The 72089-nt window shown below is 37.6% G+C and overlaps 3 protein-coding genes across 3 annotated transcripts; all 3 read right to left on the reverse strand.

The window, feature by feature from the left end:
- Positions 1-3440: 3440 nt before the first annotated feature.
- On the reverse strand, positions 3441-4634 carry LOC140575747 (C-C motif chemokine 4-like). The gene is made up of 3 exons (XM_072695956.1): positions 4440-4634; positions 4074-4185; positions 3441-3978 (listed from the first exon to the last, which is right to left on the reverse strand). Exons 1-3 carry the CDS (start codon positions 4507-4509, stop codon positions 3846-3848), a joined length of 315 nt encoding a protein of 104 aa, XP_072552057.1. The 5' UTR covers positions 4510-4634; the 3' UTR covers positions 3441-3845.
- A 9643-nt stretch (positions 4635-14277) lies between these two features.
- Positions 14278-15137, reverse strand: LOC140575763 (C-C motif chemokine 13-like). The gene is made up of 3 exons (XM_072695957.1): positions 14907-15137; positions 14644-14761; positions 14278-14533 (listed from the first exon to the last, which is right to left on the reverse strand). The coding sequence occupies exons 1-3, from the start codon at positions 14974-14976 to the stop codon at positions 14398-14400; spliced, it is 324 nt and encodes a 107-aa protein (XP_072552058.1). The 5' UTR covers positions 14977-15137; the 3' UTR covers positions 14278-14397.
- Positions 15138-31740: 16603 nt separating this feature from the next.
- ehd3 (EH-domain containing 3) lies at positions 31741-53088 on the reverse strand. Its single transcript, XM_072680268.1, has 6 exons — positions 52240-53088; positions 49321-49497; positions 46327-46424; positions 38499-38911; positions 35058-35222; positions 31741-34909 (listed from the first exon to the last, which is right to left on the reverse strand). The coding sequence occupies exons 1-6, from the start codon at positions 52464-52466 to the stop codon at positions 34382-34384; spliced, it is 1608 nt and encodes a 535-aa protein (XP_072536369.1). The 5' UTR covers positions 52467-53088; the 3' UTR covers positions 31741-34381.
- Between the last annotated feature and the right edge of the window lie 19001 nt (positions 53089-72089).

Genomic DNA, 72089 nt, shown 5'->3' on the forward strand with positions numbered 1-72089 from the left:
AGGTTATGTTACAAAGTATTGAGTTGAACTTTTGTTATTGACCAAATACTTATTTTCCACCATAATTTACAAATAAAGTCTTTAAAAATCCTACAATGTGATTTCCTGGATTTTTTTTCTCATTTTGTCTCTCATAGTTGAAGTGTACCTATGATGAAAATTACAGACCTCTCTCATCTTTCTAAGTAGGAGAACTTGCACAATCAGTTGCTGACTAAATACTTTTGAAAGGGTGGTGGTGCCTCAACTGCTCTTTTTTTATTATCTAAAATGTAACACTAGAACTGGCAATTGTTTAGTGTTCTTTAAGTACTTAAACTAAAGTTATGAAGATAATGAAAAATTATTTATTTTCTCACTCTACACTAGCTCTCTTGGTAAAGTAATATCCTCTCATGGATTCTCTTACCACTGTTACGCTGATGACACTCAACTCATGCTCTCTTTCCCACCGTCTGACACACAGGTTTCTGCCCGTATCTCAGCATGCCTCGCCGACGTCTCTTCTTGGATGGCGGCTCACCACCTCAAACTTAACCCCAGCAAGACGGAGCTGCTGTACATCCCGGGAACTGCTGGACCAAAAAAAACGATCTTGCCATCACCTTTGAGAACTCACTGGTCACTCCTTCTACAGAAGCTCGAAGCCTTGGTGAAGTCATGGATGATCAGCTATCGTTCTCAGATCATGTTGCAAAAGTAACTTGTAACCCATCCATACTTGATGGCAATGGTTAAAAGCCGATCCGCACCTAGAGCCCTTCGAGCTTCAAGTACGGCTCGGCTCGACCCGCCATCCCTGAAAATCCGTGGAAGACAAGCGTCCAGGCTTTATTCTGTCCTGGCACCGAAGTGGTGGAGTGGAAGATGGAATGAGAGTGAAGAATTTATTCAGTCATGACATAACTCTGCAGCAAAAAGGAAAACATGCTGTGTATAGGCATTGTATGTGTTCACTTCTTGACCTCATTGTTTTTTTGTTATTTTATACAATATGAGCAGTAGCCTTAATCCTTAGGCCTGACATTACGGAACACAAAAGTAAACAACAAAAGAAGAGTTCTCAGTCTATGGGGTTATTTAAGTATGTTGTGACACATTAAATAGTTAAAACGGTCATTGCAAGGCTTTGAACCAGTTTAAGTCCAACCCACTTTTCTAGTCTGTATGTTTTTTGTGGTCAACTGATCTGTAAAGCAGCACTGAAGTTCAGAAGCACCAGAACTGATATTTTGCTTGAGTCAGTGTTTAGGCAAATGATGTTTAGAATGGCAGCTATTAAAACTAACGGAACAATTCAACTGATTATTTTTCCAAAAGGGAGGTTTGCTAAACCCAGAAAAATCTAGATTTTTATTATTATATATTTTTTTAAATAAATGGCTTGACAATATATGGGCCCTTCAAGACCAGTCTCTTATGGATCTACTACAGGATGGGTGCATGGATCTGGTCCTTTATCTCTTGTGTGTTTTTAATGTTAATGTTCTTAATGCCAATGTACATTACCAGACTGCAGCTCTTTCATTGGAAAGGTGGAGTGATCAAATATAGAAACCTTTATCCTAATGCAAGATTTATTAGTGTGTAAGCAGGCTAAGTAAATTTACAAATTTACAAACCGTGAGCCACTCAGTCATGGTTTGACAAATCAATCAAATTATTCAGTTCTAATAAAATTGTTTAGAATTATATTTTAATATATTAAAAAATATATATTTTCTTACTTAAGAAATTTTTTTGTTTGCAGCAATTACACACTCTTACTGCCTTCAAAAAACAGTTGGATTAAATGGCAGCCCACTCTGGAAGTCTTTAAACAGAACTCAATATTAAAGTCACTGCAAAACAATTCCTTTGATAAAAGATTGGTTTTATGGAAAGTAAATTTGCACTTTAATATTTCTAAACAGCCCAGCAGTGATTCGCACCAGATCCTCCTGAGATATGATGGAATGCTTATTGAAAAATTCATTTGTTCTGGCTTTGACATTTACCAAGCAGGACTAAATTTAATTAGGTGCTATTAAGACCTCATAATATTTAAGGCCCTCCTGCTAACATCTGTCTTAATAAGCCAGAGAAAAAGCCTGAGTAATTGGACGGCTTTACAAGGAAGCTAAAGCAGGCGGGACTGGACAGCACCATTGTCTCGTATGAGGTTGGCAATTATGAGAAGGCACAGGAATAATCAACCCACACATTTCCTTTGTGTCTCCAGAGATGTGCACAGCAACACATTTCTTGCACAGTGTTCTAGAAGGGCGTTTTCAGAGAATAAAGGGCCAACCTAGTGAAAGGAGAAAAATGTGGCAGGAGCATAATGAACATTCTCCTCTTAGAACCAGGTGGTTCTGTCTTAACATCTTCTTTCATTCATTAAACATTTTTCAACATTACTGCACATACATTTTACACTGCCTCAGACTGAGGCATTCCATTGGTTCTTATCTGTAATGTGCTGTTTCCTGTCTTTTTTCCCTTTATCATTTCTATTGAGCATAATGTTTCATTGCATAAAGCATAGAGCTTTAGTGCAATAATGAACCAACACACAGAGAAAATATAAACCCAAGCTATATATGTTGCTTTCTAGGGGCTGCAATATCTTTGCTTTAGTGTATTTAAAACTACAAGATGAAGATATATGCGCTACCTGTTCTTCATTGCTAAATAACTGTTTTAAGTATGAATTTATCTAAATAGAATGCCACTTCTGCTACTTTGACATGATGTGTTCTGTATTCATTTATTATTACTTAATTTGTGAGTTTATACAGCTTTCTGGGTTATTTTAGAATCCTCTACATATATTGCTGATTATGGATATTTCTATTTTTTAATGTTGATACAATTATCTGCGTAGAGATAAAAGCACTAACTCAAATATATATTAAACACTCATTTGAAAATTCAAGCATCTGATTTAGCATAGCCAATTTACCTACCATACATTTTTGGGAGAGGAGAGGACCTGGAGAGAACATACACACTCCAAAGAAAAGATTGAACCCACAACCCCAGGCCCCTGGAGCTGTGCAGCGCACAAACTACCTGCTGTACTATCTTGCCACCCCAGGATCATTCAATTACTTAAAATTGTGATAAATGTATATTGAGCATACATCATGTGGTGAAACTATATTTACATTTAAACTTAACATGCTTTATAGATACTTTAAAAAGTTATGTTCAGTTAATCTCCTCTGTTCAGCTGATCGTCATTCCAACCTTAATGCTAGTAAGTATTAACTGAGTCTCAAAGATAGTTTATTTGGATAGATCGGATTTGGACAAAGATAATCGGTAGTGTGTGATTATATAGTGCAATTTGGACAAAGATAATCCGTCGTCTAACCATTAAGTGAGATCTACATGTAGATTTACATGCAGGTTCATATGTTCTAGCAGTACAAGTAAATAATAAAGACTTTGAGTAGTTAAATAACACTACTGTTTATTTGGATTCAACAAAACAGTAGGAGTGGGCTCACACACGCCTGGCAATTGGAAAGGGAAATGCTGCCACCTATTGGCAGTAACCAGTATCTCCAGGCCAAAGAACGTAATGATTGTCAAAAATAAAACAGCACATAAATATTTCCACAAAATAATTTCTAAAAATAGTAATTAGAAAACTTTATTTGTTCCAAATGTAAATACAGTGTAAAATATATATGATAATATTAAAATATGTAATCAAACAAAGATTTTACGGAATCATGATATAATGCGATATTTAAAAGCTTATGGATTATTTGGAAAAACAAGCTAGTGCACAGAAAATTTTTCACAAAGAGGGAAGAACACCATGCTCATAGCTTATTGGATTTTTAGCTGGAAGCTTAATTACTGTCTCTAGAAGCGGTCGGCATGGGGCTGACATTCAGCATGCGATTTTTCACAATGCCCATCAGCCTTTGGACCCATTTTTCAGATGGATTAGCACATCTTTCCAATTGTCTCTCTGTGTGGAATCTGTAAAAATAATAAAAGTAAACATTTCATTATTAAAACAAACATACAAGGTATTTATTTTTCAGGCCAACATGATAAGATGGAAAACTGCTCACATGACAGCTGGCATTTTGCATGCAGGGCTGGTTGTTTCATAACGCTCAACAATTGCCACAGGAATTTTTGCATTTATATAGCTGAAGCAGCACTTCTCTGGCCCATGACTGTCTGAAAAAATAAAGTTTCAGTCAACATTGTAATGTACAGTTTTAAATGCAGTTCAGATCTAATCTAACTAGTCAACAAACACAAGTGCTGATGCATTTTTGTCTCTGATAGCTTAAGAAATCATGTTTAAGAAATCATATTTTCAAACTAGCTGAGGTTATTCTTGGGTAAATAGTGAAGCGCTTTTGTAAGTCACTCTGGATAAGCGTCAGCTAAATGCCTTAAATGTAAATGTATATATAAATGCAGCTTACTTTGACTGAGGGTCAATGTGCAGAAGGCGAAGAGGAGAAGGCCGATGGTTGCAATGCAGTATGGTTTCATGTCTGAGTCTTCAGCAGGGTTCCCGATCAGTAGATAAAACCTTCTGACTTCTTGTGCAGAGTATGATCACCTTACGATTGCAGGCCTAATTTATAATGGTCTGCATCACCAGTGGGACTGCACCTTTTCCACGAAACACACCTATAACCTCTGTCCACCGGGGAACAAGTGACATCACACTCTTTGGGGGAAAGAACCGTATGTGGTCGGTACGTAGAACTTCCTGTACAACCCCTCCTCAACTACTACACATTGCTGACTGATGGAAACTACCTGCTAGCTGATCAACTTGAGCTGAAAGTCAAGCTTAGTCAAGTGATAGTTTTTACAAATCTGTAAGATGAATTTGCACCCTTTTTGAAGTTTAAAAAAGTGGCAGTCTAATGTTTAAACATTCCACATTTAATACATGGAATGCTCAGTAACAATCCCTTTTATTGCCCACTAAGCTCAAATTAACTGGGTAAGTGTCACATACACATTTTGACTAAAATAATGGTAAGTACCAAGACAGTATAACTAAATTACATTGAATGTTGTAGGTACTAAACTGAAAAGGACATACGACCATTGTTTATAATTACACTACCTCTTACCTGGTTTATTTGGCACATACAAATTATGGTTAACTTTTAACTTATAACATTTAAATGAGTATTATATTAGAATTATTCTCAATGTAATATTCCACACCCACCTATGGTTTAACCCAGGGCAGCATTTAACTTTTACAACTTTGGGAAAGTTTGAGGAAAGTTGCTACACAAATGAACATAATCTACAATAAAAGCATATACACTGGTAAATGGTAAACACTTAGTAAACCCATTGGTGGTTTAGAACTGTATATTAAAACCATCTCTACATTAAGGTTAATTTGTGCTAGCACTAAACTATCGTCAATGCACTTGAACATTTTTGGCTATTCTATATTAAACACTGATGTGTAAAGCTTGAGACAGACTTTCCATTAATGATTTGGTGTAGTGTTTCTTTCAGTAAAGAGCCAAGACATAGAGCTGCTCTAAACACTGGTTAGAATGTTATTCCTTTTTAATTGTTTGATTCCTCTGTCAGGCTATAATTGTGTTGGTGGTTAATCTGCTTAGTTTATGCCTTCAGTTCTCCAAGTAAAGTCTTAAACATTGGGAATGTTCAATGGCTCAATGAACCAATGGCTGTATCCATCTAGATATCAAAGAGGTAAAACAGTCCTTTTGGAGCCTATTTTTGGAATTTGGGGCTATTTATGAAACCATTCAGGTTTGTTTTCTCAGGAGTGACTTATCTCTTTATTTCTCTGTACCTCAACCTTGCTCCCCCTTAATTGCCGTACGTACTGGCAATATATTGACTTTTTTATTTATTTATTTATTTATTTTCTTTATGTTTTGTAGATACTGTGGGGGGATGTAGTGTTTGATTAATGGGTAAGGGTTTAATGGATGTAGGGTATGTAGAGTTTAATTAATGGATAAGAGTTAATTATATTTGGGGGTCTTTATTTATTTAATTAATGGGCAAGGGTTAACTGGATTTGCCGGTATTCAGTTTTTAATTAATGAGTACGGTAAATTGGCTGTGGAGATATTCAGTGTTTAATTAGTGGTTAAGGCTTATTTATTGTTTCATTCATTAATTTATCATTGGTGTTTAGGCATTTGGGTGTAGTGATGTTAATGGTCAAAGGCTAGAATAAACCCAGAGAACAAACACAAATAAATATAAACATTGTAATTTCCATCCTTAGACTGTTTAGAAAAAGAAATGACATACAAAATTGCATTTAGTAACAGTTTAGTATCTTTAGCTATATTGTATATATTTTAGTGATCATTTCTTTCACAAAACAACAAACAACAAGGGGATAGGGGCAACAGACAGCAATAAACACACACAAGAGACATGGACAGTTACAATGGTCATAGGTACATATATTTTATATATTGTATATAATAACATATATAATATGTTGTATTTCTGACGTATCCTTTTAGCAATGGAGAGCATGTAAGACCAGTGGTAATCGAGAGAAGCTTAGTGTTGCTAGGTCGCTGTTTTATTACATGAAGCCATGCTTAAAATCGCAAAAATGAAATTAATTACAGGTTCATCATTTCAGCAGTAGAGAACTCATGACCAGTAATAAGTTATAGAGGTTTAGTTTTCCTGAGTCATTGTTTTAGTACCTAATATGACCTTATGCGATTTTTTTGGACTCTCCCCATATACATTGCCTTTGGACAATTTACCATATGTGTCATACTGTATTATTCTGCATATTTACTTTATATACACTACAGGTGGACTATGTCTTTCTGACATATACTGTGGTTTGTAAACACTAGCCCAATGTAGCACCCAAACTCTGGAGGAACATTATTTTGTTCCTTAAGAACTTTGTACCACACACATACACCATACTGTTATCTTCATCATTACAGATAAGTAAAGTGTTTTCTGGTTTCACTGAATCTGTTTAGTTTGATCAATGTAGGAACACCACAGCCCAGATTAATTGATTATAAATGCCTCAAATCTCAAGAAAACTGGAAACGCGCAACCTGTGTTTCCAATTAAGTTGCGAGATTAAGAATAATGGAATATTTTTACAGAAGAAATTACTGTATCAAAGTTTGCTATCATTTTGAATGTTTATGGTGTTCAGAATTTGAGCTAAACTCACCAACAAATGCAACAAGCTAGAAATGGCTGTTTCCAACACAGCAGATAAAAACATCGCATTTAAGCATGCAGCAGTTCAAACAAGAGGATGGTTTTGGCTCCTGGCTCTTTGGTGTTTTAAGATCAGGAGTGTGGATAAAATCATTTTGAAGAACATTTTTGTCTGTCAGTTAAGGTGTGTGTATGAACAATGTGTGTAAATATATTTTGCCATTAAATAAATTTCTATGAGACTAGGGGGTTAATTAAGCAATTGATCTCATCTTCTTGCCTCATACTTTAAAACTGTTGTTTAGTTGTGCTGCTGTAGTTTATTTTGCATATATTGTATGCAGCAACAGTAGTGGTAGTGGCATTAGATGCAGTACAACACTATGAGCAAATTTTTGCAACTTTGCAAAAAAAGGGCCGGATTTTACATTGTGGGTTTCACTATCTGTAGGCTTGAACAAGAGTCTGGGGGACTAAGGCAGGAAACATAACCGCGTGGGTGAATTTGGAGAGGGGGTAGGTGTGAAGCTGTTTTTTGCGGTTAACACGTGCACACAGTGTGATTTGACCTTAATTTATCAGTAACTACAACAGACGAAAAGTCACTTGAATGGACGTGTCAAACATTTTTAAACATTTGTAAAATATCATGTAAATCTAACAAAGCTGTATATGTAAGAACTATAAACTTAAATATCTTGTTTCATCTGACGCTTGAGGCAAGTGTATCTGATATGTAATGTGTTTACACAAGGGATAGGCATGAATCTGAATGCTAATATACAAGACTTGAGAAAACAGAAGACTAACAACAAAAAAGAGCCCATATCTTATATGTAAAAATTATATAAAATTTACTTTTTTCCCTAAAAAGAAATAGGTGAACCCAAGTCACTATGACTGAGACCACAGGAAGCATTTCTATCCTGAGAGTAATCTCTTTTGTTATAGCTTTTAGAATGTCCTTCTGAATGTCATACTGAATGGTTTGATGACTGTGAAAATGATGTCAATCACATGCTGTGGCCTTCACGGATCTCACTTCAATTGAACACATATATGAGATTTAGTTAAGACAGTGCTCTTAGCCATAATCATCAAAATAGCTGTTAATAAAATCTTTAGAAATTTATTTAACATTTATCCAGTACAGTTCCATACAGACATATGCCTTGTATGCCACATTTAATTTGTTCTGTCAGATCATGCTGGTATAAACACCCTACTAAGACTGGGTTTTATGGACATGGATAAAGTCATCTAGGACTAAAGTGTAAAATCAATAGGGATTTACCACTGAAAAGCCTTTTTAGTGTAAGATTAAGCTTAAGCTGTGTCAGAAAAGCTGGCCCACAACTATACATTTTCCTTTAATTTGTCACTTATCTTATAGGTAATGTGCTGTGCACTATGCAAAAGATTTAGGCCATCTTATTTGGGCAGTACGTGTACAGTGTGTTTGTTTAAACAGTGAACAAATAAACAAAACATTATCAGTTGCACGCATGGAAGAAAAATTTAGATACTTAGAATACTTTGGAATACTCTAATTTCAGTTTATTGATGTAATAATGAATTTACCACACTGTGGTTGCATTATGTTTCCCTGCCATACATTCCCTGCCTCTGTATCTGTTAAATGTATTTTCTGTGGTTTACAAGATAACAACTCAGCAGATATGAACTAGATCTATTATGATAAGTCTTAAGATGTGGCTGTATCCGGCTCATGTCGGCAGATGTGGTTTTCCTCAGAAGCAGAAGGTGAAATTACACTTGGTTAAGTATAACCAGAGAAAAAGAGTATGTGAGAATTCAGTGTTTCTCTCCTTTTATCCCCTTTTGAAGCTATTTAATTCAGTTATGCTTTGTCAGTTCACAGTTTGTGAAATAGGAATTATAATAAATAATCTAAATCTTAAAGAAATGAAACCAGAAATTAGATTTGATAGGTTTAAATCAATCAACTTGTGATATAAGTGAAATGCTAATCCTTGTATTGAATTGGAAGTTAATTTTCTTATGAATTGTGCAGCATATCACTAAATATTAAGTGTTTTTAAACTCAGATTTACAAAAGGAATTGGAGCTGCAGCTCATTGTTTAGCTGACCCTACTTTTAAATTAATTAAATTCTCTTGCCATCTGTAATTATGAATAAAGGTAACAGCAGTGTTTTTACTATACAATGCACTGCAGAATTTCCAGAGTTAAGTGAGGTGAAGGTGCCAGTACAGGTCACAAAGGCAGAATAATGAGTTCTAAGAATACTTGCTGAGCTGCTCAGTGCTGCAAGTGCAGATGTGGTGGCTGGTTTCATGTACTTCAGAGGAAGTCATGCACTGCCTTTTACCTTCCCATACTGATCACAGTGTCACAACAGGGGACTGGCCCACAGTAGTGAGAACCGGGCATGACTAACACTTGGAGGAGAAAAACAATTGCTCTCAAGAGTATAAAGAGTAAATATACAAGAATAAACAACGACATATAACATGCTTAAAAAGGCATTTTGATATTCAAGCATTCTTACAGTGCCTTGCAAAAGTATTCGTTCAGTGAGGATCTCTGAATGATCCAATGTTGACCTAAATGACTGATGATAAATAGAATCCACCTGTGTGTAATCAAGTCTCCGTATAAATGCACCAGCTCTGTGATAGTCTTGTGATAGTTCTGTTTAAAGCGCAGAGAGCATCATGAAAACCAAGGAACTCACCAGGCAGGTCCGAGATACTGTTGTGGAGAAGTTTAAAGCCGAATTTGGATACAAATAGATTTCCCAAGCTTTAAACATCTCAAGGAGCACTGTGCAAGCAATCATATTGAAATGGAAGGAGTATCAGACCACTGCAAATCTACCAAGACCCGGCCGTCCCTCTAAACTTTCAGCTCAAACAAGGAGAAGACTGATCAGAGATGCAGCCAAGAGGCCCATGATCACTCTGGATGAACTGCAGAGATCTACAGCTGAGGTGGGAGACTCTGTCCATAGAACAACAATCAGTCGTACACTGCACAAATCTGGCCTTTATGGAAGAGTGGCAAGAAGAAAGCCATTTCTCAAAGATATCCATAAAAAGTCTCGTTTAAAGTTTGCCACAAGCCACCTGGGAGACACACCAAACATGTGGAAGAAGGTGCTCTGGTCAGATGAAACCAAAATCGAACTTTTTGGCCACAATGCAAAACGTTATGTTTGGCGTAAAACCAACACAGCTCATCACCCTGAACACACCATCCCCACTGTCAAACATGGTGGTGGCAGCATCATGGTTTGGGCCTGCTTTTCTTCAGCAGGGACAGGGAAGATGGTTAAAATTGATGGGAAGATGGATGGAGCCAAATGGATGGAGCCGAACAGGACCATTCTGGAAGAAAACCTGTTGGAGTCTGCAAAAGACCTGAGACAGGGATGGAGATTTATCTTCCAACAAGACAATGATCCAAAACATAAAGCAAAATCTACAATGGAATGGTTTACAAATAAACATATCCAGGTGTTAGAATGGCCAAGTCAAAGTCCAGACCTTAATCCAATCAAGAATCTGTGGAAAGAGCTGAAAACTGCTGTTCACAAACGCTCTCCATCTAACCTCACTGAGCTCGAGCTGTTTTTCAAGGAAGAATGGGCAAAAATTTCAGTCTCTCGATGTGCAAAACTGATGGAGACATACCCCAAGCGACTTGCAGCTGTAATTGCAGCAAAAGGTGGCACTACAAAGTAGCGCAAGGGGACCGAATAAAATTGCACTCCCCACTTTTCAGTTTTTTATTTCTTAAAAACATTGAAAATATCCAATACATTTCGTTCCACTTCACGATTGTGTCCCACTTCTTGTTGATTCTTTACAAAAAAATTACAATTTCATATCTTCATGTTTGAAGCCTGAAATGTGGCGAAAGGTTGAAAAGTTCAAGGGGGCCGAATACTTTTGCACTGTAAGTGTGAAACATGTTCACTTTGTGTAAACTCAGCAGAAGGCAGTGGAAGATGTAAGGCATTTTTTACTTTTAAAAGAGAACATTTGGGACAGCCCAAAATGAAACACTGGGAAACTCACAGAACAACAACAAAAAAGGTCAGAAAAAGGTCAAAACTGCTCCAAGATCATGCTGTAGGTGCATGGGGGTATATATATCCTAGGACGTACCAGCACCCACATAGATATATTCCATTACTCCTATTGTTGGAATCAGCTTAAAGATTTTACATTAATATTGTAATAATGAAATTAATCAGCAGGCTGATATAGGCTATATATGCTTTCTGTCTCTTCATGTGCGCAAGTCATTCTGTTTGTGAGGGTCTAGGCACATTTATGCATGTAGAGTGTTTCTATTGGCTAAATCCAGGTGTATTTACAGTAGGGTGAAGGTTTTTGTTGTGAAGTTGGCTGAATCCACAAATTTACAACTTCAAAAAGAATTTAAAACCATTGCTTCTTTAAAGCGCTAGGATGACTGAAGGACGTCTAAAGACACCAAATTTGTGGAATATGTCATTATGTATGGGGCCTCTTGCATTTTCAAGATGTAAAAACTCCTCCAGCCATTTTAAGTGTTGCACATTTGAACTTTATTTTGCATCCACTATTCATTTCACAAGGTTGCACCATTGCCCTCTTAAAAATATCTAGCTGAAACTGTAGATGAGGAAGACCATCCGTGGGAGCAACATGTTGCTGCACAAAGGAAAAAGACACAAAGGAAATGTTGAGCCTACTCATAATTAGCACCCTCGTACAACATTACGCTTTCCAACCCTACTTATTTTGCTTTTTTAAGCCATTCTATTTTTTCATGACTTGAGATAAATGTTAGTAAAAGTGCCTTAAATATAATAAATTCTCTATGGCACACCATTAAAATCAGCCTTGCTTTTTGTGGGTGTCTAAATATTATTTGAGTTGTGCCCAGAAACCCCCCACATTTACATTGTGAATGCTATAACATTTGAGGTTTGTGAAGTCTGAGCAACTATGACCAACAAGTCATAATTAAAACATCAGTAACATTATAATTTCCAATTGTATTTACATTCAATATCGCACTGTTTTTGCAGTGATTTCTTTGAAAGATTTGCATTAATAATTAATGCCCACAAAAAGTAGGGTGTTTAAAAGGACATGTATAAAAGGAGGCTTTGTATAGACAAAATACTGGGAATACTGGTAGGTGGCAGCTGGTCTGACGCAGGTAGAGGGGACCCCAGCGGGCAGTCTTCCAGCAGGACGGGAAAAGAGTTTATAAAAGAGTTCATCCTTCTTTTGTTGGAGTAACTGACTCTACTTTCAGAGACATTTTTTACTACATTTCGGCAAAACAGGGAACGATCTATCAATATGGAAGTATATACATGCTTGTACTATGACAACTGGAGCAATTTGACAACTAGCACTGAAAGAAATTTTGCTAATATTATCCTTTAACCTTGTACTTAATTTGCTCAAAAACATCTCCCACATACAGTTTGGTTTTACAGTTTAGAATTACTGTAGCCCATCTGTTAAACAAATTATACAGAGCAGAAGATCCCTAACTTTCTGTGCCAAGAACCACATTTAGCAATACTGTTTGTCACCATAGAGAAAGTTTTCATTTGTCAGTCAGTCAGTCAGTCAGAGAAGGAATAAAACAAGTAAGTGTGCAAGCAGAGACAAAACAGGAAAAAGAAATATTCTGGCTTGGTATACAAAGATATGTATCCAAAGCTAACTTTTTATTTGTGACTGGTTTGACTATTTTCCTGGTTAGAATACTTTATTCTAATACTTTATTTAGATTTTCATATAGATTTGACCTCTGTGCTGTTCAGATTTGTCACAAGCCATCTTATTAGGATTAAACCGCCCCATCTAAGTACCTCCACCTAGCAGTCATGGGTTAGAATTTTCAGGGTATGTTTTTTAGGCTACTTTCTAAATGTACTGTGGCCACCAAAACTGAAAAACTCTGGCATATACTACAGTGCTAGGTGTCTAATAAAAGTACAAGTAGTCAAGATGAGTATAAATTGAAAAAGATAGAGTTTAGGCAAACATTTAAGCAATGACAACCAGATTCCTGACATCTTGTGGTTGGCACAAAGAAAATTGGTAGATTTCTATCATATGTCAGCATGTTTAGAAGAAATGATAAAAAAATAGTTCTAATCATCAAATGTGACTCATCATGTTTGAGAAATGTTTTTTTTTACCCATGCCAAGTGTACAGTACAGTGACAATGTCTAGCTCAGCATTAATGTATTCTCTATATCAGTATCTATATCAACACACCAGCCTCTTCAGCATATCCCAATTATTCCTCCCACTCACCATCATTAATTCCTCATTGTCATTATCAGGCCTATTCAGAGCCCCATTCCCTTGATGCACCTAAAATAACATGGACTTGTTTAAAACATTTCTTCTTATGTATCATGTGGTTTTGAATCCACATGCAACAAATTAGTTCTCAACAGTGAGTTCTACAAATCCAGGTTGAGTTGATTATATATACTTGCATTTTAAAAGAGGACTCAGTTAGACATGATCTTGTAAAATAATTCAGCTGTCTGACAATGATTCCTAGTTTTGAGTTAAACTTTGGCCACTAAAATTGTTTAGATCTCAATCATTAAATTATTCAGGCTGTGAAATTCCCTTCTAAATGTGTCTTTGGTGAGGACTGATTCAGTGTGGACCCAATCACGTCTTGTCTATAGAGAGATTAGCTAGAACCAGTGAATGTATTGTTTACAATGTCTGCTAACATTACGTTGGCAGTTAAAATGCATTTTTATTTGATTTTGCTGACTTTGAGAAGAAGCTTTAGGGAGCCTATTGGGACAGACCTTTATATTTGTACCACAGTCATTGTGTATTTTGTTGAAATATCATTATGAAGGAAATTCTGGGAGGGGGGGCATTTCACATTTATTATAAAAAATTTAATATTTAAAACATAGCTCAAAAAAGTAGTTCAAAATATTTTATGAAACAATAATATAGATTTTACAAAACTGCTATATATATATATATATATATATATATATATATATATATATATATATATATATATATATATCAACACTTAATTAAAAGCTTACATATAATTTACTTAAACAAACAGGAAATATGATTTGACACTTTTAAGAAAGAGTTAAGAAGAACTGGAGATTGAACATGCTCTTGAAGATGTTTGTCTTGCCAAAACTGGAAAAAATGCCTTTAAATGGCAACATCGCCTCCATAACCAGCCACAGTGTTGGCGTCCTTAGTGCGTTCCTCGACTATTTTCATCAGTCTAGTAACCCACTTCTCAGATGGATTAGCGCAAATTTGCTTTTGCAAAACTGTGTAGAATCTGTGGTGTTAAAGAGAAAGAGGTAAATTGTGATTAACTAAGAAGGCTTTACTTATTGAAAAATCACATTCAGATGATCTGCCATTTTAGATACATTTGCAAATACTTACATGATGCCTGAGTCTTTACATCCAGGACTTGTTTTTTCGAATTGTATAACACGCTGCTGAGGGATAACCTTATTCATAAACTTCTCCTTGAAACAGCACTTTTCTGGCATGTGACCACCTAAAATGTATGTCAAAAATACTTAACCTTACAAAAGCCTACAGAGCATTTGATAATTTAACAATGAAAAAGATGTCCTTGAACTTTCACATTCTGAGGAATCAACAAACTCAAATGAAGATGCGTTGATGCCATAAAAACTTACTTTGAGTGAGAGTCAATGAGCAGAAGGCAAAGAGGAGAAGGCAGACGGTTGCAATGCAGTATGGCTTCATGTCTGAGTCTTCAGCAGGGTTCTCGATCAGTAGATGAAACCTTTAGAGTATGTTCACCTTACGATCGCAGGCTAATTTATAATGGACAGCATTATGAGCGTGTCTGCATAGTTTCCACAAAACACACCACACTCTGTCCACCAGGAAAAAGTGACATTACACTTTTTGTGGCAAGGAACCGTATGTGGTCAGCACGTAGAACTTCCTGTACAACCCCTCCGCAAATACGCATTGCTGACTGTTGGAAACTACCTGCTAGCTGATCAACTTGAGCTGCAAGTCAAGCTTAGTTAAGTGATAGTTTTCCATCCCTGAGGTATTCTTAATTGGATCAATATTTTTGTTATTTAAATGTTTGTTAGTATTAGGAAGTGAATGCTTTACTAGGGATGTGCTGAATTTAAGTATATACAAGTAGTATTTGCTTACACTAATAATATACACCAAATGACTTGATTAAGCAAAAACATTTAGGAACTTTCCACATTTCATACTGTTTAACTTAGTACCCAAAGGGGTGGAAATAGTCAGGGGTATTATGCAGAAAATTACAATGTAGGCACTATAGGTGAGCATGAATCTGTGGGCCACAGAGTTTATGCTATTCATACAGAACAGCTTACTTATTATTTACAGTATGTCAGTCTATTTTCAGTGAACCACAGTATATTAACACTGTATGATCCTTTTCTTTTCAGTAATACATAAGTCAACTAAAACCTGTTGCATAAGTAATACATTACTAAAACACAATGTGCTTCTTTTTGCATTAGGCACTTTAAATTAACTGAAAATAGACTTACACACTGTTATGACAGCCTTCTATCATACCTATTTTATGCCAGTTTATGCCATTCATACAGAACACCTTACTAGGTGTTCTAGTTGTGGTAATAAATTACTTACATATATTAACACAACTCTCTTTGCGAGTGTTCATCCCTCTGAGTCTGGCCTAACCCACCATGACAGCAGCCTTCTGTCATACGTGCAATATATGCCACCTTTTTCCCCTAACTTTGATTTGATTGTAAATGTGTCAACCGATAATTTCAGTTTCTCACTCCACTGACTAAAATGAGTGATCATTAAAACGAGGGGCAGAGTGTAGTACTTTCTGTTGGGCATGATTCAATACTCAGAATGGGGGAGTAAGGATGCAGTGTGGGTGGGTGGGTATGTGTGTGTGTGACCAGAGGTGTCAAGTAAGTACAATAACTTTGTCATCTTACTTACTAGAAATTTTGCTTATCTATATTTTACTGCAGTAATTCTTTTTCAGCCGACATTTTACTTCCACTCCTTACATTTTCACACAATTATCTGTACTTTCTACTCCTTACATTTAAAAATAGCCTCATTACTTCTATTTAATTTCCGTTCGTTTTATTCTAGCTTGTCAAAAACCCTATCCAGATAAATTGTGCCATCCGGGTGTGACATAGCAGATGTATGTAGCCTAGTATGAAGATGTCCCAACTAAGCACCACATTTACATTCCAATAAAAGTTATTGATAACATGCCTCTGAAGTTTGACTTTTCTGCACCATTACAATACTTATAGGCAACTACTCATCATATTTTCCTCTTCATGAAGCACATGTTAATGCTCAGTAGTGCACATAGATGCTCATTTAATATATTTGATATTACAAAAATGCATTAATTTTTAATGGGCATAGTGCATCCCAGCATTTTTCAACATGCACATTTTAATATAACATCATAGTCATTATGGCTTTTAGAAAAATGTTCTTTTGGGAAGGTGGGATAGTGCACTATAGGCCCCTGTGGCACGGCCTAAGCTTTTGGCATTTGTTTAAGTTCCTTACATTACTTTTTGTTTTATAGTTTAAGTAGTTTTGAAACCAGTACTTTTACACTTTTCCTTGAGTAAAAAGCGTAAGTTAATATTTAAACTTCTGTAGAAGTCTTTTTAAACCCTATTATCTACACTTCTACCTGAGTAATGAATGTAAATACTTTTGACACCTTTGTGTGTGACAGAGAGAGAGTTAATCAATTATCTACGTTTTGTAAGTAAGAATTATATGTTTTATGAGGAAGATAAATCATATGAGCTTTAAGATGTAAAGCGGACTGTCAGATACTCGTGTGTTGGCAGATGTGGTTTTGTCAGAAGCTGAAGGTGAGATCACACTTGGCTATATATAACCACAGGGGAGAAAGGAGACTGAACATTCACAGCTTTTCTTTCTCTTCACACCAGGTTAACCATGCTTAATTCCATCATTAAACACATATTTTACTGCAAAAGTATGAATTATTTAAAAAAAAATGAATGAAGTTTTAAACCATTTCAAATGTCATTTGTAAATTAAGAAAGAGGGCTTTTTTTCCTCTCTGTTTTTAAATTTCAGTAAGAAATATTCTAGGTGAGATATTTTAGGTGAAATATTCTATGCACAGTGCATTTGTCTAAAGTGTGGTGGTGATGATTGTTTGGCCTGTGGGAGAGTTTTTTTGCTGGAGATGATGGGTTCACAAGTCCTTAATAACTGATGCCTTATAGGATTGATCAGATCTTGAGTGCCTACTCAGAGTAAATTTCATCTATGAGACCAACAATGCATTTTTATGCTCTAGGTCTGGGTTTCATATAATGCAGTAATTGAGATCTTACTGGCAATACACACTGCACTCACACACTGCTCTCTTCAACACCATCATCCCATTCAGACTGGTCTCCAAATGTAACACTGTGTTGGAATAAGTCACACATTCAGTAACTGGATCATAAACTTCATCAGCAGCAGACTGGAGTCCGTTAGAATGGATGACCACTCCTCCCTCCACCCTCACACTCAGCACAGGATGCCCACAAGGCTGCATGCTCTTACCCATGCTCTACACTCCTACACCTATGTATGAACCGCAAAACACAGCTCCAACAGTATCAGAAATTTTGCTGACGACACAACACCATCACCAACGATGCTGAGGGGCGATACAGGGAGGAAGTGAAGCTTCTTGCAGAGTGGTGGAATGACAACAACATCAACATCAACATCAGCAAAATCAAGGAGCTGGCTGTTGACTTTAGGAGGCGGAGCAGAGTGCACACACCTCTGTGCATCAAGGAGACAGTGATGGAAAGAGTGCAGCTTCCTCTGTCCACATATCTGAGGATCTCAGCTGGTCAGTCAACACATCACACATTGTCAGGAAGGCTGAGCAACAAGAGTCAACCTGCTACAACAGCTCCTCTGCAACTTCAACAGGACCACAGTGGAGAGCATCCTGACCAGTTGAATCATGGTCTGGTATGGCAGCTCCAGTGCTGCTGAAAACAAGGCCCTGCAGAAAGTGTTGAAAACTGCCTAGTGTATCACTGCAGCTGCCCTCCCACCCATACAGGATCTTAACAACAAGAGATGTCAAAGGAAAGCCACCAACCTCTCCTCTGACCCCACTCGTCCCAGCCACTTCCTGTTTCAACCCCTGCCATCCGGAAAGAGGTACAACAACATCAGAGCAAGAACCACCAGATTCAAGAACATTTTCTTCCTGTGTGCTGTTAAAGTGGTCTCACAACCTGCACACACACAGGCTGCTACTTCATTCATCATACCCACGCGGAGCTCCACTTGCTTTGGGACCATATGCACTTTGCACCTTAACTGGAACTCTCTCTCTGTACACAAACTGTGTACTGTTCTCTCTACTTTAACCCTAGCTGCTATACTCATTACTGCACTATACAGCTTGTTTACATACATAATGCTGTTTAAAACTTCAGACTGGTCAGCGTGCACTCCTGAGCTTCCTGTTTTACACGCTGCTGCTCTACATATTTATTCCATTTTACTATTAGTATAGTAACTTAGTTTAGACCTTAATTACCCTGTTTGTTGTATTTATTGTCTTTGTACATTTTGTCCATGCACCTTTGTACTGTACAACCAAAAGAGACATGTTGACCTAATACATAAAGGAGCAAAAAAGGTAAAACAACATATGTTAATATGTCATTTACAAATTAATTTACTCATAGTAAATGAGAGTTTACTGTGACATTTATCAAGAATGTAAATGAAACTACTGAAAACAAACAAACAAACAAACAAACAAAAACCTACCCATAAACTGGACATGTTTCAGTTTGGCTTGGTGATTTGGCATATGGTTATTTTAGTTAGTGATGTATATGATATATTTTTGATCACAGGGCCTCTCTGAGAATTATAACTTGCTCTCCACTCCAAGGCCATTCTTATTATCCCATTGGTCCAAGAACATTTTGCCAATTTGTTTGCTGTTTTTACCCACTAACTGCACCTGTGTGTTTTTGCCATTTGTGAGTAACTGACGATCATCTTGAGACATCTGTGCAACAGGAAATGGCTTTAATTCAGGGCCTCTCCAGAAGGAGCAGGAAACTTGAACTGGATCCTCTAATGTATTTTTATTTAGTCCAGGTTTAGAGACCAATCAGTATTTTAGTCCAGTCAAGCACTGTAAAAGACTGGTTCAGGTGTATGAAGAGCTGGAACAGAACAAATATATGGACTGGATGGGGGTGGTGTGAAATACCTAAATGAAATCATTATAATGAAAATATTTTAGGAGTTTAGTTATTTGTAACAGCTGACAACATAGCACATACTGCCAAGCTTATACTAGAGCATCGTACAGGTACTAACATGTCTAAGAGCAACAATTCTAACTGTGGTAGTTTTAATGTCCAACCACTAGGTTGAGCCATTGCACATAAAACACAGGCAATTTTCAATTTTCTGGATCCTCTTGTTCGGGAAGTAAATTAGTACAGTTCTATGTTGTTTAATCCAGACAAGCTTTCCAACCTAAACAAATCAAAAATAAATATGATTAGTAAATGATTAGCAATCTCTCTGATGGGTTTGTTACATTTTACTCCAATAAAGAACATCATACAGTTTTGGCTAGTCATGGCTGGTCACATAATTATTCTTGGTACAAAATGTGACCACTAGACTGTATTCTCTACCATGTTAGCGGTTATTCTGTTTAGTATTACAGATGTAAAGGATGAATGGTTGTAAAGATTTCAAATGCCCTCATGTTACTAAAATGTCTGTTGTTCCACTCACATCTCTTCTCACTCAGGATACAAGAAGCTGATAGCAGCATCCATGAAATGGCACCCCTGTTTTCCTCCAGCAACTAATTTCTAAGCTATTTATGTTACCCATGGTTCCAGGAATGCAGAAGCATCAGTGATATGGTCTGGGCGTTTTGTATATGAGTGGATGTCATTTGTCAGTTTTATCAGTATGTGTGCAGATAGGGCTGTCGTCTGACTTCTGTGGGAAACTTAGCTGAGGCCCACTAAGTCTCTTCTAAATAGAGAATATCTAGGATATGTAGAAATATCCAGAACTCTGGAAAGTGACCCATACTTTGTTACATAAGCATAGTTAAAAATTAATGCAGTCAGATTTCTACAAACGCTAGCCTGAGGTCCTCAACCAATCTATTTGAAAATGTAGATAAAAGCCCTCTCTCTCTCTCTCTCTCTCTCTCTCTCTCTCTCTCTCTCTCTCAGATAATTATGAGTTTAACCATTATTTGTCTTCAATATCATTATTTGCATTGTCAAAAAATCAAAATTCACTTATCACAAAAATAACTGAAAGAGGTGGTGATTTGCAGTGTTGCTGTGTGGATTCTGCTCTGAGAAAAGGTTCTCTTGCTGAGCTATCTAGAATTCCTCAGTGACAGTGGATCATCTATGGGCTTGTTTGTCTTGGCTAGAGGTGAGCTCTCAAAGGGGCCCTCTTTCATAATCACTCATGTTTCATGTATCAAGCTCTGCTGGGCCTCCTTTTCTAAGATATAGTGCAAAATGCCCTCCAACACGCACAGGGATATAAAGGGGAGCTCCTCATTAACACAAATCTGCCCTCATTATACATAGCATAGAAAGTGATTTCTGAAAGTGGTCATATACATTTACATACATAAAAAAGAATTTTAGTCTTAAAATATTAGCATATCTCTAAATACAACAATCTGTTTTTCAGTCTGGGCTTCAGTCCAGAACATCACAACTTATTGGGAGTATTGGGAAGATTCCTCCAAAAACAAGCTCTTAAGAGACATAAACAACCTCTGGATGGAGCTAGATAAACAAGAGAGAGATAGAGAGAGAGGAGGGGGCTGGGGAGGTTGAGAGTTGAATCCAATATAATTTTTGTTTCCTTACAGTCTGTGTGCTGGAAAAAAGTCTGGTATTCATACTCAGTCCTGGCTCTGTAAATGGGAAACTAACTGGCTCAGGCCAAAAAGCAACCAAGCTAATGCTAACGTAACTAAGGCTAATTACTTGCCATGACATTTCTCTTTCTTACATTATATCATGATATTTGATAGTACAACATTTGCGAAGGGTTTTATGAACTCAAAGATCAGGGGGGTGGAGACTCTGAAGGAGCACAAAGGGAGGGGCAACTTCAACAGTTATTCTCCAGAATCATATCTAGTGCCTTAAAATGATATTTCTAAGGTCCAGTCTTAAGGGTCCTGCACTTTACACTTTTGTTTAGCATATTGTATGTAGTCAGTACACAAAATAAACACAGTAAAATGGTTTCTTGCTTCTAGCAAAAACACCAAACAGCATTTGTTAATGTTTTGTCACAAAGGCACATCCCCATTTTTCTATAGTTCACTGACATTGTTGCATGGCCCAGGCAAGTCTGCTTTTCTCATTGCCATCTTAGCAATGACTGTCTTACTGCCACTCCACCTGTCAAACATGCAGCTCTTCTCTTCACGGTTAATACTGAGACTTGCTCTTGTGGATTTCTGAAACAGCCCTCTTTAGTTTTCTCTGGTTTCTAACTGCCTGTTAATGTTATAAGAAACTGTACTCATGACACTCTGGTTTTGTTTATAATAATAATAATAATAATAATAATAATAAAACACTTTTAATTTATATTCCTTTGTTAAGTGTCTTTTTCTAGTCATTATGAAGTATGATGTACAGACAAAAGTTTGCAAGTAATCAGCTTGGCCATCTGAATTGTTTGCAATCATTTTCAAAGCCTAATAATAATGACATTTGTATAGATTAGCTGAAAAAAGGGAAACCTTAAATAGGTAATCATAGCAAACATTGCCACTACACTACACAAGAAGTTTCTTAAGAAGGACTTTTGAGATCATTCATTCAGTTAATGCAGTACTCAGTAACTTTAAGCAGTGGTCAGCTAGTTAGACAAATTTAGTTTAGAAACAAATTCAGATCTATAACTGTCATGCCTGCCCTTGTTCTGTAATGTCTGCCTCTTTTGCCTTTTGTGTTGCCATGTGCTCCCAAGCATGGCTCTGTTTGTGTCTTGTCTGTCCTAGCCCCGCCTGTCCAGTAGTGTTCCCACCTGTGCCTCATCTATAGCAATGCCCCTTTGTTTGTCCCAGGTGTTCCTCATGATTCCCTTGTTAGTCTCTGTACAAGTACCCCTTTGTTTCAACCATCCCTTGTCTGGTCTCGTGCATGTTCTTGTCAGTGTGTTCGTGTTGGTTTTATGGTTTGCTGGCTTGGCCTGTTTGTGTGATTCTTATATTGGTTTATTTGGTAATCTTACTGCTTGTTTGGTTTCTGTTTGTTTTGTTTTGTTTTGTTTTCCTTTCCTTGATTAATAAATATCCTGCGTGTATGTCTGCCTCCGTCTCCAAGCTCGACAGCCGTGACAATAACAAACATGATGCCTCACTGATGTTGTATTCACTTGATTTTATAATTAAAGTAAATTATTTTTATATATAAATTGTATATATTCAAAACAAGAAAATGCTTGAATAGGAATATATGCCATAGTTTGTGTCATTACCCTGATTAATAAGTAATGAACTGCACTTTGAATTAAATTATCAGAACGTCAGCTGTCTTTGCCAACATATATTTGTGAGATTTTTTTTTAATTCATTTTATCAGCATTCCATGAGTGCATTTACTCAACCCAAGCAGAAAGACCAGCTTTGTGTGATCACATCAGGTCCATCACTCCTTGGTCTTTCACTCCCCAAAGTCAGAGGTTAAACTGCTAAGTCCCAAGTCCTTTAATGCAGCTGTATCTTTATACAGTGCAAGTATGCAGGGTTGTTTTTTTTTTAATCTTTGATAGAAATTCTTTAGTGACGCTTCCTAGAAGAAGTCCTTTGAACAGAGTGCATGTTGCATGTGCTCTTCTTGTTAAAACAGAATGTCTGTGTAAAGCATACTGGTGCCAGGCACCTCTGGTACTCCTGTTGTTCCTGGAAGAGAACATATATTACATTTATCACATAAAGAAGCAGCTGTTAGCAGAGATAACCTAGCTGGAATATGTCTTACATAAACTATATGTCCAAATGTTTGTGAACGCTCCTTCTAATGAATGTATTCAGCTACTTTAAGTTGCACCCATTGCTGGAAAATGCACACAACCATCTTGTCTAGTCCCTGTACATTTTTAAAATAATACTAATAATACTCTCTGGAGCAGATGAACCTATGTTTATGACACCATGCATAATGTAAAGAATGGACTAGAAGGGTATAAAGCATTGGGCTGTAGAATACTGGAAATGTATTCTGCAAAAGCAGGATAAACTCTTTTTTTTATATTTCAGAGGGAAAAATTATATTTATTTACATTTGAATACAAGTATTGAGTGGAATGGAATAATGGTAAACAGTGTCCAAGGCAATACACAGTTTATATGAACTGCACAAAATGCAATAAAATAAAGGAGCATGCTAAACTGCAATACAAAGCCACATATACAATAATGCTAATGAGATTCTAGTATGTTGGAGTAAAGCAAAACAGCAGTGCACTTCATTATTGATTCTGAATCAGAAGCTTGTGAGAGATAACTGACACTGAAATTTGAAATTAAATCATTTTATTCATTAGAGTAAACTAAAATTAGATACAACAGTAGTCTACTGGTTCAACAGTGTGTAAACAACCCATTTAAAACAAGCAGCAAATTGCCTGCATTACTGTGTCCTGCTGTTTTTGTGGTTTCTGTACCACCATTCTTGTGCCTGATTTTCACTAATTCAGAATACTTCTAATTCTTGATATATTATATAGAAGATCTGTCACCTAGGGGCCTAAAATGTTCATAAACAGATCTGCACACAATGATCAGAAATGTGGATAGTTTTGTCAATTATTTTCTAGATAATTCTGGAAGCATGGCATATCCCACATAAAGAAGGGGGCAAAATTGTGGGCCCAAAGCCTTTCATCATCTTATCTACATACACTCAAGCAAGTAATGTGCCTCCTCCCTGCATCTGTTTGTAATGCAAGAGTACTGACAGATATGAATGGGGTTATTGTGGCCAGGCACTGGTGAATGAGCATGCAAGGGTGGACACTGGCTAGATACTGTCCTTCTACATGTCCCTCGTTTGTGTCGAGAGGGAGTTCAGAACAAGGCCATTGCTAGTGAGGGGTTATTTGCTTCTCCTAAAGGACTATATGTTCCCCACTACATCCTGTTTTTTTCAGAACTGACAAAACCCTGGATGTGAGGATGCGGACAAAAAGACAGCCAACCAAACAGATGACAAACAAGCACAAGCTGTTGTTTTGGGTTGCAACAGTATTCTCTGCTGCGAATGTGTCTTGGGAGATTGATAACATTTCTAAACACTTTAACTTGATTTGTTGAATATAAATATGAATATGATCATATATTTGTCACTTCAGAAAATACATCTTCCTAATATTACTATTAATGTGTCCCATGAAATTATAATATTAATATTAATGTTTCTATAGCAAAAACAATAGCTAAGATCAGATCCTGACTAACTTACGTTTAAACAGGATTTTAATATCAATAGGGATAGCTTATAACTGAATACACTACTGAAAGATTTCAAAATAATTTTATTAGGGACAGTCAAATACTTGCAGTCATCACTACAGGCAGGTTCAATACAGTACAGGAGGAAGCAGTGCTGCCAACTTCCTAATAAAAAATTGGGAAACTGGTCCTAAACAGGAATACAAAAAAAAAAAAAAAAAAAAAAAAATCTCTGGAACCCAGAGGCTATCCTTGTCTCGGGAAGATCCAATCACAATTGGGAGAGTCCAAATTGAGTGTAGCTATATAGCTATGTAACTAAAACTAAAACTAAAACTAAAGCAAACGAGAGCTTTAGTTGTCAGCAAAGCTCAGACTAGCTGAATGTCAGAAAGTGTTTGTTGAAGGTATTTTAACACTGAGCCAACAAATCTCTTTAAACACACGTGCATTCTTTAATGCATTCTTTCTTCATTGATAGTGGTTCATTTAAAAAGGTTCCACTTTATACTCACTTTATACACATGTTTATGAACATAAGCTGTACCCCTGTAATTCTGTAATGTAATTAAATGTATTGTCAATGTGCAATTAGGAGAATGTTGAAAATACAGCTTATTCTCATTTTTTTATGACAGCGCCTTCTCCTGATTTGGAAATTAATACTGTGCCTACCAAACTCACTCTTTTTACACTTTATAACATTTTTCTAGTGTATTGCATGAGTGTTTCTTTTTAAACTTGTGCGTGTGCTGTTCTGTGCCCTGCATTAGAGGGAGACAAACACTCAAAGCTCCATCTCGGGGTAATGTGTCGGCTTGCTCAGAACTAAACTACAGGGCAAGACATACATGAATATACATGCAGAAGTTCTCTAGCTAATCTACACATAATCGACTTGAACAGTAGGAACTGAATTCTTGCACCATTAGCAGCATGTAACAGTTAACGTAATTCCCTGTTTGCAGGCAGGCACCACAACATGGTCATTCTGACAGGTACTGGCCTTCGTGTTAAATGTAGTCGACTACACTATTTAATGCTAATTTCTCACTCCAGGATGGAATCCTGCCCACTGAACTGCAGTTTTTGTTTTAAACTAATGACACATTTAAAGACAACGTTTTCACATTCAGAAGGAGGCATATATGTTTAAACTGTTTCAAGGTGGCTCTCAGGTCATGATTCTGACAAACTTACTAATAAAGATTTGTGGTTTAAGGAGCAACAGCAGAACTCTACATAACTGTGGGCAAACTCACCTCTAACTTGGTCTGTACTGTAATTAGTGCCCTTGTGTCAGCTTTCATATGAGTCCAGCAGACCAACACTCGTGACACATTCTCTCACTGCGTTACGGCATCCCAGTGCGTGGTAGGGTGTGAACTTTCCTAATTACACACTGCACAACTTTCTTAGTTATTTCTTAGTACTTACAAGTTACAGTGGGTTGCACAGTATGTGACGGAACAGCGGCAGGGAGTTGGAATACTCAACATGTCTTTTTGACATGTGAGAAGTGGGACCATTTTAGTCCCATTAAAAACATGTTTTACCACTATCAAAGCAATGTTTTTTACTACCTTAATGACTTGAAATGTTGGCAACATCACTGATTCAAATAACAAGATATATGTTTACTTAATGCCCTTCCGCCATTTGAGGTATAGGGGATACTTACACTGAAATGTTTAATTATTTTACCTTAGCAAAGCAATGTGGGGGTTAATACAAGCTTAGCCACATAGCTGGCTAACATTTTGTCACATTAGATTCTATCTCAGTGTTAAGTTGAGATTTAATACTTGGTTTCTTTATGCTTTTTTTCTACACAGGATGGTCATGACAACTTATTGTAGTGGGCACTTACAAGATGACAGCTGTGACATTCAGTATTACTTCCGTCCCACATAGCCTCATCCTCAAACATGTTTAAACCGTTATTGCGAGTGGACAGTCGGCTGCTACTTGGAAATTTCCTAAGGAAGTGATAAGAGATTCCTGTTATTGAACTGATTGTCCAGTACTGCCAGGGAATATGATATTTTTAAATCCTCACATTGTTTTCAACCTTCTTTAGTCATTCTGGAAACTTCACACACGCCCATCCTCACTGGAGCCACAATTGACTCTACGCTTGCTAATAAAAAAAAATACGAAGAATGCAGTATGATTTACCAAGGGTACGTTTGGTAGGCGAAAAAAGCATACATAAACCAGACACGTTAGAACTGCTTATACTATATTCCAAATGTGTTCCTATGGCAACTGTATATAATTTGAGGGGTTTGCTGTTTATTTGGTCGAGCTATCTACTGTATATACAGAATAAAGTTCTTCTGGGAAACCTCTATGTAAACATATTTAATTGTGCAATGTTAGACAATGTTTGTTGTTAAATAAATAAAAATAAATACAAACAAACAATATTTTGTGTGTGTTGGCACAGCCATTTCCAGAGCTCTCTATGTAGAATGATTAATTAAAAATTTAACTAATTAAATCAGGAGAGCGGTGAAAAGGAACAAATACGTAGTTCACTAAGAAGTCAAGTGATTTAAATATAATGTTTCTGTTTCTGAATTATCCTGTAAATTTCAAGTATTTGCAAGAGAGCTGGACAGGTTCTCTCTTTGTGTGAGAGAGAGAGTGAGTGAGAGAGAGAGAATGAGAGAGAGAGAATGAACTTTTAATTATGCTTATATATTCAGTTGGTTTTTAAATTAATATATTAATATGTAAGTAATATATCATTAAACTAAATTTTTCATTCAACTTAAAATTATGCATTAAGGATATGACAGCCAGTAAGCTGAGTTAGACTAAAGGTTTGTCAGAGAACACCTAGTCAAAGAGCAGACAGTGTGCTTCTGGAACAGTGTGCTTTGGACAGATTAATTTTGAGTCTTGCCCTGGTGTTCTTTTGACAGTAAGCATTTTCCTTCTTGCACACCTCCCATGAAAACCCAACTTGTTCAGTGTCTTTCTGATGAAAGATGCTGTACTTTGAATGTAAACAGAGCTACCTGTAGGTCCTGTGGTGGACCTACGTTTTTTACACATTTGCAGTCTGCCCTTGGGCTAAACCTGCATCTACAACCTTCTTTTTTGAAGGCCTCAGGGAGCTCTATGGATCTTACCATGGTGATACCACTCATTTTATCTTCCAAGAGCAAACCAAACTGTCTGATTTTAAGTAATAATAAATGTGGAGGTGTCATAACCTTTTCTCTCAAGAAAACAGATTTTACATTGTTTACATTTTAGAAATGTAAAATGTTTCATTTGTGTATTTGCTACATTATCGCCATCTCTCAATATTGTTGAAATGAAGATCAAATGTCTATGTTTAAACATGTTAAAAAGGCTTTCATGGGCTTGTCCACAACTTTTAACAGTGGATGATTTTCAGGGGAATTAAGGAATTTAGGTGAAAGTTTAAAGGTACTTTAGATATGTGACTTAGATTAGGGAGTTGACCAAGGCAAGATTTTCTTAGGGCCAACAGCAAGTTCAACTGCTACTTCTGTTACATCAAACACGCATACTCGCTAGCATTGTACTGAGTGATGAGGGGAGAGTGTCGGCAATCTTATGCAAGCTTTCTGAGACCCCCAGCCATAGATTTGCTGCTGATTTGCTGCCACTGAATTCTATAATGCTAGTGGTATCTCACCAAGATAATCTGGTGCATCTAATAAACATCATAACCTGCTGCAGTTCTTTCTACTTGCATCACTTCATAGTCAATTTGTACTTACCCTCCTTCTTTGGTGATAAACATCCTGACATAGCTGGAGCACCATTATTTAATATCCAAACATGACTTTTGAATTTCTTTATTTACTTGTATTAATCTTGCTCCAGGTGACCCATAACACAATTTCACATGTTTATTGACACAACACATGATCCACCTCATCAGACCGACTATAGAGCCCTTTATAAGAATGGATCAGGTGTGTTGCGTCAAACAGCAGGACTAAAAAACACAGTATTACATAAATGAGGCACATGACCAGTGTTCTACTATAATCTTTGTTGCTGTTAGGTAAACAAACAATATTACAAATTAATTTAAATCCAGATGAAGATTAGGCAACAACTGGTTAAGGCAGAGGGTCATTCAAATTGAGACATGTCCTTGTATTAGTATTTTTTCTTTTTTTGATACTTTTTTGATACTTAGTAATTATAGAATGTAATCTTGACAATAGTGCTCAGGATGTAAGAGTTAAACGTAAACAGTTAACGGCAAATTTGAACTACATTCAAACTGTACTCCGTTCACATACTCCCACTAAGGCTGTTGTGCACACAGCTGTGCTGCAGAGATCCTCTTCCTGAGGGATATGCTGGAGGTGGGGGGTGTGTGGGACCTCTCGTGCGATACTGATCGGCTCCTTCCTCTTGCGACCTGGCGAGTGAGGAGGATTCAAGGTCGGTGTAGCTGTCCTGAGTTTTTGGCTCACATCCGACTGGCTAGCTCTTTCACGCCGGATAGCAAGCAACATTTTTTTGTTCTTTCCTTAACAATAAGCTGTTCTCAGAGTCTCATGAATGCATGAAAAAAAAAATCAAAAGACTATACATAAATGCTAGTGTTGTAATATTATTGTATTATAAAGTTCAATTAGTTAAACACATTATTATATGTCAATATACCCTATATAAGTAATAGTAATAGTTTTTTTCATGATGAATAGTAATTTTATGATACTCTTTTGATGTCTATGATGTCTTTTACATTACCCTTTCTGTTAATGATCATGACTGACTATGGCTGTTAGCTTCTCTTTGCCCACATAAAAAGGGTTCATCTGACAGCACTCATTGGATTGACCAACACACAGTAGAATGGAAAAGTCCAAGGAGCTCAGTGAACATTTGAGAAGGATGATCGTTGATTTACACACCTCCGAAATGCGTCTTGGAGCCATTTCCATTTGGATCTACTAGTTTGGATCATCAGGAACAATCCAAGAATTCCAAAAGAACCTGCTCCAAAAATGAACATCTTCATGGTTGGCTAAAGATTGCAGCCGACCACATGGGCAAAGAAAAAGCCTTCTGGAGGAAAGTTTTATGGTAAGATGAGACAAATATTGATTTGAGCTAGGTTGAAACTTGCTTGGCCTCAAACTGGGTACCCTTGAATAGGGGACACAGTTGGGTGTTCCACCAGGAGTGATCAAATATCCAACCAGAATTCTTCCAGAAGCTTGTAGATGGCTACCAAAAGCCAAAAGCATCTGGTCAAGGTGACAATTGTTCAGTAAAACGCTAATATCATCTCCTCAAGGGAATGTAGAATTGTTTGTAGTTATGATTCAACATCTAGTTAAAAATGCTAAATTAGTTTATGTCAGGAGTGCTGGTTTTGGTCTCAATGCCATACTAATTGCACTTTGTACACATGGATTATGCAAGCTAGGATATACAGAAAGGGAAAGAAATATGTGAACTGTTTTGCACAAATTTGACCGGTTAGGCAGTTCTTGCGAGCACTGTCCTGCCTGCATTACCAAAATTGCTTGGTGCAGGGAGTGGCAATGACAGTAACGACATTCTCTTTATTAAGTCAGTACAACATCAACATGGTTAAAGCTGTAATTTTAAGGTTAAACCTCTACATACTGTTGCTTTATATAATGTACAGGCCATACTTTTGGTGAATTGCATTACCAGTTTACAGTAGAATTGTAGTTGAAGAATCATCTTACATCTTATAGAGAAAGATGCCCATGTGACAATTTTGCCGCAGGCACCTACTATGATTACGCTTGGTGTAAAACAGAAAACTGTGGTGCTTTCACTGTGTGCTGAATGGTCACTTAATATCACTTCCTGATGTCTGTTACATGTGACAGATGAGGGTCCACCCTCAGTTTGCGTGAGTACAGGGATGTGTGATGTCACAAACAGGAAACCATCTCTCTTGCAGAAAAAAACAGATAATCCTAAAAAAAGCATGTGTTGTATGCAATTGTTTTGTAATTTCTTTCCATATTTATTTACATTGTTATTTGTCAAGTTATTAACTCATGTTGTCCTTATCTTATATTAAAATTAGTAACAAATTGTAACAAATATGCAAATATTTGAAGAAATTATTTTTCACAGCACTGTATGGTATAAATATAAAATATTTTATAATATTCTGTACAAATGTTATCTTCAAATTTTAAAAACAAAAACATATCAAACAACATATACACCAATCAGTCATAATCTTAAAAAGGTTTAATGTCTGTCTTTAACTCACTGAAAGTAAATACCACTGGTATCTGGTAACAGTGACATCTGTCAAAGGGGTTGGATATACATATTAGGCAGCAAGTGAACAGACACTTTTTGACGGTGTATTGGAAGAAGGAAAAAATACGGTTTGTTAGAAGCACTTTGACAAGGGACAAATTGTGATGGTAGATGACTGCATCTCCAAAACGGCAGGTCCTGCGAGATGTTCCCAGTATGCAGTAGATAGAATCTACGAAAAGTGCTCCAGTGACAAATAGTGAAGCAATGACTGGTTCATGGCTCACTGAGGTGATTAATGGAGTTAATGGACTTAATTAATGGACTTACAGAACTTGAAAGATCTGATGCTGGTATAGCCCATGCCTCAGCATGTCAAAGCTGTTTTGAGGGCATGATGGGGACCTACACAATTTTAGGCAGGTGGTTTAAATGTTATATTTATTTATTTTTTTAAAACATATTCTTGCCAGAGACTTTCTTGTTTGCACAATTCCAGCAATGAGGAAAACAGTCTTGCACATTCTTGTACAACTGTTTTTTGGAGTTTTTTTCCTGAGTCTCCACCAACAGAAACCATATATTGTGGAAACCATATGTCCAATTACATTCAAACTATGAACTGTGGCACAGCTAAAACCAGTGACCAAAATTAAAAGCACTTCAACGAGACAGAAGACCAAGGAAAGCTCTTTAAATAGGTTATGTTTTTTTATTATAGTTGTTTGAGGCCAACCTCCCCATGACAGCACAATTTTCATCACGTAGACTTTCAGCATTGGTATAACATAAAGGAACATCTGTCTGTGGGTCATGTCCTTGTCTATGCAACAACCACACAAATAGAGAAATACACAAACATACATACATATATATACAAACATACATACATATAACCTCTCTCATGTGCATGGGCTGGCCAGGGTCACACACACACACACACACACACACACACACACACACACACACACACACACACACGCATGCATGCTCAAACACTCAACAGACAGAATGAACAAATGAATCCAGGCAAAGAGCATAACATCAGTGTTTCTTGAGCATTTTGTTTGGTTGGCTATCTAGAGACTAGTGGAACATTTGTATTGAGGCATAGATAGAACTTTATTTCTTCTATAGGGTTTTTTTTATATGACTGGCTGTAATGGTAGATAAGAACACCACCACCCCCAAACAAAAACAAAACAAACAAACAGTTTCACTGTTCTGATCATTAAAGGTTTCTAGATAGGTTTGTGGTAGGGATCATTGTCAAAGATACATGTTCATCTTTGATTATACTTACAAACATTTTCGACTTGTCTGAGCAAATGTGGTTCAGAGTAGTACTGTTCAGTGGTCCTGGTGCTTTCACTTAACTGGAACCCAATGCTAAAAGCCCTAGAACTAGAAAAAAAAAGACTGTCACATCAGCTCTTTCCAAAAAGTCCAAAAATACCAACCTTTAAAGTTCTTGTAGAAGAGGCCGATCAGAAAGTGGCATGGTGTTAAAGAAAAAGAAAAAAAAGGAACAAAAAAAGAAAAAGATACACTGACAATGATTAAGGAAACATAAAAATCCCCTGCTTTCAGAACTGCAGTTAACTGTACACATCTGGAACTTAACACTTAACACTGCAAGTGTTAGTTTTGCAGTAATGTTATTATTGTAGTGTTGTGGCAAAGTATAGGATTAAACGAGGGACTACAACTACGCAAAAGTGAGCATGGACAAGAACAGAACAATTCATGCTGATTCATAACTTCCGAATAACATAGCATTAAAGGAACAGTTCAGCAATTCAATCCACACAACTTTGCACCCATCCCAGATGTAGTCGACCAACCAATACATGCCTTTATACTTTAATGCTGGAAATACAACGCAAGAGTATAAATGTTCACCCATCAACTTCTCAACCTACTCAAACTGCATCCAAATCTTCCTTAAGTTCATGCAGACTTGCCAGTGTGGCATTAAAAAGTCTTTGTAACCTTAATGAAGATCTAGGTCTGCTTTGAACGGGTTGAGGGACGTATGTGCTTGCGCTTACAAAAAAGATCTAGGTCTGGACTTTTAGTGTACAGGCCTAGTTTAAAACTAAAGTAAAATTTGGACACAAATATGTCAAGGTTAATCTACTACAAATCGGGGTAGGTGAAAAATGTTGAGAGTTCACTTTTTTTTTCTGAACCGCTCCTATAAATACATAAAAAGTCAGTGCAGCCTTCTGCTCTTTTAAGACCTGGCTAGAATTTAGCAAGTATTCTAAATACCTCCAAAAAGGTTACATCGGGATTAACATGTACAGCAGACTAATGACAAAGATACTATCTCTACAGGTCCATCCATACACTAAACACAGAGAAAGCTACCAACCCTCTGAGGTGACGGCTATACATTGTTAACAGTCTCTTGGTCAGGCTAGAAGGGGCTTGCATTCATTATGAAGCTGCCTTCACAAGAAGATAATAGTTCTAAACCTACTTTTAAAAAGAGCTGTTGTTAAAGTTTGTCAAATGTACTTAGAATAAAAATAATTAAGACTAATGTTACTACTTTTCTTTTCTTTTTTTAATGTGTGCTCTACTGAGACAGATGCATATTGGATTGAATGGCTTGAAATAAAAAAATAAAATCACTTTTAAAACAGTTATGGTTTAGCTTAAGCATGTCCTAAATTGTGCTTTTCCCCCTTCAATCAGTTTTCACAGATAGCACAGCATTTGTTAACTTCTCATTCTGCAGGTTGCGTTGTATGTTTGCTTACGGCACCTAGAAGTGCAGGATCGGAGGTTGGATGTTCAAATATGCATGGATCCCCTGCATCAGCCCCTAAATCAGACATCAATTGATTTCAGGTTTAAGGTATAGTATCACTGTAAGCACTTGACATGGCATGAAAGTGCAAAATCGTAATCATTAACAAATCTTGCAGATGGGAAAAAAACAACAACAAATAAACCCACAAAAAGAGCTAGCATACATATTTCAGTTTCACTACCAGTGGTCTCCAATCCAGGTCCTGGAGAGTTATTGCAGACTTTGGATCCAACCAACTTCCCCCAACTACCTTACCTGCCTGTAATTCTTTTTTGGCCAAATTGGCTGATTTAGGTTGTAGTTGACACCTGCAAGAAAGATAGCTCTCCAGGAGGAGTGTTGGAGACCACCATCCTAGACAAAGTCTCAAAATACAGAGCAGTCAATGCATTTCATTAGTGTAACCGTGTCTGTGTTTAATTCTCCATTTGATTTTCCATAAGATGTGAATTCTTTACAGCCACTTTCCATAAATGTGACCCAGCTCCCAAACAGCTAAATCCTGCTCCACTTTACTCTGGTATTTTTCTCTTGGAGGGTGGAACCAGATGGGCTGGAAGCTCACTGGGAAGCTCATGACCTTCTAGTTTGACCTTAATGAGGTGGTTGGCGAGGGCAAATTCTTCATCGTCCAACATGCCGTCCTTGTCGATGTCAGCCAGCTTCCAGATTTTGCCCAGCACAGTGTTGGGCAGCTTGGACTTGACCATTTCCTTTTTGGCGTTGGCGCCGGTCACCTTGCCATTGACAGGAGAGAGGGTGTAGAAGATCTCGTCATACATGGGCTTGTCGCGGGCCACCACCCATTCGACCTCATCAATGCCCTCACCTGCACCCTCACCGTAGCCATGGCCAAATGGCCCGTTCATGGTTCCCTCAAAGGCTCCGCCCTTTACGACCTGGTTGGGCCGCTGCGTCTCCTCTTGCCGCACCAGCACCATCAGCTGAGCAATGTCGTGAGCCAGCATGTCATCTACTGTGTCCAGCAGCTTCATCTTCAGGGGCTGGAACTTATTCAAGTCATGAGCCTGGAGCTGCTCCTGTTGATGGGGAAGGAGTGAATGAAAAAACAAGGATGGGAGATAACAACTGACATATCTCTCACACATTACTTGTTATTAAATACAGAAAGTGATGCTGATCCCAGAACCTAATACATGCAAAAATTTCTGGAAAAAGTCTATGTACCTGCATTTTTTTGAGGTTGGGGAAATCTCCTGGAGAAATCTGATGCTCCCTCTCAATGCGGCTATAGATCTCTCCTAGACTGTTGATCAGCTCTTTTTTCTTGTTCTCTTTTCCAAAAACAGATGGCATCTCCTTCTTCAAAGAGCTGATGATGTAAGCATGTACCTTGTTCAATGGAAATGAAAATCGCAGAGTGAATTCATAGAAACACGCTACCAGGCAAGATTTTATAACCATGGATGACAAGCTCTTTCCCAAGGTCTTTTTTCAATAAATTATAAAGTATAAAGTACATTTATATTGACCAATAAATTATTTAACTATTGTCCTGTGAAGAAAATAGATCTATGCATATACTTCCACACACACAAACACACAACTAGTCAACTCAAGGTCTTTAAAACATACTAATATAATGTGTTCAACTTATTAAACTTGTAAGCCTCAATTTGGTGTGCATATTATTAATGTGCCATATAAATCAAACATAAGCCATAAGCATTTGTGTTGCAACGTAAATGCATAAATATAATATAAATCATGTAGATACAGCTTCAGCTAATGTGATCAGAAAGAAAATGTGATCAGTGATTTTAATTGTGGCATTACTGTTGGTGCCAGATGAGCTGGTTTGAGTATACAACTTTTTTGTGGAGAGCAGAAAAGCATCTCAGATTGCACAACATATGATGGGGTGAACTAGCAAAACATCAGAAAAACAAGACAGAAAAAATAAGCTACAGCCTCAGGTGAAGACTGGAATAACCTGATATGATGAATCTCCATTTCTACACAAAGATGGCACAAAGATTGTAGGGTCAGAATTTGGCAGCCACAGCCTATTTCAGTATTGTTGCTGACCATGTGCATCCCCATGCAATCATGCAAGTCCCTACCCAGTATTAGTACAGTTCTTATTAGTTTTAGTTCCAAATAACTGCTGGGTCTTAACAGGCAGGGTTCTTATTTTATGACAGGAGGAAAAGGATGATCCTGTGATGGGATGCTGCTTGCAAATCCAAATGTTAACTGCCTGTTGCAGCTTTTAGTCTGACAGGTGAATGGTACAAAGCATCCCTGAATGATTCCTCTAGCAGGGGACATCTCCAGAACAGTTTGTCACGGGTTAATGGGATTCCATTTGTGCATTTTCCCTTTCATTCATGGCTTTTGATTTGACTACCTCCAGAACAGCCTTACTGAGGTCATTCAGAGGTGGTCTGTTGTTTTAAATAAACTCAAGGAAGTGGTCTGGTGTTATCCAATCTGACAAACATGCTCTCCTGTCCTATTTTTATTACAGCAAATCACACACTATATCATAGATTTGAGGGAAACAAATCACCAGAGAGTGGATGGCTGCCAAAATGGCCTTTTGTGCAATAACGTCTCTATTACCCTTGTCCTCTTTTGGTGCAGAGGAAACATGATACTCTGTACTGCCAGATACATATTTTTTTACTCTTTATAAAGAGTACACTTTATGGAGGGGAAAAAAGAACAGAGATGAAATTTGAGAGCTTTCATTCAAGTGACTTTTAGAGGACAAATGCTCCAAAGAGTTTGCACACATCAGACACTTTGGTTATAACATCCTCCTACTGCAACTTGGCTACTTAGCATATGACATGTTGTGATTGTGTTAAATCAATGACATTGACAATGGACATATATAGTTGGAGTATAAAAGTGATCTGAGATGTGGTTAGGGGAAAAAAAAAACATGAATCTGTGCCCTTGACTCCATTTACTCTCCCAACTATCAACTCAAACTGCCCCAAAATATGGATACTACAGTCAACTAGCACATATTCATCCACAAAATCAGGCCAAAAAAACAACAACAAAAAAATCCCTTGTTGACTCCCCCCAGTCCTTACAGACACCCAATTGAGATCCAGACAGCATCTAGTAGACACACCAGCAATAAGTGTGAACTCTCATTCAGTATGCATGGGTTTGGTTATCTTTTTCTTCAGAAATGAAAAGATTGTAAGCAGGTCACTGTACATTAACTGATCAGTTGTGCTAATGTTCAGTATATTGGTTGAATTCAATTTGCTGTACTAGAGATGCAGGCATACTGTATTTATTCTGGAAGGATATGAAGGACAAAACAACTACTTAGCTTTGAATACATAAATAATGCAGATGTGACTTTGGATAAGATTACAAACAGCCTCCACTGGGCTGCAAGAGCACCACAGATACAACAGAACATAGCAAGTGTGCTACACAGTCCAGATAATGTCTGTGTGAGTCTGTGTGTTAACAGAGCAGGTCATTTTCTAGAGAATCTAGAAAAAATTTAATGGGTCATGCTGTGCCTCCTCTATCCGCTACACAGGCCCTGCCTCTCGCCTAAACCATGCAGAATGCTTCCTGTAGTGAGAACGTGTCAGACACAGAAAATCACCAGCTGAACGCTGCATGTGTAAAAGGGCAACTTTAGATAATTTACAGACCTGATCCTCTGACTCCAGAGTTCATATGTGAAAATGGCTACACACATATACATAGGAAATTGGTCACTAGTGCTGTATTAACATAGACCTTAAAATTTCAGAAATTAAGTGTTAGGTTTATCATGAAGGAGCCTGTTGAAATGCTAGATCACATCACAAAAATTACTAGGCTAGACCCAGAACACAAAGGTTAAGCAGGGCAATGTGATAATTGAGCATTCTGATAAACTACATGATTATACAGAAAAATTACATAACAACACAACTTGACATTACTGATAACACTGATAATAAAAAAGTGTTGCCAATAAATATTATCAATTAGCTTTGATAACTGATAAAGTTTGATAATGCTGCACTTCCCATTTACATCACATGACTGAAAGAGGGGAAAATGCAGGTAGCGGAAACTACAGTGCATTGTGCAATTGTGCATGATCCAAAATATTTAGGGTTAAATGTGTAATACCGAGCTGACTTGCACAGCAGTGTGACCCTTATCGTATCACACAGAAAACATATTTGTATGCAACTGTAAAATTAAGATCTTATTAAATGGTATGTGATGAATGTAATGCTAGCGCTACTATTTGTCTCTGTGCTAGGAGGCTTTTAGGAAAGTCAACCAGGCATAGTAGCATGGTGAGTGACAGATACTAAAACAGAGATAAAAACAGTCGGCTTTTCGACTAACTTTGTCTTAATTTTGCATGCAGGCTGGCTCAGACTAAAGAGGTAAACTACACAGCTAAATTACCTGTTACCTGGGTTGCTTGTGCACACAGACAACTACTAATAAACTATTTTACTCTAGCATTCTTACAAAGCTGCCTGAAGTATGAATGAGGCAAGGTTTACGTCAATGATTTCCAGTCTTAGTCAATAGTGAATTAGCAGGATCAGATATTCAGCAGTTGCAACACAAAATAATAGGGGAAAATACCAAAACTGAAAATTACAGTTTTGAGTGTTTTACCTTGGCGAGCCTTGCCCTCTTGATGAGGTCATTGAGCTTGCGGAGGGCAGCGTTGCGAGGCAGCGACTGGATGTCTTTGAACAGATCCTGCTCTTCAGCCTCAAACAGCTTGCGATTATCGGGAATGAGCAGCGGGTGTGACCAGAAGGAGCCGATGTAGACTCGGATTACCTCAGGTGTGTTGACGATCTTGCCCAGTGACCACATGAGGGCGCCGTAGACACGCATCAGCTGCTGCGTTTCAATCTGGTCGGCCTTGTTGAGCACCACACGGATTTTGTCCTCGTGGTTCTTCAGAGCTTTAATCACCTCTGAAAACTCGTCTGAGATGTCCAGCTTGTGGGCATCAAAAAGTAGAATGATACGGTCCACACGCTCGGCAAACCACTCCAGCACTGCAGCAAAGTCATAGCCTGGCGGAAAAAGAATGTTAATGACTTTGACATACAGAGACACTACAATATTCAAACCCAAGCGCCTTCGTGTGGGACATGAACTGGTGGGTCAGCTGACAGCAACCAGCTAATTAGCAATGTGCTACAAACTCATTAGGCTGGAGTAGGAAGATTCCATCAACGTCTGCTGGAGCAGGCAGATAACTCCAAATAGGTGTGGTTTTGTGCTCTAGAAATTTATCTAGAAGAATATATTTGGCTGGAATGCAGTTGCATGACTCAGCATCAGTGGCTTCAGCTTGCCAGGAATTGTACGCAGTGTCTCTCTCACTCACTTGCTTACTTACTCAAAGACACACACACACACACACACAAACACACACACAGAGTGAGTGATCGCATTTGCATTAAGCGGGTGACTGCACCTGCAACTCCCCACTCCCTACGCCTCTGTGGCAAATTGAGAGGGTGAGATGGGGAAACAGTCAATCAGACTGAGGAACACTGTCCATTTACATAAGATCTAATGTAATACAGGAATTAGTACCCAGTTCAGGAAAGTGTGATGTGACGTCTGAAGTGTGAAGCGATGTGATACCTAGCACTGGGTCTTTCTGGATCATTTTTATTGCAAATGGGACATGCTGCAGGAGTTCTATGAGGCTAAACACTGTACAAAGTTCTAATGTTACATTTGTGTTTTGTACTTGCCACTGACAGGCACACTTTCACTGACTGCTTTTTCTTTTTCACTCATCACTGAATCACTTTAAGCACCATGTACTACATATTTTGCTCAAAAACAGAATGTAGCCTGCACGTCCAAAACAGGCATTTGAGCCTAAATGTGTGTCTATCCCTGTGTTATTGAGACACTTCCTTAACCAATGACTGCACAGTCCTTGAACACATGCTTAATAATATTTGCTAATAGAATAAAACTATTTCAACTCAGATGCCCTATTTACAGTTTTGTAATTACTCTGTACAGGCTCTGTGTACTTGATTCCTTCTCACTTAGGTAGCTCAAAATACACCCTCAAGGTTTGGGATTCTTCAACCTTTTCATTTAAAGGAATACTACCAATCAAGTCAATCGAACATGTACCGCAACCATCTGTAGCCTGCTGGCTTCTTTGCTACAAGTAAACATGTATTCTGTTATGGTTGTCTGAGTTATCTGACTATATATTACAGTTTTAACAGATTAGAATATAGTATTCCTTTAAGGCCATGTTGAAGGAAATTAGTTTGTTAATATTTCAAATCAGTGGCATGGGATAGACCTCTGAAGCCTGTTGTTATTCTGTAATCATCACCATATTGATAATAGGAATTCTTGGTCTAAGCTGGATTTTTGCAGATTTTAAAAAATCTGTCCTGTTGTAAACAAAAATGTTTCTTATACATTTAGCTGTAAGCATATTTTTTACTGAATATTACTGGATCCTCCATTCCCTAGAAAAACTAATTCTGCTACATGCAAACTTAAGACTGCTGTGCACTGAACTGACATTGTAAGAATCACGACCTCACTTAAAGGAAAAGAAATGCTGCCTAGACCAGGATTTCCTAATATGGGCATAAAGCTGAAACATAATGATACATGACTTCAGGCCTGTATGGCAGACAAGCCAATTTTCCCACAGGTACATCCCATGCAAACAGGAATGGGAAAAGACCATCCCTTTTGATTTGGCAGTTTCACAAGGGGAGAGCTTCATTATTGCCTGCAGTGCTGTGGCTGGTGTATCTCTTCTTACTAACGAGGTACAGATAGAATTTGTTTTTTGATGAGAACATATTTTTGATTTGCCCAATTTCTGCCAGTGTTAGACGTAGCTATTTCAACAACTATGTAGGTCTACACTGTAGTATAACACTGACTGACCAGTGTGCTAGAATATGTAGAATGTGTTTCCATCGCAACATGTCTAAACCTTAAATATAATAGGGCAAGACAATAACAGCAGTGAAACTGGGTAAGGGGCCTGTCGTTACAGCAGGTAATTACATATTGGCGAGGGGCATAGAGATTTAAGGGTTAATGTGTAATTGTGCTGCCTTTGCTCTGCTTCAAAGTCTGCAGGGTAACAAGCGGATGTTAACTCTGCACCAGATTATGAGAGTTCATCATCGACAATACCTCCATACGGGCATTTACGCAGGCAGCTATAACCACACACATCTTCTGTAGCTTCTGTAAACAGGGGGGCAGACACACATAAACAAGTCAAAAATCTAATCATTCTGCAAAAAAGAGGTATAGTGATCAAGAGCTATTAACACAACCATAAAAAAACTTTATGGCTAACTTTATAGAAACTGAAGGTGTGATCTAAACAGAAGCAAGCAACTGGAATGAAAGAGAAGATGGAATTAGAAAAAGAAAAAAAGAAAAAAAAAGGGGGGTGGGGTTGGCATTCGCTGTTTTAAAATGCATTGCAAATAACAGTGATAGTCACACTTAAAACCACAATCATCCCCATCATAACAACCAGACAAAGGGAGCCAGACGCTATTCTGCTACTCCACCTGTCTGTTAAAGCCCACAATAAATTATACTCATACAAGCATACACACTGTCCAGTTCTGGCTTGTACAACTATACACAATTCATTCAGTCTTGTCTCCTCAATGCGGAGCTAGATATTGCTGGAATATAAACCAATATATGGTCCCGTTGACACCTACACTAATGCAAGATACTTCAGCCTGTGAGGCATGTCTCTTAGTAATGAAATTAAAATGGCCATCGTGTTTAGAGGGAAGAGAGCAGCTAAGCAGGCTGTGGACTATTAGCTCAAGCTAATAAACAAAATGTGTACTCTTAAATACTTCTGTGTTTTGTACTGCATCACTTTCCACTTTATCTTGTTGTGTTAATTTTTACTTTATATAATCTTGTGTAAACACTTTCCTCAACTTTTCCCCACACCCCAGACCAGCCAAGGCCATAAATTGCTAATAAAACTTTATTACCTTTTTTATGAAAAGATTTTCAGATCTCTAAAAAACAGTTTTGTCCTACTTGACATAACCTAAAGATCAATCTATCTATCATTTTTGCAGACCTGTGAGGTACAGTGAGGTGAAATAATTCTGGATCTGTAAAAAAAGTCATTTAGTGTGGTTGACTATCAATCATATGCTGAATGAAAGGTTTTTACAAATGACAGCAGCAATAATGATTAAATCTAACACATTGTAACTCGTGTGAAAAAGGATGTTAATGAGCAGATTACTTAGGGTGGAGTCTTCGAGAACCAGGGCTGGGATCCACTTTGCTAAAATACAGTGTTTCAGCTCAGCTAGCTTATTTTCTAACTAACACTGGTCAACCTGTTGTTGGGTAGCTCCTATAACCTATTTTGTCAACACCTAACTTTTAAAATTTAATGCATAACTGTCCTAAATCTGAATTCAGTCCAACTTTATTTAACTTTGGAAGTTTGGGTGACATTTAGCACCTACTGCATTTATAATGAAGCTGACCATTTTATTTAGAGACAAGCAGGTTCACATTATTATTTCAAGTGTTGCTATTCATTAGTGAGTGGGTTTATTAGTAGAATACGGACATTCATTCACATGCATTTCAAGTTTATAGCGATTTACATGACATTTACATATTATTTTGGTTGTGTTTAATTTGCACTTGTGTTTTAAGGGGTCAAAATGTTGAACACAGAAGCTTGAGGTATTCACCTGTAAAAGAACATCCACTGAGCTGATTAAAAAAAGAATTCTGTTCTGGAGGTTCTGGGGTTGATAACGGAAAAAGCTGTCTCGGAAGTTCACTCACTGCCAGAATAACCTTACTCCGGCCATTCAGAAGCAGATAAGAACAGGCCATCTTTCTATATTATCATAGTAACTAAGTCAGTGTGGAGCCTGTAACAGTGGCTCTGTTTTGATTCTACTGTCCCTCCAAGTATTACTAACCACCATCAATGTGTCTATATTTCCTGAGCCATTATTCACAACACCCGAAGATGAAAGGATGCTGGAAACAACTGCACTGAAACGTATGTACACTGAAATGTACTTACAACGTTATTAATAATTCAAAAGCCAGCTTATTTGCTGAGCACTCTTTAATATTTCCGACATCCCGGTTTGTCGGAGCATTACATCTCACATTATGCCAACTTCCTTTTTTGTAAAGTAGGAGTGTGCCATGTAGTACAGAATGAACATCTAGGCAGGAAGATGAAAAACAGTGGACCTTACTTTAATTGTACATGCATGTCCCCAAGGGGCACAGTTACATAGCCGGAATTAGGAAATGTGAAATATGAGTAAGTGCTGTTTCACTCATAGTGTGCCTAGCTTTTTTTTCTGGTCTCTTGTTAAAAAGTTTATCTTTGAACAACAATACAATCACTATTCTCTTCACCTCTGATGACGGCCCATGGGCCAAAACACGTTATAAGTTATAAAAGAAATTCTTTAGTCAGTGTTGAGAACTTAAGAACTAATTGGGAAAATACTGTTACATCAGAATGTACCATGCTCTCACGTCTTTCCCCCAGGTAAGATAAGACTACACAACATTAAGGGAAAAATAATGCTTAAGTGAGTCAATACAAAACTGTAATCTGGCACAGAAATGCTTAGTGGGATAGTGCAAACATCTAATTACACTCAAACTAAAAACGGGGGAGGGGAGGGGGACTCTCTCTCTCACCCTCTCTTCCTCATAAACACACCTGCATCTGCACAACAGATTACTTCATTAGCTGGCAAAGGTTTGCCAATACATGTCGGATTCTGCAAAATCATGGCTCTCAAGCAAGAAGGAATGCCTAAAGCTTGCAATCCAACCCAAAACATGACAGCAACAAAGGAGGCAGGTGGATGTTTTACAAAAGTCCATTTGGCTCGAGGGGAAGTTTTTGCTGTACTTCTCATGTGACAAGTTAAAACATTTCACAGTACAGAGAGGCATGAGTGGATCTTCACCGTGTGGACAGTGAAGTCTCATTTGGTGCTGCTAAATACAACCCTCACACTATGCTGTAAATGAGGGACATCAAGACCATATACGGGAAGAAAGAACAAGAAAAAAGGGTAAGCCAACAACAGGCCCTTTTCATGTATCAAAACTGCAAACACGACAACAGCAGTGAATAGTAGAGGTTTGCATGTTTACATGATCTTACAACAGGAACTAGCCCAAGATTTACTTGTTTTGGGTAAAGTGGTATGTAAAGTAAAATTAGTGCATATCCCCTACGGAGAACACATTTCTGCACAGTTTAATGCACAACTAAAATTTAGCCATGTCACTCCACTGCTGCGTTCTCTCCACTGGCTTCCTGTAGCTGCCCGCATCAGATTTAAAACCCTGACGCTGGCCTACAAAGCCAAGAACGGACCAGCCCCTCCGTATCTGATGGCAATGGTCAAAAGCCGATCCGCACCAAGAGCCCTTCGAGCTTCAAGTACGGCTCGGCTCGACCCGCCATCCCTCAAAATCCGCGGAAGACAAGCGTCCAGGCTTTTTTCTGTCCTGGCACCAAAGTGGTGGAACGAGCTGCCCCTGGGTGTCCGAACGGCCGAGTCGCTCGCTGTCTTCAAACGCAGACTGAAGACCCACCTCTTCAGAGAGTACTTGGACGAATAGTTCTATGGTCGCCTTATTGTATTGTGTTTAGCAATGTCTAAGCTTAGAGGTATCTTTTGAATTATTAGCCTATTCTAACTAGCTAAGGCTTTTCTTGGGTAAATAGCAAAGCACTTTGTAAGTCGCTCTGGATAAGAGCGTCTGCTAAATGTCGTAAATGTAAATGTAAATGTAAACTAGCATTAATTTTTTTATTTAACATATTGAAACAAAACAAAAACTGGACTACATGAAATATGGACAAAATTAAAAATGGACTACACAAAAGGATGGGATCAGCACATCCCTAGTTATTAACTGGGCTATAACTGTTCCTTAGCTGTTTAGTTTACTTGCCAATTTATAAAACTAAATACACAGTACTAAATACAATACCACAAATCCATTAACAGCTCAACTGAAAGTTTTAAAATTTATCCAGGACTTCCCTCATTTCAATTATTAAAAAAAAAAAAAACAGTACATTTTTGCAATTGCTGACAGCAACTGTGAGCAGTAGGGGGTTAAGAGTCCTACATGTAGATACAAAAAGACACAACTCTTCCTGAACCTTGGTGTTTGAATACGTCAATCTGTCATTCTGTCATAGGAACGACAAAACAGGAATGACAGCATGAGCTTCTAATGCAAAACCTTTTCAGCTTGTTCATGTGCTGAAATGGCAAATGAGGCCTGCTTTTACTATCAAATAGGAATGTCTTAGCTTAAAAGCACATGCTCTGTCTCATGGACCCCTGAGGTATTTGACTTTTGTTTATGTTACTCTTGTCACACATAGAAGACTATGTAGGCATGAGCCAAGATATCCCTTTCTGTGCCAACAGTTAGATAACACTGGGGTATGGGTTTGAAAAGCAGATAAGCTAAAATAAGGCACATTTTCCACTTTTTTGTGCCAACATAAGCAACCACGCAAGTAACATTTTGAAAGTTTAACTCATGCCCATAGTCAGATTTAAAGTGTCAGTGGATCTAATCCCTGGCCTGCTTCGTTTCAGCTTGTGCAGCAAGGCCAAAAAGAAAGTGCTGATGCCAGGGAGCCAAAGTGATTACTACAGGCTGCCCCTATTCTAATGGACTTTGCTGAATGAGGGATGAAGTAACCATGTGCTAAACAAACATAATCTAGTGCGGGTGTTTCTCAACCCTGGTCCTGGAGGCACCCTGCTCTGCACATTTCAGTGCTTTCCCTACTCCCAACAAACTTGATTCAACTAATAAACCTATTAACAAGCCCTTTCAGAATTGCAGGGAATGTGTTAAATTAGGAAATCCACTAAAATGTGCGGAGCAGGGTGCCTCCAGGACCAGGGTTGAGAAACACAGATCTAGTGGGTTTCTGGGTGAGGAAGTGCAAACTGTGTTTTTTGTTTGCAAAAATTACTAAGGTCCTGTCCGTTTGTCCCCATATTGTGTGATAAGTCAATACAGTATAACAATATGGTGACTCTACAATAATTAGGGCTATAAAATATAGACAAAAGACCAGTTTTGTAAATACAATTCTACATATTGCAATACACTTTGCAATATATTACATATACACTGGTGAATAATCAGATAAAATAACCAATAAAAAGACAATTAAAGATTTTTATCAATTTAAGTTTTTGTTTAATTACATAAACATCAACAGGAACACTCACCTAAGAGGTACACTTAATAAAAAAAATTGCTGACTGTGGTATTACTTCAGTACTACAGTATAGGCCGATAACACAATAATGCATTAAAAGTGTATTTCTAATACACACTGACATTCTATTGGTTTACTGTTCAATGTATGTGCATGGTTGAGTATTACCTCTGCTAATCCGCTGTTTCTCTCCAGACAGGATTCCTGGAGTGTCAATTACACTGATGCTCTCCAGAACAGGGTTGGGCAGCTGGGCACACACAAATCTGTGGGAGGAAAATACACATTACATACAATTTAATGGATTAGAGTGGTAAAGTAGTAGTAAATATGCATATACTGCTGACTATAAACATAAAGTTGGACGTCAAACCATATTTCAACTCTAGCAAAGACAAGACAGCAGAACATTTTTTATGACAGTATGAGTCACATTTCCAGAGCTAGCAAAAAACGAGTGTGTTGTTGAGTGGTTTACACTGTCAGAACTAGATATTGGCTAGACAAACTTATTATCTTAATTAACATTGACATAGCTAACAGGACGCGCCACAGGACAATGTCACAGACAGCACACAGGCAGTGAGATGTGTGTTTAATACAGTTTCATATTTGACACCAATTCCATCTCCTTTCTTTTGGCTATTACATAAATTAGGCTCTACTGACTATATTTTATAGGCTCTACTGCTGCATGTAACTTTACTTTCAGAAAATACATCTGGCCTCCTGAATGAATAGTTAACACATATTTCCCATAACAATAATAACTGCCATATTACCTCACAAGCATACTGTCATTCAGGTTAAGTGATTTATGTTGCAACAGACAGAGTTTACCCTAAGGCCATTCATGTATGCTCCAAGCATTAAGGGTTCCAGCTAGGTTTATGCTTTATGCATATGATATCCTTCTGAACAAGAAACCTCTCACTTAACTGATCTGAAAGAACCAAACTGATGAGCAACCCACCAGGTCTGAACTCTAATTCCTCAAGTTAATAGCCCTGTATTCAATCCTACACTCTAAGAAAGAAACAGTGTTCAATACAGTATGGAAAATGTTTTTCTTGACTAATATCAGTGGAACGTTTTTTAGTGCTATACTGTGATCATGTTTTTAAAAGGTTTTATAAAAGCCATAAGAACTGACTTATATCACCTTATATACCATTTTACTAACCATTTGACCATTCATATGGTTTTAAATAAATAAATTGCCTTTCCTTATTAAATCCTTAAAGAACATGTTAAAGAGTGTGCATTTTACACTGTTCATACTTTTGTTATCTTCATGTGTTTTCATGTTTCTTAGGGAGAGACAACAAAAGTATAACCAGCAGACAGCAGAGCAATAGGCAGAGCTGTTTCTATTTGTAGAGTCAGAAATGACACGCATGTCTATAAATACATCTGAAAACCAGGGCAGTCGTCTAAATTACCCAAACATTTCACATCATACACACACAAACTATCAAAGTCATTCACTTAAAAGCACATTATGCAAATAGAAATGCCTAATATAGTACAATAGCTTGCAATCACAGGTTTGTTGAACAAAGGTCAAAAGTTCATCATAACCGTGGTGGATCACACATCTGTGGAGATGCACACTGATAGCCAAAGTCTGATAAACTGCTTGTTCTGCGCAACAAACAATGAACAATGCCAAAATCTTAGCTCTTTCAATAGACTGGAACCTAAGTACTGTTGAGATACCACCTGCAAAAATAATTATCAGTCACAACTTTATGGATGTTCTTTACATGGCTTCAGCGCTAACCTAAAAATAGCAGCAGAAATAATTAAATAATATACAGTTGCAATTGAGATTATTCACTGCAATTTGGGTTTATTGCAAAATGTACAAACTTTAAGCTGTTTGCAATAAACCAATCAAACAAAAACTATTTAAACAGCTCAACACAACTGCTGAACAAGTGCTTTCTCCACATTTAACACACAATGACACTGTAGTCTGACAATTATTCAATCCCTTAGTGACAATCGTCTTTAGCGCTTAGTAGAACACACCATTACTGTTATGAACTGATGCAAGCATGATGCATAGCCAGTTGTTCTTTTCTATTCTAACACTTGTTCTGTTAGTTGTGTTGAGTTATATAAATTGTTCTTGTTTGTTTGGTTTATTGCAAACAGCTAAAACATGTACCTTGGGTTGAATCATTTTAATTGCAACTGCAGTGCTCTGAACTTGTTAAGATGATCTTGGTCTTACAGTAGAGTCTTCGAACAGCTTCTGTTCTTATTTCATACTGTATGAATGAGATCCTCTTCATTACCCAATATACTGGCATGGTTAACAGTGTAGCATTGGCCGCAGCTTGTATATGAGATCATGTGATGTATCCAGACTTGCTCATGGCCAGGAGGATACCTCCAATAGACCAGCCAAGGAAATGTAATCAGAGGGGGAATGTAGAGCTTGGGTTGACTAGTTAGAGATTGAGTCAGAGTCAGCTGTGTGCCATTACAGCACATACAATAGGAGAAACACAGACCAGCCACTAAGGTTCAAGGTTACTGGTCAGGTGTTTCTCACAATCGTGTTAGAACAAATCATTAAGAGCAAAATGGTAGAACTGGTCTCACCCTGAATTGCCCAATAAAATTGTAAAAATAACATGTATTTATGTAACAGTTTGATATTAAATAATTTACTAATGATTTTTTACTTATAAGTAATCTTAGTCTCTTTACCAGTAAATACTATGAATATAATATGCAAGAACAATACTTATGAGATTAATTGCAAGTTATGTAGTCATAATAGTAAATATATGGGCCCATGGGTTTTACTACTATTAATACTTTGTTCTGGAAACTGGGCTAAGGTGTGCATAATGTACTTCGTCCTGTGTGAAAAAGAACCCCACATATTTATTTTTTTTCTATGCAAATATGCATCATATGTATATGTATAGTCATGTTCAGCTTTTAGCTTTTATCAATTTGCTGAGCTGAGAAAAGTGTTGTATAGATCTTAAAGCATTTGTATATGCAAGACAACCCTAGAATCTCTCGAAACTGTAAAAAAAACTACAATAACTTTTAGTTACTAAAAAGTGCATTTGCAAGCTGAGAGTTCAACCAAAGTGGAAGATTTTTTATACTGTAATGATCATTTGTAAGCACACTGACCTGTTAAGGAAAGCATTGCCAAATGCATTAAGCTTGCGAAAAGGCTTCTTAGGATCTACCACCAGAGCGTTTCCTGGTATCAGTCCTTCTATGTCTCCGTGCATCACAGCTATAAAGGAGTCTGTGGTGGGCTCTGGGCCAATCCTCATGCCAGGGAAGTCCTGCTCCAAGAGATATCTGAAGAGGGAGAAATACTATAATTAATTTGATCAGTTTTATACATTACAAAGACATTTAGCTTTATATGAGAAACGTTCAGCCTCCAACAACTGTACTCGTTTGCTCCGACACATTATTATCTCTTTTGACTTATTAAGTCTCTGCTAATCATTTGACACAAGAAAACTACACACTTCCCTTTTAAAATAAGAATTAGTGCTTTTCAAACATATTCCTGTGCACGCTTCTAAAAATGTTGTGATATTTAACACCATCAAAACTATAACCTAATAACCACATCCAAAACCACACAGCCACGTTCCAGCCATCGCTTTTTATTTTATTTATTTATTTTTTTTAACCTTTCCTGCCTCCCACTACAGCTACCTCTTGAAAATGACACAAAAGCTAGAGGTCAGGTCAAGTCAGATCATGCCTGCTGCACCTAGATCTTTACTTTAAGTTAGCTGAAAAACACAATACATCAAAAAAGGAGAGAAAAAGAATATGGAAAACCAAAAATATGGAAAACCAGAACATGGTAAAACCAGCACACTGATACCCTTCATGTTGACAAGCTTGTCCATTTCACGCTGTAGCAGAGGGAAGATCTCATGTACTAAAGTTTCTTGTTTTCATATGTCTAAACACCAGCATTATTGCCAGACTGAAAAGCTGCATTCTAACCTTTACAGACGATGTTCAGAGTATGCGTGTATGCGGTTAGTCAACTGGTGATGTTGTGTTTGTGCAGCCTAGAGTTAAGTGTGATGTTTTTTTTTATTGTACACATATTGAACCAACCACAGATTAAAATAATTGTACAAAAGAAACAGTTATATAAACGTAAAGCAATGTAAAGTATGACGTGCGTGAAAAAGAATGCAACACTGTTTACTCTTCACTGAGCAATTAAGAAGGAGGTGCGAGGGGCATGTGACCGCCTTCATAATTACAGTAAGCAAGTGCAAATGTAATTACAGTTTAATTTGTGTCTGCTAAGTAAGTGAAATGTCTACATGTATGGAAAATGTCTGTAACATAACATTGGATTGCACTGTGGATTTGACATTCCACAAATGTTTTGATATTAGTAAGTGCAATCTAAATATTCTGCACTACAGCTACAGCTGACACTGTATACTCTGAGAGTGTCCTTGAACTGACATTTGTTTCTATTGGCAAGAAAGGAGTGATAAGCCTTTTTCTTTCATAAGTCTTTGATCAACCAGCAGGAACAAGGTTGTGACCACAGAGGCCTTAATGTGCTCTATGAATAATGCATGTCGTATTGTGCATCCTGAGACGCTTTTCTGCTAATCACAATTGTACGGATTCACAGCAGTACACTGCTTTTAGCACTGTCAAAATATTCTGTCACTGTTCCAATAAACAACATGGAACATCCAGTTTGCTGTTGTCCACCGAAAGTCACCATAAAAGATAAAAAGAGGCTGCAAAATGGTCATGCAAAAATTAATTGACTGTTTTTTTGGACTGTCAAATGCACAAATATCGTGAGTGGACCTCAGGAGAAAAAAACAGTACATAAAAAGTGTTTAGTATGGGCCAATTAAGAATCACTTTAAAAAGCTAAGTAAAATCAAGAACACTCTCTTAAGACGGGAACGCTAAAGATTCACATTCTGTTGCTGTTTCAGCCAGCACATACATGCATGATACTAAATATTTTTGATTCAAGTTACACTAACCAACTCAAATGCCGGACACATTAATGCTAAGAGCAGCAAAACTATTCAACATACAGATGGGCACATGGAGCATTGTTTGTTGAGTGAAACCGGCTTTAGTCACAAACATCTTTGTTTATGGACTGGTTACTGTCCTTTCTTCTTTTACAACTATACATTCTGGACTGTATTAGTGGTACATTACCACAGTGATGCCACAGTCATGGGGTGTTTCTCTTGTAGCCTAGAAACAGTCTGGCTTTTCTCCACTTTACCCACATTAGGGGTGACCTGTGGAGTCTAAATCATGGTGTGTGAACCGTCACTGGAACACAAAACCCTGTTAATGCAGTATGATGGGGAGGTGATCTGTTCTCACATTGCTCTTCTAGCTAATATAAAAAAAGAAACATTTTGTCCATCATGTCTTTACTAATTTAGTGTAATATCAAACTGCCTATAGGGCCTTAGCCCTGTATCTCAATGAAGAGCACTGGATGTGTAGTACCAGACATGACACAGTCTCATACCATGTAGCTACAGAACTGTGCAATAAATCTGGATATCCTGTGAGCTGCTGGTGGAACTGAACAAATCCATACAGTGGCTGAAGATCACAGATAACTCAACAACCAAAACTTGTGCTCTTACAACTGTGTTCTTTCTTTCTTTTGTATTCGTGTTTGTTAGTACTTCTAATGTTTTATACTAATTCTAGGCAAAAACACACTTACTGCTGAGATAAACAGTTTTAATCATGTAATCGAACTACTGTAACATGTCATGTTTCCTGATGCTTATTACAGACAATGCTGCTTATTAGCCTTTTGCTTCTGAGTGGGTGTGGTTGGGTATGCTGAGAACTGACCAAAATTATGAATACAAATAAAAGTAGCGTACCATGTTTAAGTCACTATCCTCCATTCATTGAAGTGTTGGGTTTAGTAAGTAAATATGTTCTTATGTTATGTAAAAATTCCCTCAGCACAAGAGCATAAACTCAGCACCCTGGGACACTAGGGGTAATACAATACACTGGAAAACACAAGCAGAAAGGTAGCAAGATTACCGTATGAAGCTGGTTTTTCCAGTGGAGTACTGGCCCACCAAGAGAACCATGGGTTTATTGTCGAAGTCGGCATCTTCCAAGGCTGGCGAGTGAAACTCGTGGAATTTGTAGTGCTCTTCCAGAGGCAGCAGCTTGGTTTTGTACAGCTTCTTCAGGCCGTCGCTGACGGTCTGAAACACCTCAGGATCCCGTTTCCTCCGGTCGTCGGTACCCAGCCAGCTGAACATGTTGCAATTCGAGAGACGACAACCTTATAACCTACTGCCCAACTACACACACACACACACACACACACACAGACAGTGATGTCGTGTTTTCAAACGGGTGCACTAAGTGAATTAACAGGACAGCGATGTGAGAGCTTATTTCACATGCAATACACCACTACGCTGGCATTCTTCATTCACGAGGCTAGCGCGTTTGTAGGCCGAGCTCGAGACTAAATGCATTTAGCCGAATTTAAGGCTCAGACTACGATGCCGCCGAAGCTAAGTACCGCATAGTAACGACGGCAAGTGCTATTCATATGCAATGACAACAGTCATGGTCTAAGGCTGCGGAGGAATCCAGACATGCAGGCAGCGAATCCACCAAACGAATAGCCTTCGTACACTGAAAAACAACAGGCCTCACGGCTAACCCGTCTATTTACAAATTCTTTTCAAACACAGACGAGCAGGAGATGCTTTAGGAGAAGAGACGGCGACGTGCGATTCTCATAAAGCTGACAGCTTTCCCCCCGGCCGATTTAAATGGGAGTGCGCTGAAGAAACCCGACACGGGAGGAAATGCCCAACTGTTGGCAAGCCCCACCCAGAGCTAAGGAGAGGGGAGCCAGTGATGGCAACGCCATCTTGGCCACTAAAAGACATGAGCTGAGCCTGGCTGCATCAGCTGAGATTTAGCTATAGCTAGCTAGTTGGCTAGCTTGCTCTTCTTATTAAAGGGCCGCAGCTCGAGTGATATTGTAGGATGAAACTGTAGTTCTGTAAATAAACCTGGGGAAATTCATGCTCTTACAAAAATAACACTCACAGGCTTCATATTAGCTGGTAGACATAGCTAGCTACAGCATCACCAGAAGCTTTTCCGTGGTTACCGTTAAACTGTCCTCTGGTTAGAGAAGTCCAACTTCGTAGTCAGATCAATGGTTGGTGAACATAGTCAGTTACAGTGGTTTGATGTAAAACTGTACTGTAGAAATACTTAGCTACCAACTTTGAAACCTTTCCAGGTGGTGATGGGATCCAAGTGTAACAGTACCCCCTACTCAAATAATGCAATTCTATTTACCGTCCGATGATCTAGACGAGTGTCCTTATGTAATGTTGATAATATAATATTAAGTATGGGCATTATATTTTCCTTATAATGGCTGAATGTATCTCTCTGTAATGAATGTATCATGAAATGACGTTTTAGACCAAGAGCTTATGTCACAAAACAGTGTCTCAGATGATATTTTAATAACCACTTTATATCTTTCTGTGGGGTAGCACATATTTTGCAGACACTTAAGTGATTTGAAGGTCTGGTTAATGTCACCTCCACTGATCTGGCCTGCGGTGTACTCCAGAACAAAGCATTTGACACCAAATTACTCTGAATTACTTGATTTACATTACAAATACTACGGATTATGCAAGTATTGTGAAAAATCTGATCTTCTTAATGTGCACTTTTTGTACACTGATGACATCTGCTGGCCCTTTCAGATGAAACATTTGGAAAATAATGAATATTTTCATATATCATTTTTATTACATATGTAAAAAAACTATATATATATAAAAGAAACGTGTTTATTTGAAGAGGAGTATTTTTTTCAAATAAATATCAAAAACATTTGGTCTCATATCATTTGCATAATCTGGTTCTTCGCCTGTAAGTGTCCTGTTTACACAAGAAAAACAAGATGTGAATGGCCACCTTAGAATTAACTAATGTGTAATGTGTCCTTAAAAATGTATAATGTAAATATGGGGAATATATAATATTACATAAAATAATAGAAATTTGACACTAATTGACACAGTCAAGATCAAGCTTATGAACATTTTTTTGCTCATAATTTCAAGCTTAATTGAGTCTACTGTGTTGGCTGACTTTCTCTTTGAACCAGCAGATAGTGCCTAAAGACCAAAATCTAAAACCATAATCCAGGTATCTTATACCTGCTGATATTGGGTTATTATACTATGAATACATATATTTCATCCAAACTTAAACAAGCAGTTCATACTTAAAAGCACCCCAATATGTCTAAATTAAAGCAATTCTTCAAAACATAATGCAATCTGCAGCAATATGCAACATCTCCTGTCTTAGGACGTGTTTGGTTGCAGTTACACCTAAAGATGGCACTAGCAATTTTATACTTTTTTTAATATATATGGGTGATATAGGTGTTGCAAAACATTTTTCCTTAAAAGAAATGTTGTTTAACACCGTTTTGAGTTTCTCCATGTTCTTTTGTTTAAAATATGCATCAATTTAATGTGACATAGATGCATAGATTTAGTGGCAAATCAGGGGCTAATACTTTTCACAGCACTGTATATGAAAAACAGACCAATTTGATCTTTGTTGTCATTTATATTACATTGCTTTCTGCTTAGACATAATAAGGTCCTGTGTTCTGGTTAGACACCCTTTGTGACCAAATGTGATCAAACATGACATCACATAAAATTGCAAAATACAGTAGACAACAAATAAGTGCAATTGTATTTGATTGTGAAGAAAAAGTTTTGTCTAATGGCCCATGTGTACTTTTAGTGCTTCTTACAAAGAGCCTGTAGCTTCCAGTAATTGTGTAGCATTGCAATGCACCATGTCATAAAAGCAATCAAAGTCATCATATGACCTCATGAAAATGACAATGAGTTAATGTTCTTCAGCAGCCTCCCCAGTCAATGGATCTGAGTTCATAAAAACATTATTGGGATGTGGTAGAACAGAAGATTCACAGTTTGAACGTGCTGTTTAAAAAAATAACAGAAACATGATGCAATCACATCAACATGAACCTGAATTTCACTGAGGAGATCACGCCATGAAGAAGTGAAGTATTTGGGCCTTCCCAGTAATTAGCATAGTCTTACAAACAGGTTATACGATTCATTTGGCTTCTAACATTTTAAAGGGTACTGTAAGATCTATTCCTCTAGGTGTCACTCTCACTCCACATGTAAACATGTTCAGCAGCCTCAATCTCAGATTTTTGTGTTAAATTGACTTCAAAGTTCAGATGCTGAATCAATTTTTGCAAACGCATGAAAACAAACTATTAAAGTAATTAGATCCTATTATTATCCTGCCCTCAGAAATAAAACTAAAGACGGGATAGGATGTGTAATACCCTGTAATACAGCACCACACTTCACTAGAGAACGCTCGCTGGAGAAAAGAGACAAGCTCCTCTTCTTTGTACTTCTCATAAAAGGAACACGGGTGCAAATTACCATGACACTTTTTTCCCTTTTACAGATGAGTGATTGAGTTCCATAATTGAAAAAAGTCAGGCTAATTAAAACGGCACTGTTTAATATTCAGGGCCTGTGTTGCCTCCTAGTCATCCTTGTTAGTGACTGATGAAGCACAGTTGATATGAAGGCACAGCTGTAATATGCTCTATTTTTTGGAAAATGAGGCGCTGGACGCTCCCTGCTCCCTGAGCCCTAATTGTTTACTAATACTATATTAGTAGTTCAACCATACCATATTATTAGTTCAACAACTTTTTTTTTTTTTTAATTGACAGGTGTACTTAAATGACACTATGGAGCGAAAGAATTCCAATACTAGTATTTTATACTAGTATTTTATGCAGCCCTAATTATAAGCATGCTGTGTACTCTAAATAGGACATATAGCTGTTTAGTTTGAAGAAAATATTAGATCTAATAAATTGTGGGTCATATCATTTTAAACTTTTTAAAACTTTTATGTCCTCTTAGGCTACAGTAGTTCATGTGATAACACCTTCCCCATAGACTCACGTTAACATAAGAACAGCCAGCAGATGGTGGTAGGCTAGCGTCCTGTTCTAGGTTTTTTTGTTGATTTTTTTTGTTGAGTGTTAATTGAAACACTTTCAGGTGGTCATTTTACCCGATAAGTATTTCAGTATCAGAAAATAAAAAACAATATTATGCCATATCTAGTTTCAGACTAGATGTTTGTTTCATAAAGGCTGGGTATTGTGCTGGTGCAGTCACTGAAAGCTACAGGGAGAGGCAGGTACCAAAGAGAACTGCTACTCCATCTGTCTTCTGATACTTAAGGATCATTTCTCTGGGGCATCTGCAGGAAACTTGATTTATGATGTGCCACACATTTTGACAAGAGTGCCCAGCTTAGTGTCTCAGATGCTGACTGTGTGTGTGTAGTTTCACCTGGGACTTGAAGGCAGAACTGTGGTGCAGAAGTGTAGTACAGCCCCTAGAACAGAAATTGCATCATACACACTCACAATAACAATCACGACAACAGCAGGATTAAAACTAAACACGCTGACACAGTCCAAGCATTATAGCCAAATAAGCACAACTCCACAATGAAACTGATTTTTACTAGCGCTACATTGCATTTTTATAGTCAACACAATATGAGTGACCTCAATGAACACAGAATTAAGCAACAGTAATTACTGTAGCATTTTTAGTTTTAGGAAAAGACTCATAAAACAAATATACATGTTGTGTGATGCATATATGTATTACATATTTTATTAAACATTTATAGAACCATCGTAGTGGTGCAACTCACAAAACAAACACGAATCCCTGCTTAGATCTGACCCAGAATTTCCCTCAACCTCTGCATACATGTAACTCCACCCCTAGGTCTCTCCACTGCTTCACATTACGTTACATTACATGCAAATTATATTACACCAGTAGTGTACCCCCATATGTTATATGTATTGTGTATTGTATTGTGACCAGCTTGAATCAGAATAAAAGTCAAGCTTGTCTATTTTCTTTTTTCCTTAGGGTTAGTTCATAGTGTGCTGTTTACAAATTAAGAGTGTCTCTCATCAGCTGTTTTTACGGCATGTGTGAACTGTGTTATACTGTATTGTCTAGTTGCTTTCACTTTTACAGGCAGTAAAAAGTAATGAGTTGGTGGGCTGCTGTAATTAGCACTTAGTAGTTAGCATTTTGGTTGCTATCAAAAAGCTATATGACTATTCCTGATTTTAGTTTGCTAAGAATGACTATTCTTACTGTTCTGCAAATGACTATTTTGATATTGAACCTATCAGTTGCAAGTGCCATTGCTTTTTTAATTATACAGATTTTGAACTAATCAATTACCAATTTATTTCTGATTTATTAGTTTTAATTTATTTAGTTTTAAATTAGTTGAAGTCATTATACAATGTCATGTGTTTACTAACTATCAATGAAGACAATAAAGATAAATACCTTATTCAAAAAATTTACTACTTTCCCACTAATGTAAAAGATAAATAATTCCACTATCTTTTTCTTAACAAAATTTAAAACCAGGGATGAGCAAAATAGCAGCAAAACAAAAAACAAAACTAAAGACATTTTCCCATTATTTTTTAGATCAGCGAAAACAATGACAACTTAGTACTTTAAGTTTGAAAAGTTTTTTTTGTTTCTGCTATGTTTGGATTAGTGACTTTTATTTTGACACAGTCACAACAATTGTCTGCCACTGACCCTTTTTTTCTCTTCAATGCGTTCTACATTAAAAGTTACTCTTTAACACCTTTAGCACACTAGCGTGTATTACTCAGTAACTACAGGGACTTCTGTACAAACTGGTGGGGCTTTTCTAAGGTCATAGAAATTTGTAATAACACTTTTGGCTTTAAAAGGGCTTAATAGTTGAGTTCATCATTCTGAGATTGACCTCAAAGATTGGTTTCTGAAGACGTCCTGGAAGATTCTGGAGTGGTTGTCACAATCGCCTGATTTGAAGCCCAAAGAAAATCTTTGGTGGGATTTAAAGAAAGTGGTTGCAGCACATAAACCCAAGAACAGTAGTGAACTAGGGGCATTTCACCATGAGGAAAGGGCTAAGATTCATTAGAAACACTACTGGAAGCTGGTCTCTGACTATGTATCACATTTGCAGCAGGTCATAACAGCAAAAGGATGGTATAATTAAGTACAGAAGATGCTAAAGGAGTAAATAATTCTGAAACTGCAGTCATCATTAAAAAGGGTCATTTTATGTTGAATCAGGAGAAAGCACTTGTTCTCTCGTTTTTTTTCATGTGCTGTGGCAGTTGAATAATCTCAATTGCAACTGTAGCACTAATTCAGTACTGTTTGAACACAGATAAACAGTTACTAGAGTCACTAGAGTTAGTTCAACACTAGTATTATGACTGTGCAGTCATATTGACGAATTTACCACCCTTTATCATTCTCTCTCTCTCTCTCTCTCTCTCTCTCTCTCTCTCTCTCTCTCTCTCTCTCCCCCCCCACCCCCGATGCAGCTGTGGCCTGGCAGCTCACTCTAAGCATAACAATTCAAGTGCCTCCTCGAGGATCCAATTATGTGCACATATTAAGCCATAATGCAGTGTGTTTAATAGCAAAATGCCAGACTAAGCACACTTAGAAATCCTGTCTAAACGACGTCTGCTTGCTCTGACTCTCCCTGCTGCTATCACGGCTTCTGGACAGAATTGAGTTGGATACAAAGGTGTTTGAGGAAAAAGAGCAGAAAAAACATCAATGCTGAATGAACAGCAGTGGGACTGAACAGAATCCGATTGAACTGTGTGCTGTAGCTTTAAACACAAGGACCATTTGAACTTGCAATTGAAAGGAAAATGTGTGTAAACATGCTTTTGGTCATCTTCTCATATTTCCATAGTAACAAGAATGTGGTCAGAGAATGTGGAAAACAGTCGGGTACATATTTCTCCATATTCAGTCAATTGTTTTTAGTCTTTAAAAGTAATGCTTACATTAGTGTTTATATGTTTACATAATGTATAATGTAACAATTATAACAGTCTCACAAAAAATCCATATCCTCCAGTATATCCTCCAGTATAAATGAACAAAAGTAAATTTTTTATTTTTTTATGAGTAATTTTTTATGCAATGATTCATCAAGAACTATTATACATTTTATGGAAATTGGCTGTTGTACTTTGTAACACAACCTCTTTACACTAATATTTCATACTTTACACTGATATATCATATTTATTTTAATGGATGATATTCCAATGTATTTAGATTGTAAAGCTTGTCTGGTTCAAACCAGAAGCAGATCCTCTCTGACCATGTTCTAATCATTTGCAGCTGATGTACTGCAAGTTATATATATGGGGATGTCCTAATGTTTTCCTCACAAGAAACTTTCCTTTCTATTGACTTATTTTTGACTTTATTTTTGACAAATTATTTTTAGGGGTTATCTGTTCAGTTCTATTTTGTACGTTATATTTTCTCAGTTGACATATTTGAAGTTATTGTTGTTAATATGTTTTTATGTTAAAAAAGATTCCTAACTTTTTCACATGACTCCAAAGCCATGTCTGAGACAACCAGTCATTTAATCCATTGGCCATGGCATCATGAATTCATCCACACATGCTGGTATATGCTTTGTCCAGCAGATCCACACAGTTCCATGGCGGCATCATCCACTCCAATATCATCCTGGTATGCGAACTACAGATGGTCAAGACCATTGGTCTTAGATGAATTAATACCAGTGTAATCACTGGGTGGAATGTAAGAGCAACATTTATTTGGTTGCATTTTTGGCAACAGGACAAAGGACACACAAGAACTTTTCCAACTGTCCTTTATAGTTATAGAAGAACTGTTTTTTTGCACAGCTGCTCAGCACAAAGTTTCAGTACCTTATTTGCTTTATGCCATCTGGTCTGGTGGCTTTGCCCAGTTTCACAGTTGGTACTTAACCTGGTCAGCAGTGAATGGGGGTATAGTGTTGCTAACAGTAAGTGATGGAATGAAACTAGTTAGTCATTTAGTGGCTGCTAGTGGTCAAGGTTTTTTTTTTTTTTCAATTTTAGGTCACTGGTAAGCCATGGACAGTCTTTGAAGGTGTAAGAGAATCCACACAGAGGAATCCACATAGAAGGTGTTATAGGGTTGGGAAGTAAACAGGATTGTGGACTAGTGGGGAAAGAGCTGTATAGTTAACATTTAACATACAATAAATCGAATGGCCTGTTCTGTCTTGTTTTGCAGTCCACAAATAGACTGAATGTCCCATAAAAGGGAAGTGTGATAGAAGTCTGACTGCAAAAAAACACACTAGGACTTCTGTTGATGATCAAATGGATGACTTCACACACTGTGACATTTATTTATTAGTATAGACAGTAGCTATTGAAGGTGCACCTATTGCTGACACAAATGTTCAACTGTGCACACACAGCTTGTATAATTACCATAGAACAGGGTGTTTCAAAGTAAAAGAAAGGGATGAGCAAGTTTCAATAGGCTCATGGGCTTTGCTGCAGGAGGGAGAAACTTGCAGTGCATTAGAACACTTTCACTTTTTGCTGATCAAAAGCTCTGTGTAAAAGGAAGCCCTACACCAAATGCAATTACCCTGCTTTTGTTCACAAAAAGGGTTAACAAATTAGATTCATTTTCAAATAACATTTGAATATAATTTCCAAAACTGTGACTAATAGGTTAGAGAAGCGGGTTTAGGACCAGAAGGTCTCTCATGATTTTATCAGAAGTTAGAGTTTTGTGTTATGTGGTATGGTTTCAGGAAATGTGTTTCAGCAGTTTTTGTAAACACGGTAATTATTTTATCTAACAGTTTTGGGCCCCTTTATGCTAATAAGTAAACCTGGCTGGACTGTTAGGGTGACAAAGGCAGTACCCCAGCTGCTAGACTGCACAATAACTATCCAAACGCTACCCAGAACTATAACAAATAAGCAAAAGTGATTCAGTATTATATAACAATTATGTAATTATTAATTAGGTGCTGAAAAGTTTGACATTTTAAGTGTCTAACAGCAGCCTCGAACATGTCAAATAGGGCAGATTTGACATGTTCGATGTCCTTGATGACTGCACACAGCTGCAGATGTAAGTAGGTATTCAGTTGTAAAACCATCAGATTCAGTTTTCCATTTCTTGAAAATCTACATACATTTTCACAAGCACAAAAACTCAGTTTGAAGTCTTAAGTGTATTATTTGATTTAAAAGTGAGTTAAATTGTAAAAAAAAACATCAATTTTTTTAATTGTAGTAACTCCCCATAAGCATTTGTCCATGATGTACAGTGTGTCATTTCCTGGCCTGATGCATAATAATACCCCAGAAAACAGGGGTGTTGAAATGCAAGCCCATAGTAAGGTGTTTGGTAATGAATTGTGCTGTAGTGGCAGAGCCATTCATCAGACCCAGCAGAACACACAGCTCCAGTGGAGAGAGATGAAACAACTTGTAAGTAATGGACGAGCTGCCAGAGGAAGGCATGGAAAGCATTACAATCAGCTGCGTACACACAAAAACACGCACAGACGCATGCACGCACATACGCGCACACACACACACACACACACACACACACACACACACACACACACACACACACACACACACACTCCCTCCCTCCCTCCCTCATTCACTCGCTCGGAGCAAAAGAGAAAGAAATCTGTAGACTTCCAAAAGCTTTGTCCTACAAACTTATTTTATTAAATAGCACTGTTCATAATTTTAATTATGAAGTTTTTAAGTTGAAATACGTATGTGATTGCTTATACACAGTAATAAAAGTTAATGACTACCATTTATTTACTTAAATACCTGTCAAAACATCATTAGTACTGTTTGTTCTTATATATTTCAGTACATATTTCTAAAGGGATTAGAAATAACATAATCCATGTTCATAAGAAAGGAGACAGTACAGAAGTGAAAAAACAGAAATGTTCAAATTTGGAATGCAAAATTATGTAAAATTATGTAAAATAATATATTTTTTCTGTCAATCTTTTACAGTTTCAAAATCACACAAAAGGTAAAGGGTCCTAAGCCTTTCAATCTTAGTTTTTTGTTTGGGGGATTTTCACCCATACTATTCACAAAATGCTTTTGCTTTTTAGTGTTTTGGATTATTATCCTACTATAGAAACCTCTTTTTTTCATCTTTTATTTTTTTTACATATGATATGATGTTTGCTTAGAGAATATAATTAAATTAGGTATATTCTGCTCTCTATCAGGAAGCCTAAGCCACTGGCTGTAACACAAGCCGAAAGCATGGCCAACCATTCTCATGCTTAATATTTGGAGGGCTCTTCTTTTCATAAAATTTACCTGTGCTCATTGTGGCTAAAAAAGTTATATTTTAGCTTTATGTCCACAGTACTTGTTTCCATAAATCTTGTTTTAGACAGAGGCATGCAAACATCATTCCACAGCAAAAGACCTTCAGGACATTTTAGCAGTGGTGGTGCACTCTTGTACTGTGCAGTGACACCTGCACAAATATCAGCATCAGATATTTTCGAAGTAACATCTAATTACATTACGAAAATATCTGATGCTGATATTTACAGCATACATTTCTAACAGCAGCTTTGGAACTCCACAGTTGTTGAGTCAGCAGAGCGCTGGTGAATTTATCCACTACGTGTCTCAGCACTTGGCAACCCTGCTCTGTAATGTTACATGGTCTGCCACTTTGTGTCTCAGTTGCTAAACACTTCCAATTTTCATTAATACCACTCACAGTTGATGGTGGAATATCTAAAAGAGAAGTGCCACGCTGGAATTCAGTGAGCTCCTAAAAATGACTCATTCTTTCAATAATGTGTGTAAAGGCAAACTGCATGGCTAGGTGCTTGATTTTATACACATGTGGCAATGGGACTGAATGAAACACCTGAATTCAATGATTCAAAGTTGTGTCCCAATAATCTAAAATACTATAATTATAAATATTCTTTTTAAGTCCACAAACTCTGGAATAATCTTCAATTTAAGTTTTGGGGCTCAGAAAATTCATCTGTTTAGTTTAGTTTTTGGTAATGAATGTATCCATTTAGATTAAGGCTGCAGATTCAGGGGTTCATATGTGTGTAAACTGAGATGTTGGTGCTGTTGTTTCACCGTTTGCAAATGATCATCCAGGTTTGTTTAAGTGGAGCAAATAGATGCCAAAAGTGTGGGACAACCTAGAAGAGAACACAATATGTATGTATGGGGGCCAGAGGATGGAGGGATAAATGCACTGTGGCCTCTAAATTAAACATTAATAAACTAAGTGATATATGAGAAGCTCTGGGTGGTGGCAGCTGACAAACAGAGAGAGATATATCATAATGGTGTACCATTATCCATTCTCATTGTCCAAAAGAAGCTTACTAGCCCAATACTGTAACACTGTTGTTCTGTCCCGTTCCTGTCCTATAGATCTAACCCAGATTTTTGTGATTTACTGATTAAGCTGATAATATACAGTCATGTGAAAAAAAATAGGACACCCCACAAAACCCTTTTTAAACATCTTTAACTATTTGTAAATTATTTTGTGGACATTGCAATGGATTGATTTTTGAGATCTTTTTAAAGCCTTTTTTTTAGACTCATATGCATCTAGAAACTTCTTTCTGAAGGGCTCAGAAAGCTCTTTGGATCTTTCCATGGTGATACCACTCTGTCTAAGGTTTATGCAAGACAGGCTCCAAAATCCCCTCTAACCATATTCTAATTATCTGCAGCTGATGAGGTGCACCTGATTCTAATTTTAGTCATTTGAAGTAGTAATACATTTGGAGGTCTCCAAATGTTTTCCTCACAAACATTTCTAATCATTTCTATTAATATCATTTTACACATTATAAAAGGCATATGTTATGTTTTATGTGTTTATTTTACCTCCAGTATTGTTAAATGAAGATTATTGTTAAATGAAAAGGAATTTGCATGTTTAAATATGTTATAAAAGAAAACACAAGTGATTTACATGTTTGATAAATTAAAAAACAAACAAAAATATAGATCATTATAAACATGATCAGTGCTTGTTCATATTCTTTTGGTCTAATGTTACAATTAAAGTTTATCAATCAGGTCATCAATACAAAGGTTTATGAAAGTGTGCCATGCTATCAACAAAAGAGGACAAATTTATATTAAAGCTCACAAGGTTCCACTGTGAGGCAGATGATATGTTACCCTGGGTATCGAGGGAATTCAGCTCCACTGTTACTCCAAGAAGTTAAATTCAATAGGGAGTGGCAAATAACATTATGGGACATCACAAAGAACCCCATGGTAACATTTAATGATGTGCAGGCCTTTTGTGCATTGAATATTTCACCATCAGGCAAACACTTAACAAGAATGGTGTGCATGGCAGTGCAGCAAAGAGGAAGCCATTACTCTTTAAAAAGAAGACTGATGCTGTCTGAACTTTGGTCAGGCCCTTGTGGATAAGCCAGACATCTACTGGAAGAATATTATGTGGACATATGAATCCAGCATTTAAGTTTTTTTTGGAAGCATTAAATTTGCATTATATATTTAACACTGCATTCAAAAATAAGAACCTCATAAGGACAGAACATCCTTGGATTGTGGCTGCTTTGCTGGCTTGGGTCCAGAATGGACAGCCATTTTTGATTAATTCTATAAATTCTAACTGGGTCTAACCGGGTCACACAGAAAAAACAGCAATCTTAAGCACACAAGTAAGTCTGGTTATAAGGAAATTAAACTTTTTGGAATGGCCAAGTCAAAGTCCAAACCTAACCCAATAGATATAGAGAATCTGAAAAAAGCACTTCAGGCAAGGAAGCCCTCTAACATCACTGAGCTAAAGAAGCTTTGAAGGAGGAATGGGCCAAAATGCCTCCAGCCCATTTGGGCAGGAATTATCATCAGCAACCGGAAATGAAGTCAGAAGTACAGAAATTTGTTCACAAACTTTCTAGCAGCACTGTTTTTCAGTTACTTTATTTGGCATATACATACACTTTGCCAGAAAATTCCTAACTTACACTCTGCCCGGTCCATCATTGGAAAGAGACCACTCTGTGCCAACTGCTGACCCAATATTATTTGTGTGGTGGATCATTCTCTGCACAGCAGAGTTTATTTAGTTATTGCACACAATATATGTACTCAATTCTGGCCTCATTATTAAACGCATCTACCTTGTTGGCACATAGTGTTGGTGTAAATGTTACAAATTATGGGTAATCCTCTAGTTCTTCATTTGTAGTCAGTTTCTGAAAATAAGACCAGTACTGCCTAGTGTATTTTAAAATGTGATGTATTCTCAAACCAGCAGTGAGACTGAAAGTGTGACAGTGTAAAAATCCCTGCAGTGCTGCTGTACTTGCAATACTAACACATCACTACCATGTTGGCATCACTGCAGTGCTGAGAATAATATTTGGTCAGTGATGGTCCTGTGGTTCCTTTCCATTAATTGTTGAGGCAGAGGAAAGGTGATAGACCATTGGTACACAACAACCATTGGTTTGTTTTGCTAAATTGCAGAGTATATCGTTATATTATATGTATATTCCTTTTCTGTATGACCATGAAGGGAATTATCTGTCCTATTGTAATTAAATTAATAATTCCTTCAGGTACCTTTTTACATGGTAGGTGAATTGGCTACGCTAGATTACCCCATAGGTGTGAGTGTTTGAGTGAATGGCTGTGTGCTGCCCTATTATGGACTGGGGCCCTGTCCAGGGGGTATTCCTACTTTGTATCCAATAATTCCAGGTAGGCTATGGACCCACCGAAGCAGACATTTGAACATTTATGTGATAAAAAATTCACATATTAGGTTTTTGATAGGTCATGCATATTTGATCCTGTGTTTACAGCTATAAGCTGTACACTTAGGTTGTAAAGAGGGGTGTATTCATTTTGGAGACACAGATTAATTAACCCACAATCAATACAGCTTTCATTTGATGAATTGCTCCCATACTAGAGTCCCAGGCATGTATTACTGGACAGAATGTTTACAGGAACAGAATGCACACTTTCCATAGATCCTTAATATAATGTTCAGTGTCATTTCTTTTTAATTGATCTTAAATAAGATCCAAATTTCATTTACACTGCATTTCATTGTAATGGTTGGCCAGATGTTACACAAAGGCATTTATTTTAGTGGTTTTAATAAAATATAGACCATCTGGAGAATTGCAAGTATGTTAATCTGTGGGCAAACTGGTCTAGACAATAGCAATGTAAAACGGCAAACAGATAATACATTATTTTATTGTGTATTTATATGTGTACTTCTGTACAAACAAATCTGTATTGACTTTAATGTCAAGAGAGACAGACCATGTTCCCCAATAGGAATGCTGAGAGTTTTCCCAGAGGCCTGTGTCAGTGTCAGTTGTGTCAGTTCTCAAAAGCGCAAGCATTGTCTGATTGATCTAAAATGATGTCCTAAATCACATACACAATTCTAATTCTTATGCTGGCATCTTATTCACCTTCAATGGGTGTGCCAGTCTTTACTACTGAACATTTAGTTTTTTGCCACCACAGTCCCTCAATATGGGCCAAAAGCAACCAGGCCTGTACTGCTCTCTTGGTGTACACCACTCATGCTCTCACCCACTTGAGAATATGATAATGGTTGGCTATATTATCACCTTTGTCACATCTCTGTAGATAAGAGCTTATGGTATTGTACCTGTGAACTCTCAGGTACATATGTGCATTTGTCTTTGTATTTGTTAATGTACTACAGGGTTACAATAATGTCTAGGGGTTGTTTTTATTGACAGTCTGATCATGTCCTACAGTGACATTCTGACTCTTCTGAGAAAAAGCTGTTCCTCTATTTCTTTAGTAACTGTTCCTATTAAAACACTAGCCAGTGGTTTGACTATATGAATGGTGACAACTTGCAAAGTATAGCTGCTTCTTCCACCTCAAAACTCCACCAAACACCATCAGCATAATAAGGTAATTCTTATGGCAGGAATTACCTTATTATTTCCCTGTTGTTTAGAGCATTTTCATTCAATATTGAGAAAACTACTTACTGTTCTCAAAGCTCCTTCCAAACTAGGGTTTGATGATCCTGCTACTGTTGGATTGCTCTTGACCATGCAGCCGCTCCACCAGTTAGTCATGAGAGGAAATAGGAGGCGGTCTAAGCAAAGAATTTGCCACTCTTCAAGCTCCTTCCAACTCTTCAGTATAATTCTAGCACTTGACCCTGTTGGGTTGTTGACAGCCATGCAGTTGCACCTAAATTAAAGTTTTGTGTCTAAATGTAACTTTCTTACTTTATTGCATTTTGTAGAGTAATGCTGGTACCATCCTTATCAGTGTGGCTAAAGCGTTATCACTAGGATCTAGCTGGAAGATACAAATAATCTAGAAAGACCTGGCATTCCAGTGTGTTCAATTCTGCTCCTGGAGACCAACTGCTTTGTCCCTCTGAGCTTCAAATTGCCTGTTAGAACTGTCATGGGCCATGTTAACTGTCAACTGTGCCTTCAAAGGGACATCATTTACAAGTACACATACTTCCCTACTTTTGAAAATTGTCATGGGGTATTACTATACAAATTATTGCATTATATATTTCAGAATCTATATACACTGCTCAAAAAAAATAAAGGGAACACTCAAAAAACTCCTAGATCTGAATGAATGAAATATTCTCATTGAATACTTTGTCCTGTACAAAGTTGAATGTGCTGACATTAAAATCACACAAAAATAATCAATGGAAATCAAATTTATTAACCAATGGAGGCCTGGATTTGGAGTCACACACAAAATTAAAGTGGAAAAAACACACTACAGGCTGATCCAACTTTGATGTAATGTCCTTAAAACAAGTCAAAATGAGGCTCAGTATTGTGTGTGGCCTCCACGTACCTGTATGACCTCTCTACAATGCCTGGGCATGCTTCTGATGAGGTGGCAGATGGTCTCCTGAGGGATCTCCTCCCAGACCTGGACTAAAGCATTCGCCAACTCCTGGACAGTCTGTGGTGCAATGTGCCGTTGGTGGATGGAGCGAGACATGATGTCCCAGATGTGCTCATTTGGATTCAGGTCTGGGGAATGCGCGGGCCAGTCCATAGCTTCAATGCCTTCATCTTGCAGGAACTGCCACATGAGGTCTAGCATTGTCCTGCATTAGGGGTCTCACAAGGGGTCTGAGGATCTCATCTCGGTACCTAATGGCAGTCAGGCTACCTCTGACAACATGGAGGGCTGTGTGCCACCCCACACCATTACTGACCCACTGCCAAACCGGTCATGCTGAAGGATGTTGCAGGCAGCAGATCACTCTCCACAGCATCTCCATACTCTGTCACGTCTGTCACATGTGCTCAGTGTGAACCTGCTTTCATCTGTGAAGAGCACAGGGCGCCAGTGGCGAATTTGCCAATCCTGGTGTTCTCTGGCAAATGCCAAGCGTCCTGCATGGTGTTGGGCTGTGAGCACAACCCCCATCTGTGGATGTCGGGCCCTCATACCATCCTCATGGAGTCAGTTTCTAACCGTTTGTGCAGACACATGCACATGGCAGTGCTCCTCTTGTTCCTCCTTGCACAAAGGCGGAGGTAGCGGTCCTGCTGCTGGGTTGTTGTCCTCCTATGGCCTCCTCCACGTCTACTGGTGTACTGGCCTGTCTCCTGGTAGCGCTCCAGCCTCTGGACACTACGCTGACAGACAAAGCAAACCTCCTTGCCACAGCTCGCATTGATATGCCATCCTGGATGAGCTGCACTACCTGAGCCACTTGTGTGGGCTCCGTGTGGGCTCCGTCTCATGCTACCACGAGGGTAAAAGCACCACCAACATTCAAAAGTGATCAAAACATCAGCCAGAAAGCATGGGTACTGAGAAGTGGTCTGTGGTCCCCACCTGCAGAACCACTCCTTTATTAATTGTGTCTTGCTAATTGCCAATAATTAGCAAGTACAACAGCATGTGAAATTGATTGTCAATCAGTCAATCAAGTGGACAGTTTGATTTCACAGAAGCTTGATTTACCTGGACGTATATTGTATTGTTGTAAAGTGTTCCCTTTATTTTTTTTGAGCAGTGTACTATTTGCAGTTCTAAAAATACTTAAATCTCAAGAAATCTTTAGGTGTCTGGTTTAAATCTACACTGTGTATTACAAAAAGCTATTAATATTACTCCAAAGCTGTGAAGGACAGTGTGTGTTTTATGTCTAGATACAAACGTTTTATATGAAATATATTAGTTTAATAGACAGACTTGATTATGTGTTCCATACCTGCATTACGACTAGTGGCCATAAGTGTCCATAAGATCTGTGTTGTAACGGTTGCTATAATGTCTTCAACTAAACTTTTGATAAACCATTAGTGGCACACATTTCAACCCATAATTCCCTCTTGCCCATCTGATCATTTCAGATGTGTAGGAGGTAGTAGTGATCTGGCTTAAATTGCAGCAATTGACCATTTACCAACTTCTTTCTAAACACTCAACTCATCACTTTAACAATACACAAAACCTTAAGCAATGTTCCCAGATATTCTGTAACTGTATTTACTTATTTAATCATAGACATATCTGATTTAAAGACTCTCTGATCCAGTATAATTTGAAGAGGTACTGTATGGACAAGATTAAACAAGGGAGATCATATATGTGTACAAGTGTCAGATGAAGCTCAGCTCATTTTATATACTTAATTATGTAAACTGGCTACACTATTTTTCTATCTTCATGAAGGAATAACCGGCCTGTAGGAGGACTGTGTCATTACAACATTTCAGTGCCCTTTCTTTTACCTTACCTATGCTACTTCAAGCTGCTAATATTAACTCTAAGACAGATATAGTCTTTACTGTGCTATTACATCCTATTACTGTCACATTTAAGGATAAAATGCTGAGGATGAGCCCATGTCCACGTAAACTAAGAGAGCTTGGTCTTTCAATACAGTTGGTATCTCTGTGTGATAAACCCACAAGACTGTCTAGCATCTGGCTAGAGCTGCAGTCAGTGTACTGTAATCATCCTTACATGCTGTTGTTATCTCTCCGAAGCACATTCCTACCTGCTGTTAAATCACTCACCGTCTCACCAACCACCATCCAACAGCTGCTCTAGAGAGTGCCCGTACCATTACAGTCAGGCACATCGTCTTGTCTTGAATAGTTCAGTTTTAGTAAATATAGAGAATAGCATATGGTATAATTTACTTTTACACACACTGAAATAGATCCATCTTATGATTTCTAGATTTCTTTTATTTATTCATGTAACTCTACTGAAGCTTGCTGCACCTATGAAACTAATAGGAAACACACACATGCAAAACAATGGCCTCATCTGTTTGCATCATCTAATCGGCATGCATAAATCACACTTATCTCAAACCTTCAAGCAGGCCATTTTATAGATGTAGTATGGCAAATTTGGTTGGAATCCACTTAAACAAGTCTGTTTTGAAATTAACTCAGTGAGGTTTAATGTGAGTGTGTGATGGCTTTGGCATGCATATATGCTAACGGTGAGGTAATGTTAGCTACATTGGCCTTATAGACCAAGATACTGTCTTTATATATAATCATAAATATATTAAATTATTATATAAATATATAAATTAAAACTAAAAATGTAGAAAAGTACGTTAAATTGAAGAAATGGAGGCCACTAGGATTAATTTAGACCCCACATATTTTTCTTGGTCACCCAATGTCACACATATATACAGTCATTGAATCATCCACTTCCTAAGTTTTAATTCTGACCCTTTGTTCTTACTTTAATTCCAAGCTTGTTTACCCTTTAATATTTAATATGGCTGTTCTGACCAGTTCTTCTACTTCAGTCTCTGCCTGACTCTTATGTGCACATTAGATCCATTACTTATTGTACTCCAGTTTCATATCTGGTTGTTACATTAATAATTATCTGGTTAATAATACTAACAAACACCAGTGGATAATAATAAATTGATTAATCATAACAATATCAAATATCAATTAGATATTTTCCAGCCTCAGTTAAATATTTATGCTGTTCGAAGACGCTGCTGCTTAGAACAAGAAATGTAACACTGGGTTGAGCTAGGAGACTTCAGTGAAGGTGTTTGAACACAACCAGAGTCACAACAGTTCTCTTATCCAAGATCATCACATCCGGAATATACAGCTGCCTCTGAAAATATTGGAATGACAAGGCTATATGCTGAAGACATTAAGGCTTGAGGTCAAAATATGTGTGTGTGTGTGTGTGTGTGTGTGAAAATAGATCAGAAGTTGTAGCTTTTATTCCATAATATTTACATCCACTGTTTGAACTAAAGAAAAAAATTATAGAAAGACTAAAGTGTGGGGGAAAAAGGATGTGCTCCTTTCTATGGAGCGTATGGTAGAGCTCGTGTCATGGCTTGGGATTGCGTGGCTGCATCTGAAATGTGCTCAACAATATTTATTGATGATGTAACTCATTGTGGTAGCAGCAGAATTAATTTAGAAGTCTACAGAAATATGCTACCAAAGAGATGTGCATCCAGTCTTATCAGGAGAAACATAAACACACAGCAAGACAATGAACCAAAACACACTGCCAACACATGGGGGATAAGAGTAAAAGGTTTTACATTGACCAAGCCAATCACCAGAACATAAATCAACTGAGCATGCATTTCACCTTTTTCCCACCACCTGAGGAAGAGACTGAAGAGAGAAACCTCCAAAACAAAGAAGTGAAAAAAGTATGGTAAAAGCTTGGTTAAGCATCAGAAAATAAAGATTCTATATAGTGTCCTGTGTACTTTCAGAAAAACAAATCATGCTGTGCTGACATGTACAACATATTGTGCGGGCTTTCAGCTCTGATTGCTTTCTTC

This window comes from Salminus brasiliensis, chromosome 1 (genome assembly GCF_030463535.1).
Source record: "Salminus brasiliensis chromosome 1, fSalBra1.hap2, whole genome shotgun sequence".
NCBI classification, from domain to species: Eukaryota; Metazoa; Chordata; class Actinopteri; order Characiformes; family Bryconidae; genus Salminus; species Salminus brasiliensis.

Coding starts and splice junctions, on each gene's coding strand:
- LOC140575763 (XM_072695957.1), bottom strand. CDS start 14,976: ATGAAGCCATACTGCATTGCAACCGTCTGCCTTCTCCTCTTTGCCTTC. Junction 14,762..14,906: donor CTCATTGACTCTCACTCAAA/GTAAGTTTTTAT, acceptor CATACATTTTAG/GTGGTCACATGCCAGAAAAG. Junction 14,534..14,643: donor TGTAAAGACTCAGGCATCAT/GTAAGTATTTGC, acceptor TTAACACCACAG/ATTCTACACAGTTTTGCAAA.
- ehd3 (XM_072680268.1), bottom strand. CDS start 52,466: ATGTTCAGCTGGCTGGGTACCGACGACCGGAGGAAACGGGATCCTGAG. Junction 35,223..38,498: donor AGAGGGCAAGGCTCGCCAAG/GTAAAACACTCA, acceptor CCATTGAACAAG/GTACATGCTTACATCATCAG. Junction 34,910..35,057: donor CCAACCTCAAAAAAATGCAG/GTACATAGACTT, acceptor CCCCATCAACAG/GAGCAGCTCCAGGCTCATGA.
- LOC140575747 (XM_072695956.1), bottom strand. CDS start 4,509: ATGAAACCATACTGCATTGCAACCATCGGCCTTCTCCTCTTCGCCTTC. Junction 4,186..4,439: donor CACATTGACCCTCAGTCAAA/GTAAGCTGCATT, acceptor TTATTTTTTCAG/ACAGTCATGGGCCAGAGAAG. Junction 3,979..4,073: donor TGCAAAATGCCAGCTGTCAT/GTGAGCAGTTTT, acceptor TTATTTTTACAG/ATTCCACACAGAGAGACAAT.